At 38.4% G+C, this 65,864-nt stretch overlaps 2 protein-coding genes across 2 annotated transcripts; both read right to left on the bottom strand.

Moving 5' to 3' along the window:
• Nucleotides 1–24,984: 24,984 nt before the first annotated feature.
• LRIT3 (leucine rich repeat, Ig-like and transmembrane domains 3) lies at nt 24,985–40,460 on the bottom strand. Its single transcript, XM_069595015.1, has 4 exons — nt 40,345–40,460; nt 37,213–37,685; nt 27,006–27,311; nt 24,985–26,087 (listed from the first exon to the last, which is right to left on the bottom strand). Exons 1-4 carry the CDS (start codon nt 40,458–40,460, stop codon nt 24,985–24,987), a joined length of 1,998 nt encoding a protein of 665 aa, XP_069451116.1.
• Nucleotides 40,461–45,800: 5,340 nt separating this feature from the next.
• Nucleotides 45,801–60,640, bottom strand: RRH (retinal pigment epithelium-derived rhodopsin homolog). Its single transcript, XM_069593537.1, has 7 exons — nt 60,438–60,640; nt 55,022–55,212; nt 53,223–53,322; nt 52,522–52,675; nt 51,456–51,624; nt 49,229–49,407; nt 45,801–47,779 (listed from the first exon to the last, which is right to left on the bottom strand). The coding sequence occupies exons 1-7, from the start codon at nt 60,565–60,567 to the stop codon at nt 47,665–47,667; spliced, it is 1,038 nt and encodes a 345-aa protein (XP_069449638.1). The 5' UTR covers nt 60,568–60,640; the 3' UTR covers nt 45,801–47,664.
• Between the last annotated feature and the right edge of the window lie 5,224 nt (nt 60,641–65,864).

Raw genomic sequence — 65,864 nt, forward strand, 5'->3', positions numbered from 1 at the left:
ATATAAGCTTTCCATCGTCGCAGGGGACAGCAGCAGTAGAAGGAACTTAGAGACAGTGAGTGTTAGTGGAGAAGAGAGAGGAGAATAACATGAGCACAAATAGAGCATAATCCACAACCACATTCTGTTTGGATTTTGAATCTCTCATGTTACTTTTGATTGTAAAAAGCCTTGCTTTCCGAATTACATGGCACTTGGGCTAGTGTTGCCATTCATGTTGCACGTGAGCTCCTTAGGAGATAATGGAGTCAACATGGATAGAGCAGATGTGAAGACTGGTGACTCACGTTAAAGGTCAACCCCAGCTCATCCACAGACAGCCTAGGGTTGCCCAGATGGCAAACACATAGGACAGAGCAATCCACCTAGAAAGGACGTCCAGAGATACTTGATAAATCCACATTCTTCCTTCTAAGTAAAACTGAATCTCTCCGGGACAAATTCACGTCCTGTTACAGTTGCCTAGAAAGCTATATAAGCTTTATCGTTTGAGCTGCCTAACACCTTTTAGTTTCTGCAATTGAATCAAATTAACTAATTCAGTGATAATTAAAGAGCTCTATGTGACAGGGTGCTGCATGGAACACAAGAAATGGAAGTCATGTTCCCTAAGTTCAAGACTTTGCTGAGATTGATTAACCATTACAAAAAGAAGAGTTTATGAGTAATGAGCTAATGAATGGCCAGTCACTAAGTATTCTGGGGGTGTCAGGAAAGAAGGGGAACTTCACAAATTCTGTGGACCAGAACATGCAGCAAAGTTTCCTGGAGTAATTAAAAGCCTCAGACAGGCATGGAAAAGGAGGAAGGCCATGCTGAAAACAGGCCTGGGACAAGACAAGGTCAATAATGGCTTATTTATTAGATCCATAGATCCTGAGGTGACCCAGCCAGATAAGAGGAAACTCTGCGGGCAGGTCCTGAGAGAATCAGATGTTAATGACAAGTGGACAGTTCTGAATGTTTTAAAATGTGAGTGGGCATCAATAGGTGAAAGGAGGCTATGAGAGTGTGCCGGTCATCATTCTAACTCTTAAGATAAAATTTCTCTATTGAAGCTAAAAGCACTTAATTCTCCTGGAATATATATTGGCCATACACACAACTGTTATTAATCATTGCCATCACCACCCCATCAACAGATTGCTTCCAGTGTGTCAGGCATAGAGGAAGCAGATGCTTTATTCACATCACTTGCATTCCTCAACACCACCTTGCAAGATGGATGTTATTGCCCCATTTCACAAGTGAGGACACTGAAGACCAGAAAGGCTGAGAATTTTCCTTCATAAATTACACATTTATGAAGAATATGAATTCTGAAATCATGAATCTCTCATTAGATGGTGTTTTTGATCAGAATGATCAGGCTAGGACCTCATCAAAAGAAATATGTATATGACTGTCAGAACCAGAAGTGACAAGATAATGTGTTTTGTTAGGCATGACTGTTAAATATCCACCCACAGAAAGAATACACAGGCTATTTCTATTAATAAGGGTCAATTGCATCAGGACAGTTCCTACAAGATTTGAAAACATTCCCTTATTTTTCAGAAAGAAAACTGTTGGCATGTGTTGCATTCTTAACAATACATACATGCCAAAAACTGGAATAGTATTAAGGGAGAGAAATGAGGACCTCAGGCACAGGAGTTAGCTGTGAAGAGTGGTTTAATCGCTAAGTCATGTCCAATTCTTGCAACCCCCTGGACTGTAGCCCACCAGGCTCCTTTGTCCATGGGATCTTCTAAACAAGAATACTGGAGTGGGTTGCCATTTCCTTCTCTGGGGATCTTCTGAACCCAGGAATCAAACCCAGGTCTCCTGTATTGCAGGCGGATTCTTTACTGACTGAGCTATGAGGGGACAAATTATAATTTATCAAGATATAAATAACAGATATAATAACATGAAATGAACATCAAGCCACTAAAGGCATGAGGGAATCATAACTGCATTTGCTAAGTGAAAGAAGCCAATCTGAAAGGCTAAATATTGTATGAATTTAACCATATGGCATTCTGGAAAAGGCAATGCTTGAGGAAGCATTACAATGAACAAAGTTAGTGGAGGTGATGAAATTTCAGTGAGCTATTTCAAATCCTAAAAGATGATGCAGCTAAAGTGCTACACTCAATATCCAGCAAATTTGGACAACAGCTGTGACCACAGGACTGGAAAAGGTCAGTTTTCATTCCAATCCCAAAGAAGGGCAATGCCAAAGAAGGTTCAAACTACCATACAATTTTACTCATTTCACACACTAGCAACGTTGTGTTCAAAGTCCTCAAGCTAGCCTTCAACAGTATGTGAGCTGAGAATTTCCAGATATTCAAGCTTGATTTTAAAAAGACAGAGGAACCAGAGATCAAATTGCCAACATCCACTGGATCATAGGAAAAGCAAGGGAATTCCCAGAAAACTACTTCTGCTTCATTGACTGCAATACAGCCTTTGACTCTGTGGATCACAACAAACTGTGGAAAATTCTTAAAGACATGGGAATACGAGACCACTTTACCTGACTCCTGAGAAACCTGTATACAGGTCAAGAAGCAACAGTTAGAACTGGACATGGAACAATGGATTGGTTCAAAATTGGGAAAGGAGTACATCCAAGCTGTATATTGTCACCCTGCTTATTTAACTTCTATGCAGAATACATTATGTAAAATGCCACCCTGGATGACCTACAAGCTGGAATCAAGATTGCCAGGAGAAATATCAATAACCTGAGATATGCAGAAATCATTCTAATGGCAGAAAGTGAAGAAGAACTAAAAAGTCTCTCAATGAGGGTGAAAGAAGAGAGTGAGAAGGTTGGCTTAAAACTCGACTTTCAAAAAACTAAGATCATGGCATCTGGCCCCATCACTTCATGGGAACAGTGGAAACAGTGACAGACTTTATTTTCTTGGGCTTTAAAATCACTGCAGACTGACTGTAGCCATGAAGATGCTTGCTCTTCAGAAGAAAAGCTATGACAAACCTAGACAGTGTATTAAAAAGCTGAGACATTACTTTGCCAACAAATGTATAGTCAAAGATATGGTATTTTCAGTAGTCATGAGTGGGTGTGAAAGCTGGACTATAAAGAAGGCTAAGAACTAAAGAACTTACAAATTGTGGTGCTTTCAAATTGTGGTGCTGGAGAAAACTCTTGATGGTCCCTGAACTGCAAGAAGTTCAAGCCGGTCAATCCGAAAGGAAATCAACCCTGAATACTCATTGGAAGGACTGATGCCGAAGCTGAAACTCCAATACTTTGGCCACCTGATGCAAAGTGCCAATTCACTGGAAAAGACCCTGATGCTGGGAAAGATTGAAGGCAAAAGGACAAGGGGTGGCAGGATGAGAAGGTTAGATAGGCAGGATGAGAAGGTTAGATAGCATCACTGACTCAGTGAACATGAATTTCAGCAAATTTGGGGAGATATTGAAGGACAGGGGAACTTGGCATGCTGCAATCCATGGGGTCACAAAGAGTCGGACATGACTTAGTGACTGAACAAAAACAACATGGAGATAATAAAAAGAACAGTGATTTCCAGGGTTTGGGATGAAGGAGAGATGAATAGGGGGAGCACAAAGGATTTTTAGGGCAGTGAAACTATTCTGTATGATATGATAATATTGGATACATGTCATTACACCTTTACTGCAACCCACAAAATGTACAACAACAAGAGTTGTAAACTGTGGACTTTAGTTGATAATAATAATGCATCAATATTGGCTCATTAATTGTAGCAAATGGACTACATTAAAGTATTAATAATAAGGGAAACTTGAGGGAAGAGGAGGGAACGCAATATGTGGGCATTCTCTGTACTCTGTACAACTTTTTAATACATCTTAACCTGCTTCTAAGAAAATGTCTATTAATTTTTTTTTAAAAGAAGGGGACTCACTATCCAATTAAGTAAACCTATGCTTAATGCACAGGTTAAGTAGTTCCATGCTTCAAACAAATCAAATCAGATTTTTAAAAGTACTTGGCAAACAAGAAGTAAAAGATAAGTCCTGCCCATGTTCTGTCTTTCAGCTAAGTTACCTCCAGTCACCAAGAACAGTTCCTCTGACCAAGAGGAAGAAATGGGCCCCCAGAAACTAGGTTGTTGTTGTTGTTGTTGTTGTTGTTCAGTCGCTCAGTCGTATCCGACTTTTTGCAGCCCCATGGACTGCAGCACTCCAGGTCTCCTTGTTTCTCATTATCTCCTGGAGTTTGCCCAAATCTATGTTCATTGAGTCAGTGATGCTATCCAACTGTCATCCTCTGCCACCCTCTTCTCCTTTTGCCTTCAATCTTTCCCAGCATCAGGGTCTTTTCCAATGAGTTGGCTGTTCAAAACTGGGTATTTATTTTTAAAACAGTGTTAACAATCCACAATATATAATTCCTAATTCTATGAAGTCGCAACAAAATTTAAATTTAAAAAAGTAACATCCTTTTCAGTTCAGTTCAGTCGCTCAGTCGTGTCCGAATCTTTGCGACCCCATGAATCGCAGCACGCCAGGCCTCCCTGTCCATCACCAACTCCCAGAGTTCACTCAGATTCATGTCCGTCGAGTCAGTGATGCCATCCAGCCATCTCATCCTCTGTCATCCCCTTCTCCTCCTGCCCCCAACCCCTCCCAGCATCAAAGTCTTTTCCAATGAGTCAACTCTTCGCATGAGGTGGCCAAAGTACTGGAGTTTCAGCTTCAGGATCATTCCCTCCAAAGAAATCCCAGGGCTGATCTCCTTCAGAATGGATTGGTTGAATCTCCTTGCAGTCCAAGGGACTCTCAAGAGTCTTCTCCAACACCACACTTCAAAAGCATCAATTCTTCGGCACTCAGCTTTCTTCACAGTCCAACTCTCCCATCCATACATGACTACTGGAAAAACCATAACCTTGACTAGACGGACCTTAGTCAGCAAAGTAATATCTCTGGTTTTGAATATACTATCTAGGTTGGTCATAATTTTTCTTCCAAGGAGTAAGCGTCTTTTAATTTCATGGCTGCAATCACCATCTGCAATGATTTTGGAGCCCAAAATAATAAAGTCTGACACTGTTTCCACTGTTTCCCCATCTATTTCCCATGAAGTGATGGGACCGGATGCCATGATCTTCGTTTTCTGAATGTTGAGCTTTAAGCCAGCTTTTTCACTCTCCTCTTTCACTTTCATCAAGAGGCTTTTGAGTTCCTCTTCACTTTCTGCCATAAGGGTGGTGTCATCTGCATATCTGAGGTTATTGATATTTCTCCCAGCATTCTTGATTCCGGCTTGTGTTTCTTCCAGTCCAGCGTTTCTCATGATGTACTCTGCATAGAAGTTAAATAAGCAGGGTGACAATATACAGCCTTGACGTACTCCTTTTCCTATTTGGAACCAGTCTGTTGTTCCATGTCCAGTCCTAACTGTTGCTTCCTGGCCTGCATACAGATTTCTCAAGAGGCAGGTCAGGTGGTCTGGTATTCCCATCTCTTCCAGAATTTTCCACAGTTGATTGTGATCCACACAGTCAAAGGCTTTGGCATAGTCAAGAAAGCAGTAATAGATGTTTTTCTGGAACTCTCTTGCTTTTTCCATGATCCAGTGGATGTTGGCAATTTGATCTCTGGTTCCTCTGCCTTTTCTAAAACCAGCTTGAACATCAGGAAGTTCACAGTTTACGTATTGCTGAAGCCTTAACAATACAGAATATATGATTCCTAATTCAATGAAGCTGCAACAAAATTTAATTTAAAAAAAGAAATATCCTTTTGGACTGCATAATTACATAATCTCAGAATGCCTGTTGGTTTGCAGCCTTGGAAGTTCCCTGGGAGAAACTTGAAAACTGGCCTCTGAACACAGAGGACAGGAAGAAGCCTAAGAGGCAGACCACTCCTAACTGGTAGGTGGCAGATTTAATAAGGGAACTTCGTTATGAGGTTTGTCTTGGATGTCCACAAAATGAGTAAATCTTCACACCTACCCCCATAGAATCTTAAAATTTTATATAGAGGCCTTAACTGAGTTCAGTCACATATTCCATCCAAATGATCTAAATAGCACATTGTTCTCTCAAGGCTGTGTCCTTGAAATGGATCCAGCTGTGAGAACGGCGGGCAGAACATAACATTCCAAGGGCAGGGGAGGGGTTGAAGAGCCTCTGGTCAACTGGTGGTCACAACCTCCTGATGACCTCCTTCAACAATCCCTCCTTCATTGCTCTCAGGTATTTTAACTTCTAAAAATGTCAAAGGTTAATGGAAAGAACTCTTCTATCACCCACAGTTCTGCATCCCTAGGTATCTGAAAGGGATTGGTTCTAGGACCCCCGAGATACCAAAACTCAAGGATGCTCCCCAGTCCCTTATATAAAATGGCATCATATTTGCATGTAACCTACACACATTCTCCTCTATACTTTAAATCATATCTAGATTATTTATAATACCTAATACAATGTAAACAGTTGCTTTCATGAGGCAAGTTCAAGTTTGGCTTCTTGAAACATTCTGAAATTTTTTTCAAAATATTTTCCATGCAGGATTGGTTGAATACGCAGATGTGGAATCCACAGATATGAGGGGTCAACTGTAGAATTTTTCCTTTGACCTTCAGTTCTGCTGATCTATAGAGAGCACCATTGCATTTGATGACTTGACAACATTACTAGAGATGCTATAAATTACATATAATTTCACATAATTAAAACTACTTTCTGGGAACTATTGAAAATGCAAACCATAGATTGTGGCTCTTCCTACATTTTTATCTGTTCAGTTCAGTTCAGTCGCTCAGTTGTGTCTGACTCTTTGTGACCCCATGGACTGCAGCACGCCAGGCCTCCCTGTCCATCACCAACTCCCAGAGTTTGCTCAAACTCATATCCATTGAGTCAGTGATGCCATCCAGCCATCTCATCCTCTGTCATCCCCTTCTCCTGCCTTCAATCTTTCCCCGCATCAGGGTCTTTTCAAATGAGTAAGATCTTTGCATCAGGTGGCCAAAATATTATATATATAAATATAAGTATTACATAAATAAAAGTATAAATATATATATTATATATTATATTATCTATATATAATAAATATATTTTATTATATAAATAAATATAAATTATATAATAAATATAAATGTTTTTATTTATTAAACTGTGAAGAAATATCTTCAATCCTTTCCTTTTTACCTTCAGACAGAAATTATTAGTATAAAAATCATCATGGTTTACAACTTAAAATTGGAAAGATGTACAAAATGGATGATGGAGAGAAAATATCTAAGTAAATGATGTATTTTAAAATTTTCAAATACCAGAGAAACAAAATAAAGTTGCTTTCATTTGGTTTACCCAGCCTGACTCCCCACAGCGATGTATTCACTTTTTATTTTTACTGAAGTAAAATTTATAAAAAGTGAACAGATTTTAAGTATAAACTCTTATGAGTTTTGGTAAATATATATACACAGTAAACCAACACCTCAACCAAGATAAAATGTTTCCGCTACTGCCAAAATTTCCCTTGTGCTCTCTCCAGTCAATCCCACCCATATCCACACACAGCCATTGTTCTGATTTCTATCATCATAAGTTAGTTTTGTCTGTTCATGAACTTAGGTTTGCTTTTATGCCTGATTTTGTTCACCATAACGCTTTTGGTATTCATCCATGTTGTTGTGTGTTCATTCTTTTTTTTTTTTTAATCTCCAGGAACTATTCTTTTGTATGAATAGATCAAAATTTGTTTATCCATTCTCCTGTTGATGGACATTTGGATTGTTTCCAGGTTTGGCTGAATGAATGTTTTCTTTTCAGCTAATTCCTAATTATTGGTTCATAGGGTAATTATACTGGGGCTTTCCGGGTGATGCTAGTGGTAAAGAACCTGCCTGCCAATGCAGATGATGTAAGAGACTCAGGTTTGATCCCTGGGTTGGGAAGTTCCCCTGGGGAAGGGAATGGCAACCCACTCCAGTATTCTTGCCTGGAGAATCCAATGGACAGAGGAGCCTGGCGGGCTACAGTCCATGGGGTCATGCAGAATCGGACACAACTGAAGTGACTGAGCACGGCACAGGTTAAGTATATGTTTAACTTCATAAGAAGCTGCCAAACATGTTTCCAAAGTGACTACTCCATTTTATATTCTCATAAACAATGCATGTGAGTTCTAGTTGTTCCACAGCCTCACTCGCAGTTGGTATTGGCAGACTTTTTAATATTAAACATTTTAGTAGGTGTAACATAGTATCACATTGCAATTTTAATTTGCCCTTCCCTGATGTTGACCATCTTTTCAGATGTCAACTGATGATTATGTATCTTCTTTTGTGAGATGTCTATTTAAATCTTTTGCCCATCGTTATTGTATTTTAATTTTTTTTATTGATTTGTAGAAGTTCTTTACACATATTCTGGATGCAAATCTGATCTATGTATCACATATATGTAAATATGTATGTCAGGCCTTTGAATTACACATATTTCATCCCAGTCCATGTCTTATCTGTTCATTTTCTTAACAGTATCTTTTTTTAATCTTAAAACATTCATCTTTCCATAATCCAGATCAAACACCTTCAATCATGCTTGTGTTTACATAATTACATCACCAATCTGCTAAGTCTTTTTAAAATAAGGCCCCAATCACGTCTCCGACTGTATTTCATAAGACTGTTACTCTGTTCAACATTAAAAGCAATAACAGCTGAAAATATAAAAAAATTCAGTGCAATAAAAATAAGAATGAGGAAAATGTATCCCTGGCGATATAGAAAGTTCTCCAAAATAAGAATGAAAAGGCAATTTTAGGAGTGAGTGTTTGTGTATAGTATTGTACAGTTAAGCATCTCTCACTTTAAAAAATTTTGGAAGATTACACACCAAGCTGACAATTTGTTATTATTTGTTGTTGTTTAGTCACTAAGTTGTGTCTGTTTTTCTTTAATTAACAGTAATTTTTTTGATGGTCCAACTATCTGTTTTTTGTTACAAGAACTAGACATCCCAACCCACTCCAGTATTCTTACCTGGAGAATCCCATGGACAGAGGAGCCTGGTGGGCTATAATCCATGGGGTCACAGAAGAGTTGGACACAACTTAGTGATTAACAGTATCTTTTGATGAGCAAAAAATTTTACTTTTGATGAAGTCCAGTTCATCATTTTTTCCTTTATGGTTATATTTTTGTCTGTGTTATCAATTATTGCCTACTCCAAGCTCTCAATATAGTCTCCTATTTTCTTCAAGGCACTTTCAGGGTTTTAGCTTTTATGTTGGGGTTTGTGATTCATTTTTATTATTGTTTGTATATGAGGTTGAAGTTTATTTTTCTCTACATCTATATTCACTGCATAGATATCAACTGGGAACGGATTGACATTTTAACAATATTAAGCCTCCCAATCTAAGAATATTACATATTTCTCCATTTATTTAGGTTTTCTTTAATTTCTCTCATCAATGTTTTTAACTTTTCAATGTAATGTTTTACAAATCTTTTGTTAAATTTATTTGTATTATATGTTTTTGAATGCTCTTAAAAAGGAATAGTTTTTTCATTTTATTTTCTAGTTGTTTGTTGCTCCTTTATATTTATAGAGATAAAACTGAATTTTATATATGGACTTGGTCCTATTACCATACTAAACATTTCATACATGAGTAGTTTTTTCATTGAGTCCAAACTCTAATGTTTTACTCATAATACTGGAGGAAAAATTTAAAATGTGAACAAAATCATGTGTTTCTTTTTACCTTCAAACATTAGCTATCTTTACTTGCCATCAGTTAGGAGCAACCATCAGAAAGTTACCACTAGTGCCACCTGGGAAGTCTCACCTGGAGATCACAGTGAGTCTTATTATTCAAAGCTAAATAAATCTCAGCATACAGGGTGCCCTGGCATAGGTGGATTAGCAAACCCCAAGTGGACTCAAGCCAAAAAGAGGCTTTATGCTTCCCCTCTTCTAGCCTTGGAAGCCCCCAGACAAAGAACTGGATCCACAAAGAGAAAGAGCTAGAGGGAGGCCACAAGCTAGCTCAGCAGCCACCCAGGCACCCACAGCGCAGACAAGTAGACCTGTCTTCCATCCCAGCCTGGATATGACCACCACAGGAGGCCAGATACCATGCAAGGTGTATGGTCCCAACCCATCCACAAGGTTGGCTGTACAGGAGGAGGGGTGTGGGGCTCAGGTTTGTGAAGCTGCTGCTGGAGACCAGGACCAGTTGATGCCTGACTTTCACCAGTCATATTAGCAGCCCCTCTTCCTTTGAAGAAAAGGCTTAGAGGGAAATACAAAATACAAAGGAAAAAACAACAAAAGAGCTCATTTTTATAGCTCTTTGCATGAAAATATCAACATGGAAAAATATTTTTTCTCCACTTGAGAGACCATTATTGTGAAGAATTTAAATCAAATAAAATGTTTAAAATAAAATCTTTTTTAGTAGAATACTACTTAAATGGCCATATTGGCTTTACAAAATAAGTTATTAAGAATATTTGGCTGATTTACAGAAGTCCATTATGAATTTTTAGTTAGCTTATATATTATTTTCCCCCTATAGAAGTAATACATGATTATGCTAGAAATCTTGGAAAATAGAAAAACAACAGCAAGAAGGAAGAAATTAGTTGCCTAAGGTCCTAATCATCTGGAGACAATAACTTCTAACAAATGCATTCTTTCTGAATATTTTTTTAGAGTTGTAATCGTATGATATAAATGCAAATTTTAACTTAAAAATAACATGCATATTTTTGATGATAAAATATGTATTCATTATTAAAAAAAACTTCTTGACAAATATAGAAAATAAAAATCACTCTGCGTGTGTGCTCTATCACTTCAGTTGTGTCCGACTCTGCAACCCCATATACTGTAGCCCTCCAGACTCCTCTGTCCACAGGATTCTGCAAGCAAGAATACTGAAGTGGGTTGCCATGCCCTTCTCCAGGGGATCTTCCTGATCCAGGGATCGAACCTGTGTCTGCTGTGTCTCCTGCATTGCAGATGGATTCTTTACCACTGAGCTACCAGGGAAGCCCCCAAGATCACTCTAAAATCCACAATTAGCATAGTACTTTATAAAAAGGAAAATGAAAAATTACCACATCTGTGCCAAAGTTTTACTTTACAAAGTTCTCACAAATGTCTCTGATTTTGAATCTGAAAAGAAAGTAGTAGTAGAAGGTTATAGTTCTAAGATGAGCTTCTATAGTTATACTTCTAAGGTAAATTTATAGCTTCTAAGTTCTCTCTTTTGTGGGAAATTATTCTGAAAACTTTTTAGCACATCACTCTTTCAAATTTCTTATACTCATTGTCTACATGATACACCTAGAAATAAATGAAGATTATATTCAACCCAATAATAAGTTTTAGTGGTTTCTCTGGGCTGTAATCTGAACTTATTATATAATCTGAACAGATTAAAACCCAGAGATGCAGGGCTTTAAACTAAAATTGAAAGACACAACTTTAGTTAAATCATGGCTAAGTGTTTAGCAAATAATACCACTTAGGCATCATTAAGCAGCTCCAAGGCAGAGAACTGTGATCTTCCAGATGTTCAACCTGGTTTTAGAAAAGGCAGAGGAACCAGAGATCAAATTGCCAACATGCGCTGGATCATCGAAAAAGCAAGAGAGTTCCAGAAAAACATCTATTTCTGCTTAATTGACTATGCCAAAGCCTTTGACTGTGTGGATCACAATAAACTGTGGAAAATTCTGGAAGAGATGGGACTATCAGACCACCTGACTTGGCTCTTGAGAAACCTATATGCAGGTCAGGAAGCAACAGTTAGAACTGGACATGGAACAACAGACTGGTTACAAATAGGAAAAAGAGTATGTCAAGGTTGTATATTGTCACCCTGCTTATTTAACTTATATGCAGAGTACATCATGAGAAACACTGGGCTGGAAGAAGGACAAGCTGGAATCAAGATTGCCGGGAGAAATTTCAATAACCTCAGATATGCAGATGATACCACCCTTATGGCAGAAAGTGAAGAGGAACTAAAAAGCCTCTTGAGGAAAGTGAAAGAGGAGAGTGGAAAAAGTTGGCTTAAAGCTCAACATTCAGAAAACGAAGATCATGGCATCCGGTCCCATCACTTCATGGGAAATAGATGGGGAAACAATAGAAACAGTGTCAGACTTTATTTTGGGGGGTCCACAATCACTGCAGATGGTGATTGCAGCCATGAAATTAAAAGACGCTTACTCCTTGGAAGGAAAGTTATGACCAACCTAGATAGCATATTGAAAAGCAGAGACATTACTTTGCCAACAAAGGTCCATCTAGTCAAGGCCATGGTTTTTCCAGTAGTCATGTATGGATGTGAAAGTTGGACTGTGAAGAAAGCTAAGTGCCGAAGAATTGACGTTTTTGAAGTGTGGTGTTGGAGAAGACTCTTGAGAGTCCCTTGGACTGCAAGGAGATCCAACCAGTCCATTCTGAAGGAGATCAGTGCTGGGTGTTCTTTAGAAGGACTGATGCTAAAGCTGAAAACTCCAGTACTTTGGCCACCTCATGCGAAGAATTGACTTATTGGAAAAGACTCTGATGCTGGGAGGGATTGGGGGCAGGAGGAGAAGGGACGACAGAGGATGAAATGGCTGGATGGCATCATTGACTCAATGGACATGAGTTTTGGTGAACTCTGGGAGTTGGTGATGGACAGGGAGGCCTGGCGTGCTGTGATTCATGGGGTCGCAAAGAGTCAGACACGACTGAGCGACTGAAATGAACTGAACTGAACTGAAGGCAGTGGCCTCAACCTCAGCTGTGCATTGTAAAATTACCCAGGAAGCTTTTAAAATCTCAGATAGGTAGGCCCAGTCCAGTGAATAAAAATCTCTGGGGTCTGGTAGCAGCACATTTAAAAGCAGCTGATTCAAATTTATATGGGTCCATTATGAGTTTAATTAGTTTAAATAAATATTATTTTCCCCGTATAGAAGTAATATATGATTATGGTAGAAAACTTGGAAAATAGAAAAACAAAAACAAGAAGAGGGAAAAAATGTACATTCAAGGTTGGGAACACTGCTGAAGGGAAAAAACATTGCACCTTTATCCCCAGTAGTGCTTAGAAATGTATAGAATGTCTTTCATCTAAATGGCAAAATATGTTGCACACTTGTCCCATGGAGTAGATTAGAGATAAACAGAGATGAAGTGCATTTCTTGGTTTTCCAATTATTTTTCCCTCCTAATTTTTATTATAAATGTATTATATTTCAAACATATATAGCCTGATTCTCTTATTATAAACTTACAAGGAGTATTTTTAAAATTTCAAAACTAGTTCAGTTCAGTCGCTCAGTCGTGTCTAACTCTTTGCAACCCCCTGAATCGCAGCACACCAGGCCTCCCTGTCCATCACCAACTCCCGGAGTTTACCCAAACTCATGTCCATTGAGTCGGTGATGCCATCTAACCATCTCATCCTCTGTCGTCCCCTTCTCCTCCTGCCTTCAATCTTTCCCAACATCAGGGTCTTTTCAAATGAGTCAGCTCTTTGCATCAGGCGGCCAAAATACTGGAGTTTCAGCTTCAGCATCAGTCCTTCCAATGAACACCCAGGACTGATCTGCTTTAGGATGGACTGGGTCGATCTCCTTACAGTCAAAACTAAATTAATATGAATTCACTGATAATTTGTATTATATCTGTTCTCTACTTCATATCATACATATATTAAAATTGTCTAGAAATTAAAAACTCAAAGTTGGGGGAGGAAGTAGAGGGTAGGAGGAGAGGGTAACATGGAAACATACATTACCATATGTAAAATAGAGAGCCAATGGGAATTTGCTATCTACAAATTTACATCTTTATCATCCTTTGTAAGGATCTTGTTTACTGCCACTGAGAAAAAGATAATAATCTAGCTCATACTTAGTAAATATATTAGTGGATATCAGAATCACAAAACTATTCTCCAGAAGAATTTTGTTGGTCATCATAACATTCATTAAACACCTGGCAAATGGACAGACATGGCTGTTTCCTTCTGAGAGTTTGACCTCTAAAACATGACCACAATGAAGAAACCTGTAGCTCTACATCAAGAACTTTATTTGAATTCCAAGAGAGTAGTGCAGGGCCAGTTTATCTAGGAGCAGACTGTCATGTATGCACATAAGCATGAACACACAGATGCACATACATATTTAAGTCAAGAAGCTGGGATACACTGCTTCAGCAATGTTTTGAACACTAAAACCCTAGGTATCCAATTTTACAAATGTGCAAATTGCTAAAGTGAAATAAGATTCTGCTAAAAGTAAAAAGATATCAGTATTGGCAGGGGTACTTGAGAAGGGAGGTGAAGGAGTCCTAAGGAAAAAGAATTCAATGAATGTTGAATTTGTAAGTATTTCCTTGGGATAAGGAAAGTACTCCATTTGTCCAGAAGAAAGAGAATCAGTTGCTGTGTTTGGACCCTAACATACAGCAAAGATCATATTAAAACAAATACCAAAAATGCCTGCCTAAAGCAGTCATATTCTAATAATATATATGTACCATTGAATTTTAATGATTCACCTTAATTGCACTAATATCAGAGTCAATTTTCACTTTTCCTTAAATGCTCATCTTTCCTTAAGCTTCAGTTCAGTTCAGTTCAGTCGCTCAGTTGTGTCCGCCTCTTTGAGACCCCATGAATTGCAGCACACCAGGCCTCTCTGTCCATCACCAACTGCCGGAGTTCACTCAAACTCATGTCCATCGAGTGGGTGATGCCATCCAGCCATCTCATCCTCTGTCGTCCCCTTCTCCTCCTGCCCCCAATCCCTCCCAGTATCAGAGTCTTTTCCATTGAGTCAACTCTTCATATGAGGTGGCCAAAGTATTGGAGTTTCAGCTTCAGCATCAGTCCTTCCAATGAACACCCAGGACTGATCTCCTTTAGGATTGACTGGTTGGATCTCCTTGCAGTCCAAGGGACTCTCAAGAGTTTTCTCCAACACCACAGTTCAAAAGCATCAATTCTTCAGTGCTCAACCTTCACAGTCCAACTCTCACATCCATACATGACCCCTGGAAAAACCAAAGCCTTGACTAGACTGACCTTTGTTGGCAAAGTAGTATCCTTAAGCTTAGGAACCTGATCTAATCGCCTACATTCATTTAAGCTCTGGAGTATTTTCTAGCTCAGGTTGAAAGTGTGAAAAATTATAATCATAAGCTCTGCCAAGCTGAAGAAAATAGTTTCATAACAGATTTCTGTCTGTAATTCAGAGGTGAAGCTTTAGCTGGGTTTCTATTTCCTATTTCATTCTAATCTTTGATCACTATCCTGTATTTCTTTCCTTCCTTTTTTAAAAAATAATTTTTCTTATTTTTGGAAACAATTTCAAACTCACAAAAAGGTTGCAAATGAACTCCAAAAGATCCTTTATCCATACTCACCAGTTGCTGGCATTTTGCCACATTTGCACTACCAATCTCTTGTTTCCTGCAAACATATGTTGAAGTTTGGGTTGCATAAATCATAACACAGCACACTCCTTTACTCTTCAATACTACATATGTGCATCTTCTCCTAAGAACACAAATGGGCTTTCTAAGTACTCAGTGGTAAAGATACGCCTGCCAATGCAGGAGACCCGAGTTCAATCCCTGGGTTGGGAAGATCCCCTCGAGAAGGTAAAGGCAATCTACTCTAGTACTCTTGCCTGGAAAATCCCATGGACAGAGGAGCCTGGTGGGCTACAGTCCATGGGGTCTCTAAATTACTAAGAAATTTAGTAATTTCTTAGTTACTAAACAAGGAACACAAATATTAACTTTTTTCTCTTTTATAACCTTAGTATAGCTATTAAATTCAGAGAATTTAATATTAATATATTGCTTTTACCTAATCAATCATCCTTATCCCAGTTTCATCAATTATCTCAATAATGTCCTATATTCTTTTACTCTTCAGAGTCCAGGATCCAGTCCAGGATAATGTATTGCATTTAGTTGTTATTCAGTCTTTGTTCTCCTTTAACCTGGAATAATTCTTATTATTTTTGAGAATGTTCATCAACTGGGGTTTTTCTGCTATTTTCTCATGATTAGATTCAGTCTATTGTACCCCCATCCAGAAACACTACACAAGGATATTGTGTCCTTCTCATGAAATAATACATAGGGGCAGGGTATGTCTGGTGTCTCCCATCAGTGGACATTCATTTTGCTATCCAGTCAAAGGATTCTGCTCTTCCACTGCATAGTAACTATTTTTTCCCATTGCAGCAGTGAGCAAGCTGAGGGGAGACATTTAGAGACCATGAAAATATCCAAATTTGACTCCTGATTTATCAGTCAGCTTTCTGCTATAAGAGCTTTCACTTCCCATCTCTGTCTACCTATCTATCTATCTATCTACCATCTACGATAAACTATCAGTAATGACTCATGGATTTCCATTTTATTCAGTGGCTTATAAACTATCACTGTCTTTATTTCTGTTTATGCTTAAATTTTTCCAGTTTTAACCAGGAGAGCCTTCAAGCTAGATTTATTGTCCTATCATTTGAGTACCTCCTTACGCAACCGACTCCAGTATCCTTGCCTGAAAAATCTCATGGACAGAGGAGCCTGGTGGGCTGCAGTCCATGGGGTCACAAAGAGTTGGGCACGACTGAGCGACTAACACTTACTTACTTATATTCCGGCACAAAAAGATGTTATTTTCCCCATCACGGTCTTGAAATCAGCTATTTCTCCAAGGAAACACGGGTTTCTCTTAGTGCGGCATAATATTAGAAGACAAGACTTTGGTGCTGGGTGTGCTCATTATTGCTGGAGTGTAATTGCTTCTAGCTGTTCAAAAGATAGTGCTAAGAGAGGAAAAACATATATACGTAGATAGATGATGTTGATAGATAGATGTGAAATAATCAGTTCATACCTTCAATTTCAAATTTCATTCCACCTTACAAGGTTGTTTCTTGCTTTTCCCTATCCTGTATTTGTATCCTCCTGCACAGTAAAAATCTTGGTTTCCAAGAAAATGAATCCATTCATTCATCTACTTATTCCTACAACTCATAAGAAATAATTTTAGAATTGCTACTATGATAATACTCTGAAAAGCACATCTGAAAAAAAAAAAAAGCATTCAAGATTCATTTGTGGGTCATTTTCTCCCCCTAGACAGAGTATACATAAAGGGCTATATTCAAAAGATATTTGAGGGGAAATTTCACTTCTAGAAAGATAGGGTAAATATGCTTATCTTTATTTCTTCTGTTCAATACAATTAAAAACCCTGGACTTTATATATATATCGAACATAAGAAAACTGAAAGGTGGAGAGAAGACCCAAGGAATGACATGATGGTGAGTTCCCTGGGTTTTCTTTTTGCCTTCTGTATCCCACACTTGGAACTGAAGAAGTTGGCAATCTAGAAACTTCAATAGGCATAGATAAACACAATAAGAACAAAAACTGGCTCTCTTAGCTAAAGAACTAGAAATCATAGCCTAGCAAGATGGAAATCATTTGGATAATAAGTGCCCTCCTCCAATAAAATATCACAGAAAAACCTGGGTCCCACCCCCACCCCATGCCAGCAAAGACCAACTGGGGACCCTGGATTTTCACCCTTTCTGGGCTGAAAAGAGATATCCCCACACTTCCCCAATTACAACTACATGTAAATCTATAATCATCTCAAAATGAGAAGGGTTTATAAAGAAATGCAAAGATGATTCTTTAATTCAAATATATTAATGCATTGATTGTTCTGGAAAAGCCTCTGAAATTTTTCAACATTTATTTCTAATAAAAACATTGAGAAAAATAAAAACTGGTGAATACTGCCTTTATCTACAATATTCTGATACCACAGATCACAGATTAGGAAATGTCAAATACCATTGATATGACGTACCACCACGTAGGAGTCTGACCGCAACAGACCATGTGCAGAGCCCTGAAACCACAGAGAAGGGAAGGGACTCAGACTTCCATGCCTCATTCCCACCAAGGCACCAGACATGCTTGGAGAAGCCATCTTTGAAGTGTATCATCCAACCAAGCTATCCCAGCTGACACCATAGGATCAGAAATTAACCAAGCAGTAGAGCTTTTCCAAATTCCTCACCCACAAAATCATGTGCAAAAGATAATGTTTTAAACCACTGAATTTCAAGTCACACAGTTTAAGCCTCTTAGGGAATAGAGAAAACCGTTTTTTATCTCTTCTAGTCTTAAAAGGTAGCATAGCTGTAAAGAAGAATTTTTGGCTTGCATTTTCTCTGGTCTAAGTACTAACCAGGCTCAACCCTGCTTAGCATTTGAGATTAGATGAGATCGGGCACATTTAGGGTGTTATAGTAGTAGACTGTATCTTCTTTCCTTGAATTTTCTGAAAATACAGCTCTGCTGTAGTTTGTTTTATATGTGGCTTTTTAGAAGTCCAATGGCAGCTTAATTTCCTTAATCTTATAACTAATTTGATTTTGGTTTTTTGGATTTTTTTTTTTTGCTTGGAGGCCCTGAGGATGTTTTTCGTTGTCTTTAAAGAGTAATGGTTTTAATCTTTCTGCACTTGGTGGCTTGCTTGCCTTTTTTGTTTGTTTGTCTTAATTTCCCTTGTTTTTTAAGGAAGGCATGCATTTTGTTTTTGTTGCTTTAAAGAGTCTTTTATCACTGGGATGACCCAGAGAGATGATATGGGGAGGGTGGTGAGAGGGGGGATCAGGATTGGGAACTCATGTACACTCGTGGGGGATTCATGTCAATGTATGGCAAAACCAATACAGTATTGTAAAGTTAAAAAAAAATAAAAATAAAGAGCACAATTAGGATATAAGTTTTTAAAAAATGCCTTTAAATCCCCACCCCCACCCCACCCACCACCACTTAACATTTTACTATGTGATCTATAGGAAAAAGTGGTGTTAGTGGTAAAGAACCCACCTGCCAATGCAGGAGACAAGAAACATTTGATCCCTGGGTCAGAAAGGTCCCCTGGAGAACCCACTCCAGTATTCTTCCTGGAGAATCCCATGCATGGCGGAGCCTGGAGGGCTACAGTCTGTAGGGTCGCAAAGAGTCAGACGCAACTGAAGTGACTGAGCAAACACACATCTGATCTATAATTCTTAAATGGTGTCCTTTGACTCTCACCTTCCTTCTCTTCCTTCTCTCGCTCTCCAGGCTTGCAGCAATGGCAAGACATCTTTGGAATTTGATGTTTATTTCTCTTACAAGCACTGCGAAGTTCATGGTATTCTCCATCTCCTATTAATGCTAAAAATGTGGTCATAGGAAGGGGTTTTGAATTTTTAAACTAATAGATTCTTTTGAGAGGCAAATGCATGAAAATAATAGGATTCAGGTGGCTACCATTATCCTCCAGATTGCTATCTTGTGTTTTGAGACGCTTTCTTTCAAAATTCTTCTATGCTTTTACCATTCTTTCTTAGTTCCTAGGAATCACAGAGAATATGATAAGAAACCCAGCATCAACGCTTATCTATGTAATTAGTTCAAGAATTTAACTCCTTACTATTGTCACAGTGTTAAATACTTTGGAAATTCCTTAAGATAAAAACAACTAGCACACTTAATAAATGGTATATTAAAATAATGACAATGATCAGAAAATTGCTGCTTTGATATAAACTTAACTGTGTTTATAAATTATATCAAATTAATTCATAAAAACATTGGGCTTTTTTTCTGAATAGTTAAGGAATGAGTCACCTGTGTTATAACCTATATCAAGGAAAAGAAAAATTACAGTGACTCTCATCCAACCACTTTGGAGAAGGAAATGGCACCCCACTCCAGTCCCCTTACCTGGAGAATCCCATGGACGGAGGAGCCTGGTGGGCTACAGTCTATGGGGTCATGAAGAGTCGGAAACGACTGAACAACTTCACTTTCACTTTTCACTTTCGTGCATTGGAGAAGGAGACGGCAACCCACTCCAGTGTTCTTGCCTGGAGAATCCCAGGGACGGGGGAGCCTGGTGGGCTGCCGTCTCTGGGGTCGCAGAGAGTCGGACACAACTGAAGCGACTTAGCTGCTGCTGTGTCCAACCACTTAGTTGAAATTAATTGCATAAAAAGAGGACAACACAAACCTACCCAATAGTTTGTAGCCTAATTTTTCCACTATTCAAACAAATCAAGACTCAGATGTTTACACATGAAATAAGTTGTATTATAATTAAACAAGAGGCTACTTAATATAGATATTAGCATTCTCTTCCACTGAAACCAAAGGATACAATTTTATTGATATTCCTTTCTTTCTGCTACAGTCCAAATGATTGAACTTTTTAAGCCTACAATGTCCTTTAGGGTATCTTTCATCATTCCTGATATCCGGAATATCTATGAAAGTCCTGAGTAATATTATAGCAATATGACTTACTCCACTGTTTTCTGACTGTTAGCAAAAAAAAAAAAAAAGTTTGTTTTTAATGTGGAGTAGTTCTGCTTCTTTGTTATCCCAACATTGCTTCTATATCCATCGCACAAAACAGTGTTTCTCAAAGTCATTACATCACCTTCACCATTCCCCTGGGTGGAGTATCAAAGTGCAGTTTCCAAGACCCCAGGCTGCTGAATTCATATTTGTAGAACCTAGTAGCCTCCATTTTAACAACCCACGCAGATGGTCCTAAACATAGTCCTCCAGGGAAGAGTTAGCACCTTGTGCTGCACTAAGTTAGTCTGGTCTCCCCACAGTCTGTGCCCCAGATCCTTAACCCTTTCATGCATGATAAAGTTTCCAAATGCTTGGTGATCTTAGTTGCTTTCTAATGGATAGCCCACAGTTGTAATCAAGGTTCATAATTATTTAAATCTGGCACCCCAAATTAAACCTGATCCTGTAGAAATGATCTATTAATGCAGAGGATAACAGACCACTTGCCTTCTTTGATCTGTTACCTACACTGCTGCTGCTGCTGCTGCTAAGTCGCTTCAGTCATGTCCAGCTCTGTGCGACCCCACAGATGGCAGCCCACCAGGCTCTTCTGTCTATGGGATTTTCCAGGCAAGAGTACTGGAGTGGGGTACCATTGTCTCTCCAGTTACCTACACTAGAGTAACCTAATGCTAGCATTTTTAGCAGTTACCATACATAACTTGGGGAAGCCCAGGTGGTGCAGTAGTAAAGAATCCACCTCCCAGTGCAGGAGACGCAGGTCCCATCCCTGGGTCAGGAAGATTCCCTGGAGTAGGAAATGCCAACCCACTCCAGTGTTCTTGAGCTTCCCTGATAGCTCAGTTGGTAAAGAATCTGCCTGCAATGCAGAAGACCCCGGTTCGATTCACAGGTCAGGAAGATACCCTGGAGAAGGGAAAGGCTACCCACTCTGGTATTCTGGGGCCTGGAGAATTCCATGAACTGTCCATGGGGTTGCAAAGTCCATGGGATCAGAAACAGTCGGACACGACTGAGTGACTTTCACTTTCACTTTTCCAGTGTTCTTGCCTGGAAACTTCCATGGACAGAGAAGCCTGGCAGGCCACAGTCCATGGGGTCACAAAAGAGTCAGGCAGGACTTAGCACACACATGCAAACATAACTCTATCTGTTCACTGAATGATTGTAATCAACTGGTCATGAATTTTGCTTTTTACTTGAACACCCATATTTATGCTAATTAAAACATAAAATTTCACATTTATCCCTGTTAGCTTCAATATGCCATCTTATTAAGATACTTTTCAAGATTTGGTTTCTTCACCTGTTTCTTCACAAATGCCTTCAATAGCATGAAATGGTCTCTAACAGAAAGTCACAGGTCTCTGTCCCTTAACCTTAAGGGGCTTAATTTACAACATTTTTATAATAGATTTCCTAATTTCTACAGTTATCTTAGCTACTCTTTCTTCTTTATATCTCTGTGTGTGTGTGTGTTTAAAATCTCTCTTTGTTAGCCATAATCCCTTTTTGGATTCAAGTCCCCGGGTCAAAAGTTTCTTCTTTGAACTTTTTGCAAAATTTCCCAAGGCACCGCTCTCTCTTCAAGGTTTGCTTTTCCGGACACTGTGAACAATCTGCTTGGTGTTCTCAATATTTTTTACGTCATAGCACATCACTGATGATAGCCTCACATGTGACACTCCCTCACCATATATCCCGAGTTTTACAACTTCAAATGTATTTTGTCTGAAAGTAACATATTATAATCATATTTAACTACCAGAAATATTACTATTTATCATTTATGACTGCTCTTCACAATGCATATATGTCAGTTGCTCAGTTGTATCTGACTGTTTGCGACCCCATGGACTGTAGCCTGCCAGGCTCCTCTGTCCATGGAATTTTCCAGGTAAGAATACTGGAGTGGGTTGCCATGCTCTTCTCCAGGGGATCTTCCCAACCCAGAGATCAAACCCTGGTCTCCTGCATTGCAGGCAGACTCTTTACCATCTGCTGCTGCTACTGCTGCTAAGTCGCTTCAGTGGTGTCCTACTCTGCGCAACCTCATAGACGGCAGCCCACCAGGCTTGCCTGTCCCTGGGATTCTCCAGGCAAGAACACTGGAGTGGGTTGCCATTTCCTTCTCCAATGCATGAAAGTGAAAAATGAAAGTGACGTCCCTCAGTTGTGTCCGACTCTTAGTGATCCCATGGACTGCAGCCTACCAGGCTCCTACATCCATGGGATTTTCCAGGCAAGAGTACTGGAGTGGGGTGCCATTGCCTTCTCCGTTTACCATCTGAGCCACCAGCATATAGTGATAGTGAAAAACAGGCTGCTGCTTGTGTGGAATTCCATGCTGCTTGCTATAATATCAGCCTTCCCCTCCCACTCAAGGAAGCACATACTTGTAAGAACATAAGAGCAACGATATCATCAGGATAACCCTATGTTCAAACGTATGTATTTTTAGAAACTAGATGATTTACAATTTGCTCTTGTTATCAGTAACAAGTTACTTGTGACTCACCTCATGTGCCAAGTCCAAGTTGAGGATGACAAAGGTGCTTTCTCCTGCCATTCTTATCCCTTCTCCACCACCAATTAGCTTTTCCTTGCTGGGCAAAATTAAGTCCAGGCTGCACTTGATTTTACTTATGAGAGCAGTCAGTAATTCATTTCATCAGGATGATCCAAGTATCCTTTCTTGACGAATAGCCTGCCTTTGTACAGTTTGGGTGACTTTTATCTCAGCAGTCTGTAACATTTGCCCACAGCTATATTATTTCTAAGGTGGTAGTATTTTGGCAGTTGGTTTATATGAACTTTTTAAATATGGCAATGAAATTCCATGATGCTTTTAGAGTAAAGAAATGCACGTTTTTGCAGTCATTAAATTTAAAATAAATCATCTAACATAAGTTGAACACAAAACTGTCTTTAAAAGGTATTTGTTTTTTAAAAATCCAAAAAATGAATACTGAATTTAAAACTGTTAGATTATTAGACAATGCACATAGTGATGAAAGCACCGAGGTCAAACAGGTTGGAAAGGACAGGAAAGAGGATAAGAAGGTGAGGTTTGGGAGTCCTGAGCAGGACATCCATCCATGCTAATCTTCTAATACAGATTACAGTGAAACTAGATTTCTCTTTTTCTTTTTAATTAAAAGCCATTTGGAATGAGAAGTTTTTCATCCCCTGGCTGCTTATATTATGATTTCCACAATGTGTTACATTCAAGCCTATTTGTTTCTTATGTAAAATATAATATTTTCTTAGAACTTGCCTCTCAGTATATTTCATGACTCCTGACACACCTTTATAAATCTGTTCCATACTCTAAAATCTTCAATGTAGAGAATATAATATTTAGTAAATATTTTATAAATATTTAGTAAAATTTAAAAAAAATTTTTAGAAAAGCTAAATTTTATTTATCATTTCCCTTTCCTATCTAATCATGTGGCCCACTTCAATCAAATTTCCATGATGTTTTTAACCTTGAGTTTGACTAAATCAATCCACTGAATTTGCTCTTTCAAAATCCTAAGACATCCTTTTTGGATCTAAAAGACTTTCAAAGATCATTCCTTTATCCAGGTAATCAAAATATAACATGGCAAAAGACAACTTCTTTAGCCATTATCCTTTGGCCGCATGAATATTTTCTGACAAAGCAGAAGGTAAAAAAAAAAGTGAAGGAAGTAAGGGGAGGGGAGGGAGAGAAGAAAAGAGGGAAGGGGAAAAGAAGAGTAAATATAAAACTATTAAAGAGATTGTTTTAAAATGAGCACTTTTTTTTTAAAGACCCCATACAGTCTGTTAGCAGATGTATTAGAATGCAACAGTTACTATCTTCTCAAGATGGTCTTACTATTTGCCATGATCCTCTTAACTTATTTTTGCTAGTACCCATGTTTCTAAGGACAAGGGAAGTTTTTTTCATACTTTCAATACGAATACCACTATACTATATTATAATGCATAATTGGTACCAAGAGCTGGAGCCCTCCCCAGCCACTGGGTTGCATTTAACCATAGTGAAAGCAAAATTATGTACTATTCCACTCTACCAGGCAATGGCAGCAAACGTGCCCAGCAAGCACTTTGAACCAGTGCTTAGAGCCATAGAGCACTTTGAACAAGAAGGAACATCAAGGCTTAACTGGTTGTACAAATCTTTCTTCACTGCCCCCAAAAGCTATCTTTTTAAAATTCAGAGTTTACTTTTTATGACTATTCTCACATGAATTTATTTTTAAGAACTAAAGCATTATCCTAAAACATATTATTAACTGACTTAGCACTACCCTAAAAATGATTTTTATGGACATTTTCTACAGAAAAAAAAATCAAAATTATTTGTCTTTTCAGTTCAGAAGTCTCATGATTTTTTTAAACACACTTAAAAGCACTCCATCTGTGATTTTTTTCATAAAGGATGTGAAAAGCGTCCAAAAGTCATCCAAACAGAGGGTCAACTATACCCCATATCCTTAATTTTGTGAAAGAAATTCTGTGGAGCTCACATGTGCCTGAGCTGTAAAACCTTAGCAATAATACTCCGATCCAGAATCCTCACTTTTAATAGTCAGGAGACTCCACACTTGACCTAGAGCAAAGCAGCAGTTTTTCTGATTCGGCTCTGGGCCTTCGCGTCCACAGTTCCCCTACACTTTGAGACCTGGGGGACAGCGTTTCAAACTGGATATAAGTCTCTTTTGCCAAATCGTCTTCCCAGAGGGACTCTGGCTTACACTGAAGTTTGCAAACTTTGTACAACAGGAAAAAAATCAACGGCAAGACAGCAACGCAGGCAGCACCACTCACCACCATCAGGAGAGACTCTTGAGAATCTCCTTCTTCAGCTCTGTCAGTAGAAAAGGTGATACACTGGTCTTTCTGGGGAGGCATTCCCTTTGGACAGACACATGCTATATACTGCCAACCAGGCAGCAAGCCATTTATGGTGACTCGGTTCTTGCTGGAGTTCACATTAAGCAGCAGCAGGTCCTTCTCACCATATTTGGAATAAAACACGGTCACTTCCGAGTTCTGGGTGGTGTTAACGGTGTCCCATGTCAAAATCACACTTTCTTCTGTTTCGCTGACGACCTGGAGGTTTTCTATTGTGGCATTCGCTTCCCTCCGCAGGGCTCGATCCAACAGTGCCAACTCTTCTCTTCTACTTGCACTCGCTGGGGGAAGCTTCCCGCCACCCATCTCTGCCTTAGCACTTCTTTTCCCATCTGGGCTGAGCGACTGTCGGCTAGCCGTGGTGGTGCTTGTGGATATTTTAGTGCTTGGACCTGTAGCTGAAGAAGCAGTGGAGGAGAAGAAAGGAGACAAGGAGGAGGAAGCAGTGGAGGGAGGAGATGAAGCTGAAGTAGGAGGAAAAGTGGAAGAGAAGGAATAAGGCCAGGGAGACGATGGTGAGCCAGGCAGAGGTGCAGGGCCTCTAGATCCCGGCTGGACCTCTTGTTCAGGGTGATCCCCAGTTCTTCTTTCAGAATCATCTGATGAGACGGTGGCTGTGACATCACCGGCCACTGTCACAGTGACCACGGCTTCTGACATCCCAGCCAAGTTTTTGGCCTTACATTTGTAATCCCCAGCATCCATGTAAGAAATGCCCGTCAAGCTTATTATGGACCATCTGACTCCCTCCCCTGGAGATTCCTGAATTACTGGAATAAAGAAAAATGCATACTCTGTGAGAAAAAAGGAAAGAAAAGACTCGAGCAACCTGCTAACTGAAAAGTAAACAATTTCTGGTCCTACACGCATCCCTCTCACATAAGCGAAGAGAGAAGTGGCACACTGCAAGTCTCTGAAGGCAGGTGATGGTTCTGTAAATGGTTTATATGGAAATCTAGGACATGCCAGGTGACATGAGGTTTGTATGGGAAATAGTATTTTAAAAATACATGGGGCTGAGAATTAAGAAACTTTGGCCTGAGTAGTAAACTTTTGTCACTAAATAGTATGTGATTCTAGACAAGCTATCAGTTTTTGGACCTCTGTTTCCACACTTTTTAAATAAGGGGATAAGACAAAGTGATCTCAGATATCCCTTCCAATCTCAACCTACTGTGATTCTATAAAATGTTTATCACAAGATATTATTTAAATATTTCTCAAAATATTTTTTCATTGTAATAAAATGCCAACCATCCACACGGTCAGAAGGCATCATGGATCATTTTCTAGCATGGAGGAGTCATAACTTCTGTTCCTTTCTTTCACAGTATATTTCATTTAGATAACCTGGTAAACCATGAGTATGTTGGTTTTTTTTTAAATTTTCCTCTGATGGAGGAAAGTTAAAGACAGAGGCCTATCTGCAACCACCTAGATGCTGAATCACATTGTTTTCCATCTAAGAAAAAAAAAAAATCAGATTGTCTAATTTCATCTATGTGGTTAATCAGATAAACAAAGGAAAATATTAATCAGTAAAGTGTACCTTCCAAAATTTTTCCATTCAACACTCTTAGCAATATTTTATTAGAAATAGCCAGCCAATCTCAAACCATACAAAAACACCAGATTAAGTTCAGACATTTGTAAACACCTTATTTCAAAGGCCTGAATTAAGAAGATACCTGTATAATTGACTGGTGAACTATCTGGTCTGGTCCACGTGAGCTGCGGGGTGGGGTAGCCAGTGGCATCACACCGCAGCAGGACATTGCTGCCCAGAGCAGATGTGATCTGGGTAGCCGAGGTCATCACTGATGGCTTCAGACACTGCTCCAGCTCAGCCCGCTGAAACAAAATCCCCGAGAGGCGTTCCGGTTCACTACACACCATCATCGGATCAAGAAGTACTACTGCAGGGTCAGCGACTTTTGACAATGACATTATTTTGGAAATGTGACAGTCACAGAACCATGGGTTGTCCTGCAGACCTAGACCAGAAAGGAGGAAAAGGTTGATAAAGTTTTTCCTGATGACATCTGTCTACTCACAGCCTTGTGGGATGGCATTTCTGCACTCTGGCCCTGAAACCATAAGTACTTTGAGGGGTCAGAGTCACCTCTCTGTCAGTTTTACCCTGCACTCCAGCCACCAAATTCAACGTGTCCTGTCGGTTCAAATCATCAACAATCATGGGTGTGCGCGTGCATACTCAGTTGTGTCCACCTCTGTGACCCCACCGACTTGTCACTCGCCAGCCTCCTCTGTCCATCAGACTTTCTCGCAAGAATACTGGAGTGGGTTGCCATTTCCTTCTCCAGGGGATCTTCCCAACCCGGGGATCAAACTTGGGTTTCCTGCATTGCAGGCAGACTCTTTACCATTGAGCCACCTGGAAATCCTTTAATGATCATAGCTAATAGTTATTGAACATTTATTATATACTAGACTCTGTTCCAAGCACTTACCTGTTATTATTTGATTTAATCCCTACAGTTCTATGAAAAGAATATTGTTTCCCCCATTTTAAAAATGAAGAAGCTGATTCACAGAGAAACCAAATAACTTGACCAAGGTCATGTAGCTGATTAGTATCAAAGTCAAGATCTGAAGTCAAGTATCACAGAATGTCATAAATATGGTGACAGCTTCTAGAGTGCCAGAAAGTATTCATATTATTATAAATATTATTATAGGGTGCTGAGAGGCACCTAGCTCAACCTGAAATATGTCAGTATTTTGTGAGACTTTGAGGTAGTACAACTTCTGTGTAACGAAAGCAGAGAGTGAGACATAGGCAAAGTTAGGTGACAAGATTGGAGAAAAGTGGTGGAACATGGCTCGGCATGAACGTCCCATGTGGTGGCCACGGAGGTACACTGCGCAAATCCCCCTTTGAGAGAATCAGCGGCAGGAAATACAGTTAGCTGACAGCCTCCAGGTGCAAGCGCCTTCAGGATCTGCCTTGGCTTTCAGGACTGTTAGCCAAAGTGTTGTACCCTTCAAAGAGGCTGTCAGTGAAAGCGTAAAGAAAAGTGAGAAAAATATTATTGGAAAGTAGACAAAAGGGCACACCCTTGTTATGAAGCAGCAGAAAGCTTGGCAACACTATCACCATGGTTAACACAGAAAGTAGAAAATGTACTCAATGAAATGAATGTTCTAGCTAAGGATGGAGAAAGCAATGGCACCCCACTCCAGTACTCTTGCCTAGAGAATCCCATGGATGGAGGAGCCTGGTAGGCTGCAGTCCATGGGGTTGCTAAGAATCGGATACGGCTTCACTTTCACTTTTCACTTTCATGCATTGGAGAAGAGAATGGCAACCCACTCCAGTGTTCTCGCCTGGAGAATCCCAAGGATGGGGGAGCCTGGTGGGCTGCCGTCTGTGGGGTCACACAGAGTCGGACATGACTGAAGTGACTTAGCAGCAGCAGCAGCAGCAGCAGCTAAGGATATTTCCACGTGGTATTGACACTGCTGCCTGGTGTCTTCTTGCTGCTCATAGTAAAATATAAAGAAGAGACAACAGCTAAAGGAAGAATCAGTAAATGCAAAGAAGCTAAACCCAATAAAACTGCTTCTTACACCACCCTCTCCAAAATTCTCAAATTAAGAAAGGGTCTCAGAGCAAAAGTCAAATTCAGGTGGGTGGTCCTATACAATTAGTTGCTAGGATCTCAGAAAGATCTAAGATGGTGCCTTCAGAGCATTCAATCAGACAGAAATCTTAAGGATCTTAAGGGTGATGTCCCATACCAGCCTTACAAAAGAAGCCCAAGGTTAGAAAAGATTTATCTCAAAGAGATTTGTGGTTGTGGAGTGGATTTGTATTGATTTTTAAGAAGAAAAAATAGAACCACAAGTTTAAAAAAGTCTAACCATGGTGGAAGACTTAACCATTCATAAATTCCGGATTTCTCTCTATGCCTATTTTTATTATAACAGCACTTTGTGAGTGGTTCATGTTTCTCTGCCAGTGTTGGTAAAGCTGACTATTTCTACTATCTTCTATATTAGAAATTTCTTTTCTTTCATGGATGAATTACCTTAACCTTCTTCTCACATTTAGTCCCATGAATCTATAATCAGTTCTCTAATACTGATTTAAATTCTACTCAACCTGCCAATAAATATCAAATTCATTCTGTCATATAATATAATATGTGTAGAATACTCATATTTTCAAAAGACTTTGACTTTGTATGCCAGATTTTTTCTTTATAAAATAATAACAAAAACAGACTTACAGATATAGAGAACAGGTTTGTGGTTGTCAAGGGGGGAGTGGAGGAGGGGAGGGAAAGACTGGGAGTTTGGGATTAGCAGATACAAACTATTACATATAGGATGGATAGAAAACAAGGTACTACTGTACAGCACAGGAAACTACATTTAATATCCTGTGGTAAACCATATGGAAAAGAATAGATACATGTATAACTGAGTCACTTTGCTATACAGCAGAAATTAAACATATTGTAAGTCAGTTATACTTTAATAAAAGTTAAAATTAAAATAATAACAACACAAAACAGCAGTTATTGGCTGCTTCCTATGAGACAAATACTGCACTTATCAAAAATTGTAAAGGGTCTACATTTTACCCTGCTTTAGGGTAACCTGGTAGCTCAGCTGGTAAAGAATCCACCTGCCATGCAGGAGACCCTGGTTTGATTCCTGGGTCAGGAAGATCCACTGGAGAAGGGATAGGCTACCCACTCCAGTACTTTTGAGCTTCCCTGGTGGCTTAGCTGGTAAAGAATCTGCCTGCAATGCAAGAGACCTGCGTTGGATCCCTCGGTGGGGAAGATCCCCTGGAGAAGGGTATGGCTACCCACTCCAGTATTCTGGCTTGGAGAATTCCATGGACTGTATAGGCCACAGGGTCGCAAAGAGTCAGTGAACAACTTTCACTTTCACTATCCTGATCTTAAAGTTCTCATTCTTAACAACCGTATATATGTCTTATCCTGACCTCAGGAAGCTAGTATGATTCTTCCTATTTTATACCAGAAGACATTAAGGCACAAAGAAATTATTGCCTTAACATTGTAAGTAGCTTAGAGTGGGTGGCTCAGACGGTAAAGCGTCTGCCTACAATGCGGGAGACCCGGGTTCAATCACTGGCTGGGGAAGATCTCCTGGAGAAGGAAATGATAACCCACTCCAGTATTCTTGCCTGGAAAACCCCATGGACTGAGAAACCTGGTAAGCTACAGGCTATGGGGTCGCAAAGAGTCGGACATGACTGAGTGACTTCACTTTCACTTTCACTTAAGGGTCCCAAGTCCTAGGTGTTTGAGCCTCCTAGTCTAATGCTTCTTCCACCATAACTCACTTATCTCTTTGCCACCTAAAAGCATCTAGAGTATGGGTGGCAGCTGTAAGTGCTGTCATCTACAAATAACAAGTGTTAAAACAGCAATGTTTGCAGCATAACTGTCTATATAGGGAAAGATCAAGAGCTATAAAATTAAGAGTTTCATTTATACTTTGAAACTGTTAAAAAAAAAGTGTTAATGGTAAAACAAAATTCTGTAAAAATTAATCCAAAGGATTACATCTAAAAGCTATGTGTTTATTTTTAAATCCCTCAAAAATAAAATATTTATTCATGCTATGAACATCTAAAGTTAAGGGTACAACTTTTAAAGCTTTAATAATAATAGTAATCTAGAGCTGAACACATTCAATGTTTTTTTCTTCTGGGGACAAAGCTACAAGAACTCACTGAAAGTTAAACTATTACTTATACTGCATTCCTTGGCAAAGCACCAACCACAACCAGTAATTTGCATTAATTAATTTTAAACTACTCTTGGATAGGGGTAAATGAACTTTGCCTTGTTCCATTTCTCAAAGGATAATGCTTTTTGTGCATCACAGTAGTTGGATATGCTATTCTTTATGAAAAGTCAGCAATAAATTCCAGTACAAAAGCTATTCTATAGACTATAAGCTCTTGAAGGCAAAACCATGCCTTAGTCAACTTTGTGGAGGCAGTTTTCCCTAACAATTCAAAACGTAAAGCCTTTTTAACAAATGGTGCTAGAACTCCTGGACATCTATTTGGGAACAAATAGACCTTAACCCCTACCTCACACTATACTCAAAAACTGTCTTGAGCTGGGTCATAGTCATAAGCATAAAAACTAAGAATATAAAGCTAAAAACTGAATATAAAAGTTAAAACTACAAAGAAAGTCTATCTCTATGACCTGTGAAAGTGAAAGTGAAGTCCTTAGTCGTCTCCAACTCTTTGTGACCCCATGGACTGTACCTGCCAGGCTCCTCTATCCATGGGATTTTCCAGGCAAGATTACTGGAGTGGGTTGCCATTTCCTTCTCCAGGGAATCTTCCTAACCCAGGGATCGAACCTGGGTCTGCTGCATTGCAGGCAGACTCTTTACCATCTGAGCCACAAGGGGGCTTCCTCTGACCTGTAGGTATGCAAATATTTCTTAGATGGTACACAGACATCACTAACAATAAAAGGAAAAACTGATAAATCAGATGTCATCAAAATTTTAAGCTTTCTTACAAAAGACATCATGAAGAAAATTTTTTTTAAAAAAGACATCATGAAGAAAATCAATAGACAAGTCACAGACTTGAGAAAATATTCACAATACATATAATTAATGAAGACTTATACTCAGTAATAAAAAGATGAACATTAAAAATTATAAATATACCAATGGTCAATAAGTAAATGTAAATGGTCAATATCATTACTCATCAGGGAAATGCAAACTAAAATGACAATATAATACCACTCCCCTGACATAACCATTCCCAAGAATAACAAAAATAATAAAGACTGACAATGTCAAGTGCTGCTGAGGATGTGGAACAAACAGACCGTGCTAATGGAGGTATAGAACAGTACAACCTCTGGAAAACTGGCATTTTCTTTCTTAAAAAGTTATATATCTAGCCATCCTATGATTTAACAATTTCAATCCTAGGAGTTTATCCTAGAGAAATGAGAACATAGCCACAAAAACTTTGCACAGAAATGTTAATAGTAGCTTAATTCATAATAAAGCTTATCCTGTGACTTAACAATTTCAATCCTAGGGATTTATCCTAGAGAAATGAGAACATAGCCACAAAAACTTTGCACAAAAAACGTTAATAGCAGCTTAATTCATAATAAAGCTAAAAACTGGAAACAGTCCATCTGTCCAACAACAGGACCAAAGATGAATAACTGGTACACTTATACAGTTGAACAGAGTGAGCAATAAGAAACTACCAACATGCGCAATGACATGGTTGAATCTCAAAAAAATATATAATGTTGAGTGAAAGAAGCCAAGCACAAAAGCACCTCAAATGAAATTATAGAATAGGCAAAATTAATTTATGGTCATAGAAATAAAAGTAGTAGTTCTCTGGGGTGGGGGAAGACTGATGAGACAGGAGAAACTGTCCGATTTATATTCTAAAAGACTGTAACATAAACTGCATTCTCATTACATTTCTATTAGCAAGATGGAGTAAATCCTGTTATCTCCATTTTCCAGATGTGAAAACTGAGTTTTCTGTGTGTGATGCACACACATGAACAAGTCTTCTTTGCAGAGGGTAGCACTTCTTTCCCCATTTTGTTATGCAGCAGTCATGACTTTGCTTTGGTCAGCTGCCACACGTGGCTGGACATGTTTCAAAATATCTTTTGTTGCTTATTATTATGATTATAAAAAGTAATGCATGATCACTGCAGAACATTTTAAAGATACAGAAAAGCAGAAAGATGTCAAAGAGAACAGTTAATCAATTAGTATAACTTTTAGTCTTTTTCTTTGCAAATTGTAAAATACTCATGATCATACATTATTGCATGATCATGTAAAATTACATAAATTTAATGTTATACTAAAAGTATTCTTGTGTAAGTTTTTAAATAATCTGAACTGTTCCTCAATAAAATATTAGCAAACCAAATCCCAGAATACAGTAAAGGATCATATACCATAACCAAGTGGAATTTATTCCAAGGATGCAAGGATGGTTTAACATCCATAATTTAATCAGTGTAACATATCATTTAGCAAATTGAAGGATGAAACACATGATCCTCTCAGTAGATACAGAAAAAGCATCTGACAAAATTAAAAATCCATTTATGATTTTAAAAAAAACTCTCAACAAAATGGGTATAGAGGGAATGTACCTCAACGTGGTAAAAGCCATATATGATAAACTCATAGTTAACACCATACTCAAGGATGGAAAGCTGAGTAAGATTAGAAACAACATAAGGATGCTTAGTCTCACCACTTTGATTCAACACTATATTGGAAGTACTAGCCAAAAAAAAAAAAAAAAGAGAGAAGAGAAAAGAAATAAAAGGCACTTGTATCTAAAAAGGAAAAAGCAAAACTATCACTATTTGCAGATGACATGAAACTATATATAGAAAACACTAAAAAACCACCAAAAAAAGAACCATGAATTCAATAAACTCACATGATACTAAATCAATATACAGAAATCTGTGGCATTTCTATACACTAACAACAGCAATCAGAAAGAAAAATTAAGAAAACAATCCCATTTATAATTGCAACAAAAAGAATAAAATACCTGGAAATAAATTTAACTAAGAAAATGAAAATCTGTACACTAAAAACTATAAGACACTAATGAAAGAAATTGAGGATGATGAAAATAAATGGAATGATATACTGTGCTCATAGATTGAAAGAATTAATATTTTCAAAATAACTATATTACCCAAAGTGATCAATATATTCAATGCTATCTAATCAAAATTTCAATGGCATAGTTCACAGAACTACAACAAACAATTTTAAAATTTGTATTGGACCACAGAGGATCCCAAATAGCCAGAATAATCTTGAGAAAGAAAAAAGCTGGAGATACTATGGTTCCTGACTTCAAATTATAGTACAAAGCTGTAAAAATCAAAGAGTATAGTACTAGTACAAAAACAGGCACACAGATCAGTGGAATAGAACTGAGAGCCTAGAAACAAATCAGGTGTGGACAGTTTCCAACAAAGGAATAAAGAACATGAAAAGGAGAAAGGGCAGTGTTCAATAAGTGGTGTGGGGAAAGCTGGACAGCCACATGAAAAAGAACGAAACTAGACCACTACCTCGGAGAAGGCGATGGCACCCCACTCCAGTACTCTTGCCTGGAAAATCCCATGGATGGAGGAGCCTGGTGGGCTGCAGTCCATGGGGTCACTAGGAGTCGGACACGACTGAGCGACTTCACTTTCACTTTTCACTTTCATGCATTGGAGAAGGAAATGGCAACCCACTCCAGTGTTCTTGCCTGGAGAATCCCAGGGACGGGGGAGCCTGGTGGGCTGCCGTCTATGGAGTCGCACAGAGTCGGACACGACTGAAGAGACGCAGCAGCAGCAGCAGCAGCAGCAGCAGCAGACCACTATCTTACACTATACACAAAAATTAACTCAAAATGGATTAAAGACTTGAATATAAGACTTCAAACCATACAATTTCTAGAAGAAAATATAGATGATAACCTCACTGACTTTGGTCTAAGTGATGTTTTGTGGATCCGACTCAAAAGGCAAGGAAAGCAAAAGGAAAATATTAATATTCTATAAAATTATTTCTTCATATTAATATTAGCAACTAATCATTAGAGAGCTATTAGTAGCCATTTAGTAATTTGATTTTATTTTCTAGTCTATATCTCCATTGAGTAATATTACTAGAATTAGGAACTGGATTCAAAGAAACTTTTAAAAATACATAGCAAAATAAAACTCCTACGCTATGGAATTTTAAGTTATGAAAATTTCTCGCCATTAGTGTTACTCATAAGAATCAAATTAATCACTAGAATAAAGTAATTAAGTACTACAGTATGGTTTTGCATGGCTCCTATCACAGTATATTTATTAATATTTAAGGACTCCACAACTATTGCTAAATTAAACTAATTTTTTTTCTCTAACCACCCTAAAATGCTTCTCTTATTATATAAACAAAAATGTCTGAAGGATAGATAGTGGTCAAAACATGAAACAGCTGTGCAAGAAAAATTTTGTGACTTTTTCTCTCTTTGGTTCTTATGGAGAAAATATTTTTAGTTTCATAAGCACTAAAATGCATATACATTTCAACAAAAGTAATGCTAAGCCATTTAAGTGCTGTAACAATATTTTTTTTTCCAATTAAAACACTTTTTATTGAAGTGTAGTTGAGATACAATATATGATATAGGTATATGATATAGTGATTCAAAAATTTTAAGGTTATACTCCATTTACAATTATTATAAAATACATAGTACTTTCCTTTCTATAAAAATTATCAAATTTGTCTTTCATTTATACTTTATTTCAGAAAATATTTAGCAAGTGATTTTGGTCAGTAGAAATTTCTGGCACAATTTCTTAGCACCCAGTTGCTTCTCATTCCAAAGTCTTATAAGTCATTTCAATGACCAAACATTTAAATTTTCTTTCATTTTTCTGAGAATTAAAACTTCTTCTGTAGCCATGATGAACATATCTTGTACAATTCAAAAAAGCCTTATGGGATGAACAAAACGTGTCATTACTCAGTCATGTCCGACTCTTTGTGACCCCATGGATTGTAGCCTACGAGGCTCCTCCGACCATGGGATTTTCCAGGCAAGAGTACTGGAGTGGGTTGCCATTTCCTTCTTCAGAGGATCTTCCCGACCCAGTGATCGAACCTGGGTCTCCTGCACTGCAGGCAGACACTTTAGCAAAGCAAACTGCTTTGTCAAACTTCAGGTCTGTGTCTCATACAAAAGTGGGAAAAGGCCTCACTGCCCACAGATACTGTTGAGAAGGGTCTCATTTCACTGACTTCAACTGGGCAGTCACATTTACTGGGCATTCAGGAGAGCATTGTGCAAAGCACTGTAGGAAGACAAACAAAAAGAAGAGAAGAGCTTGCTAGAAGGAGCTTACGTGATAAGAATCCAAGATAAATATCCATAGAATGTAAACAAATTCAGGATCAAAATACACAAGATTAAATATAGCTAAACTAACAGATTAAATCCATTAGGAGACCCATCTAGGGGCAGTAAAATAACTGGTGTTTAGACTAGTTTGTTTATTTGTTTTTTAATTAAGAATATATGGAGGCTACAGGGCTTTCCTGTTCGCTCAGATGGTAAACAACCTGCCTGCAATGCAGGAGACCTGGGTTCGAACCCAGGGTCGGGAAGATCCCCTGGGAAGGGAATGGATACCCACTCAGTATTCTTGCCTGGAGAATCCCATGGACAAAGGAGCCTGGTGGGCTACAGTCCATGGGGTCGCAACAAGTTGGACACGACTGAGTGACTCACATATATACACACACATCTGGAAGCTATACTTCCTAACCAACTAAACCACTGCTACTTAATAAAGATGCAGATGCTCTTCCCTCCCTCCTGAAGACCCTGATAAAGGGCTGAAAAGAGACCAGAGCAAAACGTCAGTTGTGGCAGAGTATGGAGCACTGATGTGCTCGTGAGAATCAGAGCGGGTTGATAGATTTTGTCATTCTTTTCCAGGTTCTCTAAGAGCAGCATTTGTCTCTCAGCTTATGAGGCAAGTTTCCTTCCCTCCCCTCACATGCACACACAGACACCTGCTGCCCTCATTCCACAAACATGGATGCATTCGTGCTCATACGCATGCACACAGGGTGTGCACGTACACAGACACAAAAAGAGTCATTATACCTTACACAGGGCAGGCCGGTAAACTGACCTCGGTCAAATGATAAAGGTACTACTCCATCAAAAGTGCAAGTACAGAGTAAAACACCAGATCCAATAGATGCAAAAATACTGGACAACTGAAGAAGGTACACAGAGCAAACTGGACCTGAAAAGCCCAGAGGCTGTGAGCTTACCGAGAATAATTCTTCTTGGTGGAAGGTCCAGGCTTCTGGATGATGCTGTCACTAAGTGGGACCAGCTTTCCAGGAAATCTGGTGGCAGTGTGGTTAATCTGTTGCTTGATAAATCCAAGTAGGTGAGGTTCTTCAGGTAGCTGACTGCCTCCTTTGGCACACTGGTCATTCTGTTATTGTGCAAATCCAGGGTCCTCAGACGGGGCATGTCCCTCAGAGATGTCCAAGGGAAAGCCGTCAGAGAATTTCCATCTAAGCGCAACTCATGTAGATGCTTTAAGTTGTAAAAGCTGCTGATGTCAAGGCTGGCCACAGAATTGTAAGTCAGCCAGAGGTACTGGAGCTCCACCAGGTAGTAGAAGGCCTCAGCGGGGATCCTACGGATAACCGTCTTTTCTATGCGAAGTTTCACAGTGTCCACGGGAAAGTTTGTAGGTACTTCATTCATATCAAGGTCATTACATAGCACCGCCCTAGTGTCACAAAGCAATGGAATGAATCTGTTTTCTGAGATGCATTTGAAAAAAGTAATACTTATTTGAAATATGCATTGAATTTTTCATTCCCTACTGGTTTGCACGAAGTATCCATTCAGCCTAGCTTAATGCTCAGTAATAATTTGTCATCCTCGTCACCTTCTTCTAGGTTGAACCATATGAAATGGCCATTTTTGCACATTCAAAACCATCAAATATCATTAATTTCATGTGACTCAACCTGAGCCTTTTATGTGTCAGGCATGTGCAATACACATCACATTGTACCCCTTTTTAATCATCACAACAGCCCTATGAACTGATATTAGGGAATAGGTAAAGGTACCAGCTCTAGAGTCAGTCTGGTCTTGGTTTGACTCTAAGCTCTAACATCGTGGCCATGGGAAGCCACTTCACCAGTCTCAACTCATCTTCCCACATGGTACTCTTATGGTGACTAACTGAAATGGATGGAAAAGTTTACACCTTCTTGGCACTCAGTAGTTGTTTGCTAACAAGCACTCAATAGGTGTTTGCTATTATTATCATCAATCTCATTTTTATAGATAAAATAATTGAGGCCCATCAACATTAGGTAACTTCCCAGAGTCACAGAGCTAGTGGTTTACACAACCATCTTTCAAACCCACATCTGTCCAGCTCCAAAGTGTACACTCTAAACTTCTTTAGGAAATGCCCCATTTTAAAAGAATCCCCTATTGAAGTTATAAATTGATCCTTATGAAGATGAGCACAAGAGAAAGGAAGAAAGAAAGGAGGGAAGGGAGAAAAGAAAAGGCAAGTGTTCATATTGGATGACCAAAATTAAGCTCTGTTTTAACAGTGCGACCAATGCATTGTTTTCAGCCTAAGAAATTAACCAACTAACTGCAAGCTTTTTTTTTTTTTACCGCTCACAATTTAAGTGACCTTGCGCAAATGACATCATGATCTTGTTTGTGGCATGTAGAAAAACAGGCATAGGAAAACAAGCCTGTCCATATGTGGGTGTAAAGTATGAAAAATCAGAAAATTTAGATTCATTTAAACCTGAAAAAAAGACCTATTTACCTTCCATTATATATTCAGCTCTACCAGATTGCTGAAAATGATTGACATAAAGCATCATCTGAATTATGATACATTACACATGTAGTAAACAGTCAATAAAACAGCCATTCAGTAAAACACATCACATTAAATCAGTGAATTTTTAAAGCCAGGCCATGATGTAAAGAGAAGGAAGCAGCATAAGCAATGTGCTGGCTACCTCATCTTCTCTCTTTAGGGGAAGTGCCTATGCATCATTAGAATTCTCTAGGCGTACCTCTTCATCTCTATTCTGAATCACAAATTTCAGTGTGCTTTATACCAGAATGATCCAGCTTCTCCTCATTAAGTTACCATTCCAGTGCATTGTATTGGATAAAGCCTTAATTGGAAGCTAAAAGACCTAGTCTCTTTGTCAGCCAGTCACTGCAACAATTCAACACTGTGATCTCAGACAAGCCATTTCGTCTCTATATGATTTATTCATTTAAAAGATTACAGTGGTCAAACGATTATTTCTGGAGTTCTTGTTAGGTATAACATGCTATGATTTTTATAAAATGCATCAATAATGGGGCCACCATGAAGACGGAAACACTTCTGTGACTGATTTCTGAAAGGTAGTCTGATCTGAGTCATAACTGCAGTATATCTTTTGCCAAGTAGGTCTTAAATTGTTACATTATTCTCACCGTCTTTAACCACCTTGAGTGATTATCTCAGATACCAGGAGTTAGTAAATTTTATACAATAACATGAAAAATTATACAAAAATATGTTAATTTTTAGTTATTTGTATAAATTTGTAAGACATAAATTGAGTGATTCCTTTAACAAATTACTTTGAGGCTCACTGTTCACTTCAACTGAGTCACACAAAAAATCTGACTTTGTTACTAAAAATTCTCTCTCAAAAAAAGTTTACTGTATTTAGCCAATAAGAGTTCTGTTTTGTATTTAACTTCTATCTGAAAGGACTCATGCATATTATAAATAAACACTTGTTCTCACTTCACAAGCATATATTAAAGAAACACAGAAGTTAAGGAACTTCTGCAAGGTCCAATACAAAAGGCTGACCCATTTCTTTCAAATTCTAACATCTTAAAATGAAAAATTCTGATTATGAACATCTCTAATTTCACTCATGTGATCGTCCTTCTTACTTCCTAAAGTCTATTCAGTTGGCATAAATAATCCTCAAAATGAAAGGGAAAACCCTGGAAGCAAATGATCTGGGCATGTCACACACATTCTGATCAGACCTGCCCACTTTTGCTTTCTATAAACAGGTTGAACTGGCCACACAAATTTCAGTGGTTTGACCTCCTGCCAGGTTCACTGTGTGAATACAAGTGCAATGAATATTTTAGTAACACAATGTGTTTGAGAGTTTCAAACAATTTGAGGGGCTTTGAAGGAGTTAAACTGATCGAAGTGAAAACAATGGAGTAGGCAACCAGGATTAACACAATTACATTAAAGCTTATCTAAATTAAGCCTCCTCTCTGATTTCTGAGCAGTCAACTGCTTTCAGAACAAAGCCATCTGGTTTGAGTCCTTTTCCTCTGAATCCGAACACTGAGTAGCAAGGAGAGAAGCATACCTTGATCCCAGGCCATCATTTCTGCCGTGATAATCACAGGTGCACTGTGAAGGACATAAACAGCTCACTCTCTCCAATAAGCTAAGTGCAATACACAGACTTGCAAAGAGATGCATGGCTCCTTTTAGAGGTTATTTGGACAAAAGGTAAAAACCAAATCCTAAGCATTCAGAAACTGGGGCGCCAGGAATACAAATGGCCATTTAGTAACAGCAGATTACACAGGATTAGCTGAGATCTGTAGTTACTTAACCTTCAAGTGCAGCTTGCAGGGGATCAATCTGCCTAGACTTTGAAACTGGTTTCAGCAAAATAACACATTCTAAGAGAAGGAAAAATCAAACAAGTGTCAAGAAAATTTCAATAGTTTCTCATATCTAAATTTGCCAGGAAATGCCTATAAAATCCCTTTTCCTTAGATGTATTGCTACTATACCTTGAAGAAAAATATAATGTTCAAAATACTTCAGTGTCTTATCAGATGTTAGAAAACACTGTAGATTACTTGCATGTTAAACATTATAAATTTTACTTTTTGCTTTCTACCAGCATGCATAATATTCAGTTTTATAAAATTTAGCTTTAAAGATAGAAATGCATGACATAAAATTGATTTAATCAATATTGCCACATTCTGCTTAGCCCCCAAAAGCAAACTAAATAAAGTCCAGTACCTAGAGTATTTTAGGCAAAATGCTTGAATTCACCACTGTCACAGCAGCACTGAGACTCTGGTAAGAGAGCATCCTGCGATGCTCCCAGGTCCTCACTATGCAGTGCAGGCTCATGATCAACACATTTTTCAGTGAAGGTTATTATCTTTATTCTAGAACATATTTTGCTCCAAGCTAACTTCCCAAGTTATGAGCAATCAAACATTATCTGAAGCTCAAGTCTCCTGTCTGCTAGCATATATTAGGCTCTGTCTAAAAAAATTTAAATATTTAAAAAACTAATTCCATACCCATAACATGGAATGGAATGGTCAGTCAAGGATTTAGGTAATAAATATATAAGGCACTTAATTTTCTTTTGACATGGTTCTATTCATCATCTTTAAATCAAAAAAAAATTTTTTAAGAAAATTAATTTCATAAAAATAAGATTATGGAAAACACTATTTAAAACTAATAATATACATACAGAAACAGCAGCATCAAATGAATTTTCTCAAAATAAAATACTGCAAAGATTCAGAATCTGCACAATTCATTTGCTCATTCAGTATTTACTGAGCATTTAAAGAATTCAGTGCTTTGTACTATGTACAAGCACTAAACTAAGTCCTAAGGGTAGAACTGATGCTTTTGAACTGTGGTGTTGGAGAAGATTCTTGAGAGTCCCTTGGACTGTAAGGAGATCCAACCAGTCCATCCTAAAGTAAATCAGTCCTGAATATTCATTGGAAGGACTGATGCTGAAGCTGAAACTCCAATACTTTGGCCACCTGATGCAAAGAACCAACTTATCTGAAAAGACCCTGAGGCTGGGAAAGATTGAAAGTGAGAGGAGAAAGGGACGACAGAGGATGAGATGGTTGGATGGCATCACCAACTCAATGGACATGAGTTTGAATAAACTCCAGGAGTTGGTGATGGACAGGGAAGCCTGGTGTGCTGCAGTCCATGTGGTTGCAAACAGTCAGACACAACTGAGTGACTGAATTGAACTGAGGGGTAGAAAGATGGATAAGACATGATCACTACACAAAAGGAATCACATGATAAAGAGAGGCACAGAATACACTTGGAAGAAGCACAAGAGATCAGCAGACCCAACAGTATTGGTGGGGAAAGGCTTCCTAGAGCAAGTGGTACCTGAGATGCCCCTATGAGGCACACCAATGTATTGAGTGGAAAATCTGAAAAAGGCAAGCAGAACAGCAGGAACCAAAGGAGGAAACAAGAAAGAGTGTAGTTCTTAGAAAAATATAAGCATTTCAGGTTGTATGTACGATACACACACACAGGAGCAGGAGAAAACAAGACAAAAACCTGAAAAGTTCCCGTGGGACCATGTTGAAAAGGGTCATGAGGGTCCAACTGACAGACTTATAGTTACCTGGCAGATGATTGATTTTTGGGGTTAAGATATGTGCATTTTTTTTAAAAAAAGGAGAAATTACTTTTATTTCTTTAAGATATTTATTTTTTTGGTAGTGCTGGGTCTTAGCTGTAGCACTTGGGATCGTCAGTCTTTGTTGTCCATGCAGGATCTTTAGTTGTGGCATGTGGATCTTTTTAGCTGCAGCACGAGAACTCCTGGTTATGGCATGTGGGATCTAGTTCCCTGACTAGGGGCTAAACCCAGGCCTCCTGTCCTGGGGGCTCAGAGTCTTAGACATTGGACTACCAGGGAAGTACTGACTGAAGGTTTTCTGAGCTGAAGATTTTGGGGAAGGGAATTTTATTTTTAAAAGAAGAGTATTCCAGTTATAAAGCTGATACATTGATTACAGTGGGGAAAAGGAAGAGGATGGAGAAATAAATTAGCAGATTATTATAGCAGTTTACCAGTACAAACATATGGATAGTTGTATATGTTTGGATTAGTGTCCTGGTTTTAGAAAAGGCAGAGGAACCAGAGATCAAATTGCCAACATCCACTGGATCATGGAAAAAGCAAGAGAGTTCCAGAAAAAAACATCTATTTCTGCTTTATTGACTATGCCAAAGCCTTTGACTGTGTGGATCACAATCAACTGTGGACAATTCTGAAAGAGATGGGAATACCAGACCACCTGACCTTCCTCTTGAGAAATCTGTATGCAGGCCAGGAAGCAACAGTTAGAACTGGACATGGAACAACAGACTGTTTCCAAATAGGAAAAGGAGTACGTCAAGGCTGTATATTGTCACCCTGCTTATTAAACTTATATGCGGAGTACATCATGAGAAACACTGGACTGGAAGAAACACAAGCTGAAATCAAGATTGCTGGGAGAAATATCAATAACCTCAGATATGCAGATGACACCACCCTTATGGCAGAAAGTGAAGAGGAACTCAAAAGCCTCTTGATGAAAGTGAAAGAGGAGAGTGAAAATGTTGGCTTAAAGCTCAACATTCAGAAAACGAAGATCATGGCATCCGGTCCCATCACTTCATGGGAAATAGATGAGGAAACAGTGGAAACAGTGTCAGACTTTATTTTGGGGGGCTCCAAAATCACTGCAGATGGTGACTGCAGCCATGAAATTAAAAGACGCTTACTCCTTGGAAGAAAAGTTATGACCAACCTAGATAGCATATTCAAAAGCAGACACATTACTTTGCCGACTAAGGTCCGTCTAGTCAAGGCTATGGTTTTTCCTGTGGTCATGTATGGATGTGAGAGTTGGACTGTGAAGAAGGCTGAGCGCCAAAGAATTGATGCTTTTGAACTGTGGTGTTGGAGAAGACTCTTGAGAGTCCCTTGGACTGCAAGGAGATCCAACCAGTCCATTCTAAAGGAGATCAGCCCTGGGATTTCTTTGGAAGGAATGATGCTAAAGCTGAAACTCCAGTACTTTGGCCACCTCATGCGAAGTGTTGACTCATTGGAAAAGACTCTGATGCTGGGAGGGATTGAGGGCAGGAGAAGAAGGGGATGACAGAGGATGAGATGGCTGGATGGCATCACTGACTCAATAGACGTGAGTCTGAGTGAACTCCGGGAGTTGGTGATAGACAGGGAGGCCTGGCGTGCTGCGATTCATGGGGTCGCAAAGAGTCAGACACAACTGAGCGACTGAACTGAACTGAACTGAACTTTCCTTTATTTGCAGTCAAAGGTGCTAAAGAAACAGCCTACAAAAATAAATACATAAGAAAACACAATATCCAAAGATACACAGCCTCACTAGCAGTTAAAGAAATGTGAAATGAAATGAATTTGTTAAAGTATATAGCTTTTAGTTTTAAAGAAATACAGCACTATTAGCAGGACTATAATGGGAAAGTGAATTCTTCACTGCCAGTGACCACGTAAATTAGTTCAGTCTTTCAAGAGCACAAGCTCACAACAATAATACTGTTTCTATATTTTTATCCAGTAATTCTAATCTGAGGAAACACTCAGATAGAGTAATTTCTCCTTGCCTTCCCCACACAAAAAGTATTTGTACTAAAATATTCCCAGTGGTTCATCCACAACTCTGAGAATTGTGTTGATGAACCACTGGGAATATTTTAGCAATTTAAATATCCATTATTGGTCCACAATTAGTACAGAACAGACTGGGAGAGATGAGCTGGGGATATACTGGGCCACACGTGATGGAAATTCTTATCTTAAATACTTGCTTATGACCTTATTAATGTTACTAGCAGCAGCAGCTATATTATTTGTATTCAGTCTGCATTACCAGATGTATGACTGAGCCTCAGATAAAAGTAATAATGACTAGAGAACTTAAAACAATTGACCAAATATATAGTTCTATAATAAGATCAAGGATTCTAACAGTGGAAGTCTATATACGGGGATAATCAACAAGAGGGAACAGTTCCTGGACCATAACAGACTGGTAAGACAGGCAGTCCAGAGGCTTTTGGTTGCTGTTAACTGGGCCTAGTCCAGGAACAGCAAATGGAGTGGCCTATCAACAAAATCCCCACCTGACCTGGGAATGAGCATTCCTAGCACTGAGGGACAAATGAGTCACAAAATCCTTCTCTAACCTTGGTCGAAATTATTATCCAAATTAGAGCATTATAAAATAAACAATGGTGCCCACTATCCAGTTCTATAAGAATCAAGTCATTAGCCACAGTAGTCACTGACCTACAGTACATCCTGAAAGGAATTCAGCGTGAAGGTCAGGATGAGGCACTATTTGCTCTGGGGAAACCAGCAGAACTGACCCGTCAGATGGTTATGGATTTTAAGGAGAAAATTTTATGAACCCAGTTTCTTGCATCTTTCCATACATAAAAGAGCACTAAAAATATTAGCTAAGATACCTGTTCCTTGAAAAAGCAGTAACTTTTTACCAAGATATGTTCTTCATTGCACATATATACCAGCCTTCCCATTCACCTTTCTGGAACAGTCCTCAGAGCTTTCTGAAAGACTGTCTCTTGGGTTATAATCTTGAGGCTAGCTCGAATAAAACTTCCTATTCCTTTCTTACACTGACTATTGATTAATTTTTTCATCAACAAAACAAGATAGGAAAAAGAGAACAAAGATACAGAAACCCCCACTCTGATTAAACTTAATTCTAATGTCAAATATATGGAAATACATACACATAAAAATAGTAATTAAAAAAGTATAACACATATTAATATGCACAGGTTATAGTGTTACATAAAATATATATGGCATTGACTGCCATGTATTTAAAAACAATAGTGCTTAATATTCATTTGATTATTTTTGTTAAATAGTAAGTGAAAAATTGCATTAAAATTTGAAAATTGTGAAATGCTGACAGTTTCCCATTCTAGCTAGAAATAAATTCCAAAAACTTACTTCAGTAATTATTTATTAAAGACTATTAACCATTATTTGTTGTTGTGCTTTTTAGTTGCTAAGTCATGTCCAACTCTTTGGTGACCCCATGGACTATACCCCGAGGCTCCTCTGTTAGTGGAATTCCCTAGAATACTGGAGTGAGTTGACATTTCCTTTTCCAGGGGATCTTCCTGACCCAGGGATTGAACCCATAACTCCTGCATTGGCAAGCCGATTCTTTACCATTTAGCCACTAGTGAAGCCCATTAACTATTACTCAGTTCAGTTCAGTTCAGTTGCTCAGTCATGTCCAACTCCTTGCAACCCCATGAACTGCAGCACGCCAGCCTCCCTGTCCATCACCAACTCCCAACGTTTACTCAAACTCATCTCCATTGAGTCGGTGATGCCATCCAACCACCTCATCCTCTGTCATCCCCTTCTCCTCCTGCCCTCAATCTTTCCCAGCATCAGGGTCTTTTCCAATGAGTCAGCTCTTCACATGAGGGGGCCAAAGTATTGGAGTTTCAGCTTCAACATCAATCCTTCCAATGAACACCCAGGACTGGTCTCCTTTAGGATGGATTGGTTGGATCTCCTTGCAGTCCAAGGGACTCTCAAGAGTCTACTCCAACACCACAGTTCAAAAGCATCAATTCTTTGGTGCACATCTTTCTTTATAGTCCAACTCTCACATCCATACATGACTACTGGAAAAACCATAGCCTTGACTAGACGGACCTTTGTTGACAAAGTAATGTCTCTGCTTTTGAATATGCTATGTAGGTTGGTCATAACTTTTCTTCCAAGGAGTAAGTGTCTTTTAATTTCATGGCTGCAGTCACCATCTGCAGTGATTTTGGAGCCCCCAAAAATAAAGTCTGACACTGTTTCCACTTTTTGCCCATCTATTTGCCATGAAGTGATGGGACCAGATGTCATGATCTTCGTTTTCTGAATGTTGAGCTTTAAGCCAAATTTTTCACTCTCCTCTTTCACTTTCATCAAGAGACTTTTTATTTCCTCTTCACTTTCTGCCATAAGGGTGGTGTCATATGCATATCTGAGGTTATTGATATTTCTCCCAGCAATCTTGATTTCAGCTTGTGTTTCTTCCAGTCCAGTGTTTCTCATGATGTACTCCGCATATAAGTTTAATAAGCAGGGTGACAATATACAGCCTTGACGTACTCCTTTTCCTATTTGGAAACAGTCTGTTGTTCCATGTCCAGTTCTAACTGTTGCTTCCTGACCTACACACAGGTTTCTCAAGAGGAAGGTCAGGTGGTCTGGTATTCCCATCTCTTTCAGAGTTTTCCACAGTTTATTGTGATCTACCTATTCAAAAGGTTTGGCATAGTAAAATAAAGCAGAAATAGATGTTTTTCTGGAACTCTCTTGCTTTTTTGATGATAATAACTATTATTACTATTAATTTATTCTAACAAAATTACAGGGAGGCCTGGCGTGCTGCAGTTCATGGGGTCACAAAGAGGCAGATACAACTGAGCAACAGAACTGAACATTAAAATAGCAGTTGCTTCTAATCTAGTTGGAGGAACCAGGCAAGACACCAGGTCATTGATACACTGTAATACACACCATGATAGGGAGAAAGAGAAGAGGCCTTAATCTCATGTGCCTCTATTCATCAAACTAGATGAGCAGTATGTTTACATGTAAGGAAATAGTGAAACATTCCCAATGGTAGCCAGTCCACAAACAGAACTATAAACTACACTTGAGAAATTTATAGTCTATTAAGACAATATTCTTTGTCTCTATTTGATTGAAATGAGCTCACATTTAAAATGAAATTAAACCACTACAAAAAAAAAAGGTAAAGAAAATGTTTTGATAAATGTGTGAGTTCCTCTTATTTCAGACTTTTCCAGAAGTCAGAGGGTTTTGAGGTACATCCATTGGTAAAATACTCGTCACAGGCATTGCTTGGGTAGTCTGAGATTTGAACATGGCCACCATCGCCCTTCGAAACCTGTAACAAAAAAGGGAAAATCTGGCATTATCCCATGATGACTTGGAATGTTTAAAGAACTTTCAAATATGACTAAGATGCCACTACTGCCAATTAGCATCTCCAAATAAATTTCTGCTTTCAACTTTAATATATCCTATTGAGACCTTTATAAATGTATTATAAAGTATACAGTACAATTAAAGATCAATTTTGCCCCACTGATTGTAAACATCGAAGACATTTAATAAAAATAAATAACTATGTTTAAGATGATACCATGTCTAAGATGACAATGTCAGTTGCAAGGAATCATTTACTTGAACTAAGGATGGGTATTTCAGACATTTATTCTAATGAGCAAAGGCCAGTTTAATGCCTGACCTTTCCAAAAGAACTACTAATAGACTCTAAATTTAAGATGTGTTCTTTATTCTTCTTATGTGGTCTATTTGATCTTAAAAGCTTTTATGTTTCTTCATATACCTATGGCTAAAGTTGCTTTCCCAAACATGTGCATAAATATATAAGCTTAATAGAAGCAGCACTGGCAATCCAGGATCAAATTATCAGTACTTCACATCTACTGAGATTTTCTGGTCAAATATTTAAGCACAATAAATTGGTTCAATCCACCTTTAAGCAGTAACAGTAAATGAAGTAGTCTAAGCTGCCCTACCTGGAGGCTCAAGGGTAAAGAAACTGTCTGCAATGCAGGAGGCTCAGCAGGAGCCTCAGGTTTGATCCCTGGGTCAGGAAGATGCCCTGGAGAAGGAAATGGCAACCCATTCCAGTATTCTTGCCTGGAAATCCCATGAACAGCTCGTGGAGTCGCAAAAGGGTCAGACACGACTTAGCGACTAAAGGACAAAAGCTGTACTGAGGAGGCAGGAAAGAAATCCTTGCTCAGAGGCTCAACAAAAGGGGGAAAGGAAGAGTCTCCATTATCCTCAGTGACTACACAATCCTGAAGCCTGTTAACAATGAATTTTTCTCTTGCATCTGAATGATATGTCTTCCTTCTAGTAAATATACACTTATGCTACCCACATAGGGAACCCAACTGGCCTTGCTTTGTCCACTTTCCAATAACAGAATCACTCTTTTCTTTGCAAAACTGATTACAGGTTTTCTTTGCAAAACCTTCCATGGTCATTGCTGCCAGAGGGCCATCAAAGATGAAACTTGCATTTGGGGATGCTTAGCTGGTGGAACTTGGTCTTGAATTACCCATGATCATCTCCCCTCCATGTGGGAAGAGTCTGTCACAGAACTGGAGTCCTAGACATTTCAGGTCCTGAATGCTTCTACAGTGCAGTTGCATGAACCAAATAACTCCTAATTTCACCTGAAGCGAGTTTCTGTCATTTACCTCCCCCAAAATTTAGAACATTATCCATTGCCTTTCTAACATTCTTTCTGTATACACTCTTTTTTTTTAAGTTGAGAAGCATTTTAGACATGACTTACTTTTTATTAGCAATCACATAAATACAAGGATTGTAGAATGTAGAAGATTTTGCGAACAGGGGAGCTATGATGGCCATTGAGGGAGGAATCTTCTTTGGGTCACCAAAAGATGCCCATAAGCACACAATGGAATAAGGGGACCACGCCACCAGAAACATGAGTATCATTATCACAGACATCTGTAAAAGAAATCAGTATTCACCAAGCCCAATAACTAAAATATCAAAATAGCTAGCATATCTAAAACTGCATGAAAAATTATCTGGATTGGAACTTGAATAAGTTTATGATGGTGAAGACATAGAGGAAACACTGAAATTTTCCCCTCATTGTACTCTGCTAATACACCTAAAGTCAGCTATGATAACTGGAGCTTGTGAAACGGATGAACTGGTTCATGAATGTAAAGAATGCCCTCTTTCTGCTGGTGAGCTGAGGAGAATACAGCTGGATTTATCTTTTTGGGGTTACTGAGCTTTTCAGTGCTTGCTTAAATTTTACAACCCAGGCTTGAGCATCTCCTCACCCAATCTCAGTCCTGGATATGGTTGAGGAAATCTCTCAGAAAGTAGAAACCAAGACAAACAAACAAAACCCCAAAGAGAGACAGTGTAGGAAATAATATTTAAGAAAGTTAAAAGATAAATCCAGGAGATTAAATACCCAAATAAAAGGAGTTCCAGGAAAAGAGAATAGAGAAAACAAAAAGGGAAGTGAAATTCAAGAGAGAAATAATACAAGGAAGCTCCCAGAAGGGGAGATCTGAGTCTTGACATTGAAAGCACTCACCCAGTATCCGTACATGGGTGAATAAAGAGCTATATCAAGGCACGTCAGCATCACATTTCAGAGAGAAAACTGGAGACAAAGAGAAAATGACAAGCTTCCAGAGAGAACACAGACCACCAGTAAACTGTCAGTCTTCTCAACAGCAACACCTAAAACTGAGAGACTATATAGTAATGCTTTCAAACATCTCTGAAAATCATTTTTCTACTTTGAATTCTATGCCAAATGAACAATCAATCAAATATAATAGGAGCATTAAGACATTTTCAGGCATGCCAAATCTTAAAAATTTTACTTCCCTATAACGTTCTCAGGACTCTGTTAGGGGATGTGTTCCACCAACTGTGAGAAAATCAACCAAAAAAAAAAAAAAAAAAAGGAAGACATGCAATCCAGAAAACAGGTGATCTGATCCAGGAGACAGGCCAAAGGCATTCTCAGTTTGTGATAAAGGCGGTGTGGGGATACTGACTTTCTAAGTAGTCATCTTAAAGAAGAGCCAATGTAATCTGGGGCAGGAGATCTGGGGGTGTCAGGAGAATAACTAAGAAAAAGATGAAGTCAATTTAGTCTCTGATGCATATGAAAATACTAAGAGGAAACTGAAGCTTCTGATAGATTATTTAGAGATGAATTAGGGACAGGTACATAGGACAGTCAGGCTCCCCTGGTGGCTGATAGAGTTAAGAATCTGCCTGCAATGCAGGAGACCTGGGTTCAATCCCTGAGTTGAGAAGATCACCCTGGAGAAGGAAATGGTTACTGACTCCAGTGTTCCTGCCTGGAGAATCCCATGGACAGAGAGGCCTGGTAGGCTACAGTCCATGGGGTCACAAAGAGTTGGACACGACTGAGTGACTAATGCTTCTACTTTCCAAAATCACTTCATTTTCACACAGAACAGTCAGGAAACAAAGCTATAGAGAGATGGGGGGTGGAAGGGGAGGAGAGAGGGAGAGAAGAAGAGAAGGGGAGACAGATGGACAGAAGACAAGAAAGAAAAAGAAAAGGAATGAACTGTTAACTTCAAAGGGGGAATAGTTGTATTAAAAAAAAAAAAGAAGAAATATGTCATACAGCCCTACAGAGATCTGTAATAAATGAAATTTAGATAATCACAATAATGTAAAATTGACTCTTCATCTAGCCAAATATTAACATTTTAAGGACAAGATGAGAGATGTTGGTGGGGAGAAGGAAAAGATGGTGGTATAAGAGAAATTCTCTTCGTTCACAGTAGGAAATCAAGAAGTAGCAGCAAGCAAAAATACCTGAAACAGTAGATAAGTACATTGTTTAGAAATATGGAGGCCAACACCAGAAAAAAAGAGGCATAAAATAAGAATCGGGAGTTGGGGAGAGATGACTATAGGGCCAAGGAACCATGTCCATGTAGAAGCTTGATTAAAAAACTTTCTTAAGGATTTTAATGCCTTACCTTTGTTACATCTACCTGATCTGACCAATCTCTGTTGAGGTACTCAGTGCAGTTATTAGTACCATGATGTTTAATGGATTGAGTGACATGGTAATAACAGTAAAACATCACTGTTAAGGGCACGATAAAATTTATCACAACTACCATCATCGTGTAAGAAACAAAAGACCTGAAAGTAAGAAAAGGAAATAATTAAATCATGACATTAAATCACTATTCATCTAATGTATTAAATAGGGGAAGGGAAACAGAATAATTACCAGAAGTAATACTGGCATTGTCTAGTGTTAGTAAACAGCTTAGGAGGTACATTCGACTTTTAGTCCATTCAGACTAGAGGTTGGCAAACTATGACCTGTGGGCAAAGCCGGCTTGTAGCCTGTTTTTGTAAATAAAATTTTATTGGAACCACAGTCATTTCCTTACTGTCTATGGCTGCTTCCACAGGCAGAGTTGAATAGTTGCAATGGAAACAACCTTGCCTGTGAAATCTAAAATATTTATTTTTTGACCCTGTACAGAAAAATGTTTAGACTTAGATTTAGTTTGAGAGAAATTTTCTGTTTACTTTTCTGAGTAATCTTTCACTTCCTTTAATGAACTAAATTACCTTCTTTTCCTTAGTAAACATAGAAGAGCATCACTGATGAGTAAGCAATCCTTGCAGGGACTGTACTTTTGCTGTGTAATTCTCAGAAGATGCTTTATCACCAGAAAAGAAAGCCTGGGCTTTCTCCAGAACTGCACACTGTCTAGCTCCACCAATAGTCCTTTCCCCCATAGGTCCTACCTCTAAGGTGTAGCTAAAGGAGGCTCTGTATCCCCTTTGCTGCCAAAGGACAGGAAGGAGGGAACAGAGCAGGGAGACAAAGGGATGCCCTGTCCTCGCAAATTAACATAATTCACGGTTCTCAATTCGTCCCTAGTTGGAATCACATCATCTAAACCAAGGAAACCCTTTGCCACACTCTATATGAGAAACATTAGATCTGAGGTTAAATTTAAAATGGTGAAAACGTGTCTGCATTAGAAGCATTTAATTATAGACTGCATATACATTTCTTACATATCATTTTTCCGCCAGTTTATGGTACAGGTGGCCCCAGTAGGATCTGGGGCATAACTAGCCCACCCAATGATAGGCATCAAAGCCCAAAACAGGCCATTGGTCCAGGCCCCCAGAATCATGCTGATGTAAGTGTTGGTGGTCATTCTTCTTCCTATTAACAAATACATGGAATATTAAATCATTTCCCAATGATGTGATCATTTCCCATTTCACATCTTCATCTTATTTTAACTGATTATTCGAAATTATTACCAAGTAGATTCTTTACAGAGCACTTTAGTTCACACAAAACCTATGAATTCATATTCTGGAAAAAAAAATAACATTTAAGCTAAAACTTGAATGATAAAATGATGAATCAGAGGATAGACAGGGAGAAACACTAGGGAAATAGCATCTACAAAGACCCCAAATTGGGAAAGAGTTTCACCAGTACCCCAAAGTGACAAGATCCCAGGCTATGCTGCAAAGGTAGTCAGGGGTCAGAACACGTAGGGTCTTGGGGGCCATGTTATGAAATTTGAATTTTATTCTAGGTATAATAGAAAACCACTGAAACTTCCAATTAAGGATTATCAGAGAAAGAAGGCTGACCATGTCGCAAGTCATTACATTTATGAATACATTTTGAAGCGAAAGTGTGACAAGCAGAAGTTAGGCAAATGGGTTTATTGCAAAAGCTGAGAAAGGTGCTGTACCTGCATCCGGATGGCAGATGGTCAGGTATCGATCCACGGCCACGACCGTAAGCAATCCAATACTTGCCATTCCAAAAAATATATTCAACCCAGCATAAATCTGAAAATCAAAATGGGAACGATTCCACCATTCTACTCACCTTCCCAAGAGACATTTACACTTTTATCCCATTGCTAAAATATATTTTAAATACATTGAACAGTAAATAAATACATTGAGTGTCTTCTATTTTGTGCGTGTGTTCAGTCACTCAGTCGTGTCCAACTCTTTGCATCCTGACTCCTCTGTCCTGGGATTTCATAGGCAAGAGTACTAGAGTGGGTTCCATTTCCTCCTCCAGGGAATCTTCACAACCCAGGGGTCGTACCTGCGTTTCCTGCACTGTAGGCAGATTCTTTACCACTGAGCCACCAGGGAAGCCCCATTTTCTATTTTAATAATGTTAAAATACATCATCTATTGTCAAATTGTAAGTGGCTTAATAAAGGTACTTACAGAAAACATTCTGGGACTTCATTAATTAAAATAAGCTTTTTTAAAAAAGCTAAGATTTAAAGTAAAACTTCTATACATACTCTAAAGAGGGCAAAAACAAACCATAAATCAAGTACAGTGCATATAACCAACAAAAGACTGGGATTCAGAAAACAGACAATTCACTAAGGGGAAAAGACAAACAGAAAAATGGGCTATTCACACAAGAGGAAACCAGGGTGTCTATGACATAAGATGTACCATCACACTAAATATTGAAAGGAATGCAAATCATAAGACACTATTTTACATCCATCACAACACTACGAATTTACAAGTCTGACAATCCCAAGCACTGGCGAACATGTGGAGCAACAGAAGTTCTCACAGTTGGCACCACCATTTTGAAGAATGATTTGGCCACACCTGATAAAGCTGACGTTGTGTTATCTACCACCAAACCATTCCCCTGCTAGCAATGTATCTAAAGAAACTCTCAGATAGTGCAGAAAGAGACATGTATGAGAACATTTGTGTTTTTTAAAAATTGGGAACAGAGAATTCCCTGGCGGTCCAGTGGTTAGGACTCTGCACTCTCATTGCCAGGGCCCTGGGTTCCATCGCTGGTTGGGGAACTAAGATCCCATAAGCCCTGAAGCACAACCAAAAACAAAAAGCAAGAAGCCCCAAACAACCTGAAGGTCATATTGCAAACCATCAAGATTTGCCAAAACCTGCTGATGCATAAATGGGTACTCACTGTTCTCTACCGTTTTCATTTTATTCTCTACAGCTATATAGCTCAAAACAGCAAACAGTTCTAAAAAATTGGGCCAAAAGTCATTACTGCAAACTATATTAATTTATTTTCTTGTCAGTAAAAATTATAGCAGATATGTTTACCAGCAATTCTCACAAAGAACTTACCACAGAAAAAAAATCAACAACATGTAGTTTAACTATATTACTCAGACATTATGATATAGTCATTAAGTATTTTATTGTTTCAAAGGAAAGCAGAGTATTTCTTTTTGAATTTGCAATATGCAAGTTTTTATTTGAATATGCAAATGTTCACTTTTCTTCTAATTTTTTGCTAGTTTAATTTTTTCCTTTAGGTTGGGGAAATTTGGAAAATATAATGATGGCTACTGGTTTCATTTCTCTTATTAAAGAATATATTTCCTAGTCACTCCTGAAGCTGTTTTCAATAACAGCACCATGTCTATTATGCTACATAAAACTATTTGATTTTGTAAAGACACTTAAATTTACAAGCTCTTAATCTAGTTCATTTTGCTTTGATTCTAAGGATCTCTGATACCTGACATCCTGCATATCCAAATTTCCAGCTTCCATGCAGATCTGAAGCAGCAGACATGGGGTAGCCAATGCTACTGACCCCTATATCAGTAACAGCCAGGTTGATGATAATTGCATTTGTGGGTGTCCGAAGTTCCTTGAACTTAATGAAGATGCCTAGAACAATTATGTTGCTGAGGATACTTATCACACCTGAGAACATAAACAAATCAGACATTTCACTTAATTTGAATGTGCAAAACTAAAATAAAAATTAAATATTTAAATTCCTTCAGAAACAAAGCAAATTCACAAATCGGTTTTGGTTCATTTACTGCAAGAGCTCCAGCTATTCTTCAAACTAGTTGTGATATTGTCACAGCCCTCTTGTGAAAACAGAAATATAAAAATCAAAACACAAAGAATCCACCACTTGTATAAAGCAGCACCGAAGGATGGCATTTAACAACATCGCTATTGATCACTCCATCCTTGAAGTGACTCCCATGATACCACCAATGCTGATTTTTAGGGTACATATGTTTATATGCATGTGTGTGTGTGTGTGTGACCACGTACTCTCCTTTGGCAGCTTAATTTCCTCTCCTCCTTCCTGAAGACGGAGGCTCTTCTTTCTCCGTTTCTCAGGCCTCAGCTATCATTCTGTCCTAACAGCACTTCTGTTAGGACACTAACACTTTCTATTCCTGAAATACACTCCAGTCCCTCATCCTTTTTCATACAACTCATTGCCATTAGACATGTATTAAGCATCTACAGTATGTAAGATCATATGACTATTTCAATATTACTTAAAACTTAACATGTTCAAATCTGATTACACATACACATACACGTACATCCCTAAATAAGAATGCACACAACAAGGTTTGGCTAGCTAGACAGGAAGTCAAGCTGGCTCTCAGATCCACTGAGAAACCTCACAGGCCACATCACCCTAGTGAAGTTTCCACAGTCTGGGATCTGACTCTTAGCCCTTGCTACAGATCCAGAGACTCAGTGTTGTCAGTGCCCCAGAATTGGCTGGATTCAGGGAGACTGATGACTGAAATTCTTAATCTGAATGCCAATGCATTAATTTACAATGAGAAATACTGTTGAGTAGACTGGATGTGAATGTTAGCCTGCTTAACACCCCCATCTGCTGAATAAATTTCCCATCAGCCAGATGTAAGCCATACTAGGTCCTAACAACTGAGAGAGGGTAGAGCCATTACCAGACTCCTAGGGGCTAAAGGAGGGGTAAAGGACAGAAGGAATAGAGGTGTTCACCATCATGAAGAGAACTCTGGCGAGCAGACCCAGCTATTGCCAGAGAGAGCGAAGGTTTCCAAGTACCAACACACAAAGGTATCAACTAAGGAAGATCTTCTATTATGTTTGGCGCCTTGGTCAAAACTTCTGTTCAACATTCTGTTATATTAATCTTCCAGGCTCCTGTTCTTTCCCTCCTGCATGCTGCTGGCAGAATAAGCATGCCACAACATAGAGTTAACCACGACCCTTCTCAGTATACTCCCCAATGTCTGTGGGGTAAAAGTTCACATGTCCAGCCTGGTACCCCGGTCTCTGCTTCGAAATGTTTTACCTTCTCTAAGCAAATGTTCTGGAGTCACAAAGAGTCGGACACGGCTGAGGGACTGAACTGAACTGAAGCGATGGTTCACACTTACCAAATAAGCCCTCCATCTAGTTATCTATCAGATATACCAGGCATGTGGTAAATTTCAGCTCTCATTTCTCCCACTTGGAACACCCTACTCCTTTACCTATCCAAATGCTACCCACCCTTCAAAATTCTGTTCAAGCCTGATTCTGCCCTCAAAGGCTTGTCTTCCTCATAGTATCCTCTCATCACTAATAAATTTTCTAAGTTCTTATCTATACTATACTTCATCTTATGTGATGCTATATTATTTAACTCATATATTCCTAATCTTCCTGTGTAAATTACAGGCTTCTAATGGCTTCTATGTTGAGTATGTGACATATAGCAGATTTATTAATAGACAATTAAAACTCATATTGCTTAATATCTATTATTCCTGCAAGCATAATTAAGACACAATGATATCAGATTTGATGATTCTTTGGCTCATTATTTTTGCATCCAGTATTGTAGCTCCAAAGTTTAGTGAACTGAAGAATCTTTCTGGTTAGTTACAGATTTGTTGATTTTTTAAAAGTCAGATAAAAACACAGTGTAGTAAATTTGTTGCCTACCAAGTATGCAACTAGAATAGAGTAATTGTACTTATGGGGTAGATTTAGATATAATGTGGGGAATGAGGTAAACAGTTTAGTCCTTTTCTTTATTTTCTCTGCAGCTGTCTCAAGCACTCTGCTCTATTTTCTAGCTGTGAAAGTGTTAGTCAGTTGTGCCTGACTCTTTGAGACCTCATGGACTATAGCCCACCAGGCTGCTCTCTCCATGGGATTCTCCAGGCAGGAATACTGAAGTGGGTAGACATTCCCTTCCCCAGGGGAATCTTCCTGACTCAGGGATCGAACCCACATCTCCTGCACCGCAGGCTGATTCTTTACTGACTGATTAACCATGGAAACCCGTTTTCTAATGAGTAGACAGATTATTTAGTAGTTAGGTCTAAGTTCACTTAACTTAGGGACTTCCCTGGTGGCTCAGAGGTAAAGAATCTGCCTGCAATACAGGAGACACGGGTTTGATCCCTGGGTTGGGAAGATCCCCTGGAGAAGGGCATGGCAACCCACACCAGTATTCTTGCCTGGAGAACTCCATTGACAGAGCACCCTGGTGGGCTACAGTCCACGGGGTTGCAGTCGGACACGACTGAGCAATTAACACACTTTCACTTAATTTCCCTTTGGCTTCTGTGGCTCTTCTCCAATCTCTTTGGGAGATCCTTCTCAATCTACTTCCTGGTCTTTCTTTCTTCTTCTCTACCTTATTAAACATATGCATTGTCCAAGTTTCTGTCCTAGACCTCCTTCTTTTCACATTTAACATACACTCAGTGATTTCAGAGTCAAGGCTATATGCTGATACTTTCCAGATCAGTCTCATAAAATTCAAAACCATGTGTCCAGCTTTCTGTCGGACTTCTCTCAAACTGAACCCAGAGATTTTCATTCCTGCCCCAAACATGTTCTTCTCCAGGTATGAACAGCTTCACCATTTATCCAGTGGCCCCAAAAAAGAAACCTACTTGTCATCTTTGATGCTCCCTCACCTTCTCCCCAAGTCTCCACATCCAACCACCATGGATTCTAAATTCTAGCTCTTTCTATCTCCATTGCCACTACTTCCTCCTCAGAAGCCTTCTTAACCTTTACCATACCTCCTACCTAGGGTGCCTCCTACCTGGTCTGTTAGCTACCACTATAGCATATATCTAAAATGCAAATTGGATCATGTCATTTAGTGGCCCCCTACTGCCCGCACAGCTTAGGTCCTTCATTAGCTGGTATGCAGTCATCCTTTCAGCCTAATATCTCTTATCTTTTAGCCTATAATGCACCCATAATGAATCTATTTCAGATCCTTAATTCACCATGCCTTCTTACCCCCAGAATAAACTGGAAAAAGGGAGAGCTTAAGTTGGTAAGAGTTTGTAAGAGCTAAAATCCAAAGAGAACTATTAAATTAAAAATGAAATTTAAAATGTAAAGTAGGCTTTTTGTAACAGTAGCAAATGAAATAAGTGCTTTGACTAAACTTTTTCCTCATAGTTTTGGTTTAAGTGAGTTTTATTAAAGGTGGGGGTTTGGGGGCCCAAAGAACAATAAACATTTAAACAAAAGCATAATGAGGTGAGACAAGCTCCCTTCAGTTCACTTGCTAAAAATACAACACATACATATTAAAACTAATCCTTGTGATTATACATGAGGGTTCTAGAGCCAAAGAACCTGAGTTCAATACTGGTGTAGCTACTTAGTAGATGTGTGTGTGTTGGTAAAGTTACTTAAACTCTATCAGTATAAATGGAGAAAATAAAACAAATTTACTTACTGAATTAGTTTGAGGATGAATTATTCCATACAGGCAAGTGCTTATAGCAGTGCTTGGTATATACCAAGTGTTCAAGTGATAACATTAGTAGTGGTGGTGGTGATGGTGGTGGATGTAGTAGCGGCAACAGTAGTAGCAGAGTCCCACTGTCACAGTAAGACCACTATTACTGTTATTGTTGTTACAGGAATAAGAACAAGAGAGAACATTTTCTTAACAGGAAATCTTCTTTGCATGCTTCCTTTGTAACCAGATCAAAAAAGACAGCTTTTCTTGGTCATCTACCAAAACTAACCAACCAAAAGTTGGTGTACAAAGTATTCCTGTGTAGTTGTGATAAGGAGATTATCTCATTAAATAGCATATTGTTTTCTCCTTTTTGTTGCAACACACACACAAAAAGAAAACAGAACTCACCCAGGGCTATCATGCAGAGGTATTCAAATGAAAGAGTTATTAGCATGTCACTGAAATTTATGAAAATTAACTGAGGAACCATAGTTTCTAGCAGAGAAGTGATACTCTAATTGTGAGTAATGGGAAAATTAAGCAATTATAAAGAATAAACTGAGTATAGAAGGATTTGCTGTTTTTACTCTACTTTTGAATATACTTACAATTTTTCACAAGTCAATCCAAAAAATAAGTTACCTCTAAAATTCATTAGTATTTGTTCCAACATACACTGTATATATCATTTAGGTATATTTGTGCATTATTTTTTTTTATTTTTCGTAACAATCCCAACTGGTAGCTTATTCTTATCCCCATTTTATAGATATGAAAATGGAAGAACAAAAAGATAAAGGAACTTGCTCACTGCTGCAAAGAGACTAAAAAATGAAAACCAAACTTCAGTTTTCCAAGACAGCATTAAAAAACGAGCTCAATCATCAAACTCTGTCTTCAATACAATCTGCTCTCTCTTTTTACAACTAAATTTTTTTCCAGGATCTTTCAATCTGAACTAGATTCCACCAGTGATGACAAAACTACAGAAAGTATGTATGAGAACAGTAAATGCCATAAAAATACATTTTTGCTACCAGTGCACATTCTCCCCCAATAAAAATTCATTTGACAATAAAATAACCAAACATACAGATGATTATTTGTTTTCTCGAAAACTTTTCTCAGCCCCATCTCACTGCCTATCAAAATTCAAAATAATCTGTTAGATTAACCACCATTAACAATGTTTCCATTTATCCTTTTCACCAGCCAGGAAGAAGAGCAAGTATTATCCTTATTTATCACATGAGCACAACTGAGAAAGGATAAGTGACTTGTTGAGGTTGGCCAACAGTACAGAACTTGAAACACTATCTCTGAAGCCATGCTTCTTCTACTATCTTATGCTAAAAACCGCAGCTTTTCTTCACTCATTCAAAAGCAAAATAACTGTTAATGGAGTAAACATCCATACCTGCAGTAATCAAGTAAGCTGCAACAATGTTGTGTTCAGTCTGTGAAAAGACAGAGCCATTTTCATTTTTACAGTCTGAACTGTTGCCTAAATTATTCCTTAGCATTTTGCAGTGAAGATATTGAGACATCCTTCATAATGAGCTTTCAATATCTACGAAATGTTTCAGAAGCCAGTGAGAGAAAAATTTTCAGAACCAATCATTTCCATCTCCACTTAAAGACCTCAAAGAAGGGCCTTTTCATAGAGGCCCTCCTTTAACAAATCTAATTGGGCTAAAGAAGAAAGGATTTTAATCCCCAGAAGAAGGGGAAAGCTTGCCAGCAAAATAAAGAGAAATACCAAACAACACACATTTTAACCAATTTGGGCATCAGCTTTGTATCCAAGGAGATTATCAAGTGTACACGTCCCATTTAAACAATAAACAAACTCAGAAAATCAGATCAGGACCTGAATTAACTGATTTCTGCTGGAAATTAAGAGTCAGCATTAGTCCTCTAAAACTATACAGGTTAAGGTGACTGTTTTCTGTTGATCCTTTCAAGTTTTTCATTTCAGTTCCTTTTGTTTTTTTCATAACAATTTAAATCATTAGAGATAAAGAAGTAATCTCCCTCCAACCTTCCAAATTTCACTCTCCTAATGATAATAGCAGCTTTGTGTATATTCTTTTTCTTTGCTTATAGAAACATTTATTAATAGAACTGTTTAATGTTTCCTCCACTTTTTACCTCCATTCTTTTCAAATAATGGGGAGCTATATATACACAAAAGAATTCTGCAATTTGTTTTTCCCTAAAGCTATACCATAAATTCCAGTCAAAAAACCTAAATCTAAGTTATCAATAACTATATATTTCAAACCACAGATGTAACATGATCTACCTCATAATCCACCTAAGTTCATTTACCCTACATTTTGATATGCATCAGTTGTTATCTGGTTAATAATCATAGCATACACTAGCAAAGTATCTAGAGTGAATGATTCACCTCAAACTACAGAGCAGTTCTAACATTCTGGATTATCTTAACTCCAAAAGTGTATTACATAAATGGATAATAATCTAATATGAACATTTACTGTTAGAATAAGATATCCCTACCATTTTTTTTCTTTGTTGTTTTTTATGCCATAAATTATAAAAATCTGATTCTACTCAATAGTGAAATTCCTAAAAATTGGCAACTTAAGAAAAATGATAGATGCACCAAAGTTAACAGTGTAAGTATATAACAGAACCACTAGAGGGCTATATTTACCTACTTAATTATATAATCTTAGCATGGCCTAGCAGGAAGGGGACACAACATAATCCTTTTGCCTCAATTTTCAGCCATATACTTGAATAAACTGAAGAAGTTGAAACCAGGTGGGTTCATCTGTCCCAGATCTTACAGCTACTAGTATTCAAATTTTTATGACACATATAGTAATATTGTAAAGAGTATACTAGAAAAGTGAATCTCATTAGTATTCCAATATCAAAATATTTTCAAACAACCGTAAAGCAATTAATGTAATCCTAAAGTGACCTCTCCATTTAAAATACCATGGGTTATTAGGTTTCAAGTCTTTCTCTTTTTTTTTTTTTGCAATTACTATTCACTCAAAATGTTTTGAGTTTGCTTTTGTTCATAGTTCCTATCTTTTCTGTAAAGGATTATGCCTAGTTAGTTGTACCACCCATTTAAATTTTCCAGAAATAATTAGCTCTATTTATAAAAACTGAAGAAAAATAATTCCAGAGATGACTATTTGCTATTGATAAAAGTTTTACAGATTATTAGTGTGATAGGTACATTCTAAATAATTTTTTATGCTTCCTTCATAAGTCACATGGAAAAACTATATTGGGATGAGGCTTAGAATACTAAGAAATATAACTATAAGCATGTCAAGTTAACACAGCTCATGATTCTTTGATTTTATAAACTTTAACTGGCCTAAAATCAGTCCTCCTTTCATAACTTCTCAAATGTTCAGGGATACCAGGTAATATTGCTTGTATTCCACTAAACGTTTTCATTGCTATGGCAACAAATACATTTTAGCATGATGCAAGCACTCAAAAAGTTATTCAGCTAACATGTCAAAAGATTTAATATGTCAGTAACTATTTAAGTGTCTTTTACAATGGAGCTCAGTGATACCACAGTACAAAATGTATTAATGTTAGGTTCCCTAAACATATGAACTAGATTCAAAACCAAATGCCTTAGGGACTTCCCTAGCAGTCCAGCGGGCACAGAGTCAATACCTGGTCAGGGAACAAAGATTCCACATGCCATTCAGTGAGGCCACCAAAAAAAAAAAAAAAAAAAAACCCACCACTAATATACCAAAGGACACCCAGGAAGAACTACTATAAGGAAAAAAAAAGAAAGAAAAATAGGATGTGGAAATAAAAGTTTAAAGATGGCTAATGCCTAACGCACTGGTCATAGCAAACACTCTCTTCCAACAACACAAGAGACAACTCTACATATGGACATCACCAGATGGTCAATACAGAAATCAGACTAATTATATTCTCTGCAGCCAAAGATGGGGAATCTCTATACAGTCAGCAAAAACAAGACCGGGAGCTGTTTGTGGCTCAGATCATGAATTCCTTACTGCAAAATTCAGATTTAAATTGAAGAAAGTAGGGAAAACCACTAGATCATTCAGGCATGACCTAAATCAAATCCCTTGATTATACAGTGGAAGTGACAAATAGATTCAAGGGATTAGATCTCATAGACAGAGTGCCTGAAGAACTATGAATGGAGGTTCCTGACATTATGTAGGAGGCAGTGATCAAAACCATCCCCAAGAAAAAGAAAGGCAAAAAGGTTGTCTGAGGAGGCCTTACAAATAGCTGAGAAAAGAAGCGAAGCGAAAGGCAAAGGAGAAAAAGATATACCCATCTCAATGCAGAGTTCTAAAGAATAGCAAAGAGAGAGATAAGAAAGCCTTCCCAAGTGATCACTGCAAAGAAGAAAACAATAGGATGGGAAAGAATGGAGAGCTCTTCAAGAAAATTAGAGATACCAAGGGAACATTTCATGCAAAGATGGGCACAATAAAAGACAGAAATGGTATGGACCTAACAGAAGCAGAAGATATTAAGAGGTAGCAAGAATACACAGAACTATACAAAAAGGTCTTAATGGTCCAGATAACTGCAATGGTGTGATCACTCATCTAGAGCCAGACATCCTGGAATTCGAAGTCAAGTGGGCCTTATGAAGCATGACTATGAACAAAGCTCTTGGAGGTGATGGAATTCAGCTATTTCAAATCCTATAAGATGATGCTATAAAAGTGCTGCACTCAATACGCCAGCAAATTTGGAAAACTCAGCAGTGGACACAGGACTGGAAAAGGTCAGTTTTCATTTCAATCTCCAAAAAATGTTCAAAATACTGCACAATTGCACTCATTTCACATGCTGGCAAATGCTCAAAATTCTCCAAGCCAGGCTTCAACAGTACATGAACCGAGAACTTCCAGATGTTCAAGCTAGATTTAGAAAAGGCAGAGGAACCAGAGATCAAACTGCCAACATCCGTTGGATCATAGAAAAAGCAAGAAAATTCCAGAAAAAAAACATCTACTTCTGCTTTATTGACTATGCCAAAGCCTTTGACTGTGTGAATCACAACAAACTGGAAAATTCTTCAAGAAATGGGAATACCAGACCACCTTACCTACCTCCTATGAAATCTATATGAACATCAACAGTTAGGAACGGATATTGAACAGACTGGTTCCTAATTGGGAAAGGAGTATGTCAAGGCTTTATATTGTCACCCTGCTTATTTAACTTATATGCAAAGTACATCATGCGAAATGCCAGGCAGGATGAAGCACAAAACAGAATCAAGATCACCAGGAGAAATATCAATAACCTCAGATATGCAGATGACACCACCCTTATGAGAGAAAGCGAGAGGAACTAAAGAACCTCTTCATGAAAGTAAAAGAGGCGAAGTGAAAAGGCTGGCTTAAAACTTAACATTCACTTCATGGTAAATAGATGGGGAAACAATGGAAACAGTGAGACTATTTTCTTGGACTCCATAATCACTGCAGATGGTGACCGCAGCCATGAAATAAAAAGACGCTTGCTCTTTGGAAGAAAAGCTATGACCAATCTAGATAGTATATTCAAAAGCAGAGACATTACTCTGCCGACTAAGGTCCATCTAGTCAGGCTATGGTTTTTCCAGTGGTCATGTATGGATGTGAGAGTTGGACTGTGAAGAAAGCTGAGTGCTGAAGAATTGATGCTTTTGAAGTGTGGTGTTGGAGAAGACTCTTGAGAGTCCCTTGGACTGCAAGGAGATCCAACCAGTCCATCCTAAAGATCAGTCCCAAATATTCACTGAAAGGACTTATGGTGAAGCTCCAATACTTTGGCCACCTGATGTGAAGAATTGATTCCCTGGAAAAGATATTGTTACTGGAAAAGACTGAAGATGGGAGGTGAGGGGGATGAAAGAGGATGAGACGGTTGGATGGCATCACCAACTCTATGGACATGAGTTTGAGCAAGCTCCAGGAGTTGGTGATGGACAGGGAAACCTGGCATGCTGCAGTCTGAGGGTGGCAAGGAGCCGGAGACAACTGAGTGACTGAACTGAGTGACTAAAATAGATATACCCAAGTTAAAAGGTGAAGAAATCTCAAACGTGGTTTGTCTACAACCTATACATTACTTCTACATAGCCATTTTAAAGACTTTTTTTTTTAATGTTAAAAAATCGTTTAGGAACTGTGTATTATTTGCCCATAGGACAACACCATAGTCACTTTAGTGCTTGCTATGTCTTTTACAGAACAAGAATGAAAACCCTGGCCCTAACTTTAACTGAAAGTTTCAACCCAAGAATTCTAAATCAAACAGAATCCTTTCCCAAGTTGTAACAGAATAACTGCTTCTGTGAAAAATTTTCTACATATTTGTTCATCATATATACTTATGTTTTACACATTTATTAATCCTGCTACAATTCCATTAATCAAAAAGGATAAGGAAAACGCAAATACTGACTTAGGCAATACTATATGCTACTCAAATAAGCATTCAAGAGTTAACCAAGTATTAGGTAAAGCATGCTAGAAAACTGAAGAAATAACACAACTCATTCCTTTTAAGAATGAACCATGTTGGAGAGGGAGGGTGGGTTGGAATCAATAGCAGGGGAAATTATCCTATATCACAGTATTCTAACTTGCTATCATTGTTACATCTTGATACTATAACAGCATTGAGGACCACAACCAATCTCATTTGTAATGTCCCTATCCAAGAATATGAACATTTAGCAAGCAATCAAATATTTATTTATGGTCAGTAAAACCTTAAATCTGGAGTCCCTTAAAAAAGGAAAATAAAAACTTTCAGTGAAGCTTTCGACATCCCATCTATATTG

The sequence above is a fragment of the Ovis canadensis genome, chromosome 6, assembly GCF_042477335.2.
Source record: "Ovis canadensis isolate MfBH-ARS-UI-01 breed Bighorn chromosome 6, ARS-UI_OviCan_v2, whole genome shotgun sequence".
Lineage (NCBI taxonomy): Eukaryota > Metazoa > Chordata > Mammalia > Artiodactyla > Bovidae > Ovis > Ovis canadensis.

Excerpts from the sequence above, each read along its gene's own strand:
- LRIT3 (XM_069595015.1), bottom strand. The coding sequence starts at position 40,460 with ATGCATCTCTTTGCAAGTCTGTGTATTGCACTTAGCTTATTGGAGAGA. Across the intron at positions 27,312-37,212 it reads ACCAAGAAGAATTATTCTCG|GTCTGCAGGACAACCCATGG; the intron begins GTAAGCTCACAG and ends TTTCTGGTCTAG. Across the intron at positions 26,088-27,005 it reads TTCACCAGTCAATTATACAG|TAATTCAGGAATCTCCAGGG; the intron begins GTATCTTCTTAA and ends TCTTTATTCCAG.
- RRH (XM_069593537.1), bottom strand. The coding sequence starts at position 60,567 with ATGTCTCAATATCTTCACTGCAAAATGCTAAGGAATAATTTAGGCAAC. Across the intron at positions 52,676-53,222 it reads CATCTGCCATCCGGATGCAG|GAAGAAGAATGACCACCAAC; the intron begins GTACAGCACCTT and ends ATTTGTTAATAG. Across the intron at positions 47,780-49,228 it reads TATGTGATTGCTAATAAAAA|GTTTCGAAGGGCGATGGTGG; the intron begins GTAAGTCATGTC and ends TTTTTGTTACAG.